At 29.8% G+C, this 72,089-nt stretch overlaps 3 protein-coding genes across 3 annotated transcripts; 1 reads left to right on the top strand and 2 right to left on the bottom strand.

The window, feature by feature from the left end:
* The first annotated feature begins 25,278 nt into the window (after positions 1-25,278).
* Positions 25,279-25,899, top strand: LOC105849691 (transcription factor 15). The gene has a single exon (XM_065806809.1). The coding sequence runs from the start codon at positions 25,279-25,281 to the stop codon at positions 25,897-25,899; it is 621 nt and encodes a 206-aa protein (XP_065662881.1).
* A 13,157-nt stretch (positions 25,900-39,056) lies between these two features.
* LOC100214764 (venom protein 302) lies at positions 39,057-51,901 on the bottom strand. Its single transcript, XM_065805794.1, has 3 exons — positions 51,739-51,901; positions 51,404-51,562; positions 39,057-39,357 (listed from the first exon to the last, which is right to left on the bottom strand). Exons 1-3 carry the CDS (start codon positions 51,839-51,841, stop codon positions 39,170-39,172), a joined length of 450 nt encoding a protein of 149 aa, XP_065661866.1. The 5' UTR covers positions 51,842-51,901; the 3' UTR covers positions 39,057-39,169.
* A 5,304-nt stretch (positions 51,902-57,205) lies between these two features.
* Positions 57,206-57,655, bottom strand: LOC136085496 (piggyBac transposable element-derived protein 3-like). Its single transcript, XM_065806808.1, has one exon. The coding sequence runs from the start codon at positions 57,653-57,655 to the stop codon at positions 57,206-57,208; it is 450 nt and encodes a 149-aa protein (XP_065662880.1).
* Between the last annotated feature and the right edge of the window lie 14,434 nt (positions 57,656-72,089).

Below are 72,089 nucleotides of genomic sequence, written 5' to 3'. Positions count from 1 at the left end.
AACGGACGTTAAGTCAACTTTTGTAGTTTAATAAACCTTCTATATTTTGCACACACATGTTTGTAATTAAATTGAGTGGACATAAAAATGAAATTATAATCACGCAAACATTGGAATTAGAATGAATTAGAAAATTCAAAATAAAAAGGTATTTCTTTTATTAAAATTTGTTTGATCTTCCAATTAGCAAGTGCTAAAATTTTAGTTTGAATATTATACTATATATGCATTTTTTATATGTTCAATTATACAAAATATGTACGATTAAACATATAAAAAATGTATATATAGTATAATATCGCAAATAAGCAATAATGTTTTTAGTTTGCATTATCGATAAAATACAGAAATAAATGAAAAGAAAAAATTGCAAAGAGGATAAACAGCTACAAAACCAAGCAGCTACAATTCCAAAGCCTATATTTACATTTTATGATGTCTAAATTTCTTATATACAAATTAAGCTGAAAGTTTTTGTACTTTTACTTTTCTTAAGACAATTTTGAAATCCCGAGAAATTTCGGAGACTAATCCCGGGATTTCGGGACGAACAATTTGTACGGAATCCCGGGATCCCGGGATTGCCATCCCTACAGCCGACTAACTTTTTAGTCTTACTAAAATTAGTCGACTAATGTTTTAGTTAACCAAAAATTAGTCGACTAATTCTTTGGTCTAACTAAAAATAGTCGACTAACTTTATAGTTAATTCAAATTAGTCGACTAAATTTTTAGTCTAAATAATACTAGCAAGGGTGCCGATAGCCTTTACGCCGCCTGGGACAGAAAACCAGGTCGGCGCCCCTATTTCTCAAAATTTCCCTTTATTTTTAGTGAAGGACCTTTTTTTTTTTTTTAGAAACCTTGTTTTTCTTTGGCTCCCCTTGGACATCTGCCGTCTGAGACAAACTGTCCCTTTCGCCAAACCTGCCCTTTAATAATTTATTTTATATATATTAATAATATATAAAATATATTATTAATATATTAATAAATATATAATATAATTAATTTATATAATATAGTGATTAATAACTATATTGTATAAGTTAATTATATTATATTTAATATAACTAATTTATATAATATAGTTATTAATAACTATATTATATAAATTATAACGCCGAAATTGAAACTAAACATGAGTGGTTTGTCAAAAGAAAATAGCGATAAGATTAATAGAAGTCTTTTGATATTCATTATTGCCTGTTGTCTTCCATTTATGTTGGTAGAAAGTAATGCCTTTAAAGAATTTGTTTTTTGCTTTAATCCAAAGTACAAAGTGCCTTGCCGAAAAAAGTTAAGATCTCCTTTAACAGATTTATATCGAGAAAAAGTTGATCTTTTGAAGTCTAAATTATGCTCAATTAAAGTTTTATCTAATACTACTGATGGGTTGACGTCCTATCAAAACTATAGTTACATATCTGCAACTGCACATTTCATTTCTGACAAAACTACTTTCATCACTTTTTGTTTAGGATTTGCAACCTTAATGAAGCAGATAATTTAAAGGACGCTTTACTGAAAATTTTAGAAAAATTCAAAGTAGATGATAAAATAATGAGTGTAGTATCTGACAACGTCAGTAACTTACACAACTGTTTAAATTCTTTAAAAGTTAGTTTAAACATTCAATCAATAAGATGCACTGGGCATGTTTTGCAATTAGTAGTAAAAAATCTCATAGATTTGGTTGAAGAAGGCGAAAATGATAGTTCATCTAAATTCTTTTTTATTGCAAAAACATTAACTAAGTGCAGAAAAATTGTTACATCTTTCAATCATTCATCTCAACTTAATGATTTGCTAGAAGGAAGTAAAATGCGACCAGGTACTGAAAGAAATCACGCACTTCATTTGATTCAAGGTGTGAAAACTCGTTGACACTACACGTTTCTCATGGCTGAAAGAATGCTTAAACTTCACTCCTACATAAAAGATATCTTTAATTCTAAACAACAATATAAAGATATGAGAAAAAATTTGCTCCATAAAGATGAAATAGTTAACTTAAAAGAAACGGTAAAAGCATTAACAAGCTTTAATCAAGTGTTTTACTTTCAGGCGATACTTATGCAACATGTTCTTTAATTATTGCAAGTATAAAGTACCTTGAGAAGCAACTAAATAAGAAAAAAAGTGAAACCCCTCCTTTATTATGCTTTTAAAATTGCATTTATTAGAATCTTTAAAAACTTACAAAGACTCATATGATTTAGATAACAATTCGTTTTTATTATGTGCCACTTTTTTGGATCCAAACTATAAAAGTTTTCAATTCTTTGAAAAGTATGAGAAAAAAAATAATATTTAAAATGCGTGAAGGGATTTTATTCGGATTTTTACCTGACAAAAAAAGTTTGTGAAATAATTCCAGTTAAAAAGGTGACAATCAAATCAAAAACATTTAAGTTATTATTTGACGATGAAGATGATGATTCAGGAAATGATAGTGATAAAACAATAAGTTTAGACAAAAATATTTTTTTAAATTTATAGTAAAAAATTTTCTTTTTTTCTTTTTACCCTGTGCGCAAAAATCCTCGCTACGCCACTGCATCTTCTTATCCAACAAAAAATAGGGCGAGTTTAGTTGGTAAATCTAAGACATCTCATGAACGATGCGTCAGATTTACAGAATTCTTTCACTATTAGAGAGATATTTTAACCTGGGACCGATGCTATAAACAATGCAACGAATTTGTCGAAAAATGTTTTTCTTAGGTTTTTTAATTTATTCGTTTTAAATTTATAAGTTAATTATTTTAACGTAAAAAATGCGTAAACACGCAATTTTCTCGATGTTTTAGTAATAATTTGGTAATTAACGTTTTTGGCTACGTAATTAACTACGTACGTAAACAAAAGGAAAAAATACGTCGCTAATTTGACGAAATAAAATGTCATTAAAAATCGACCATAGGCAACTTCTTGACATAGAGCAAACTACAAATATTTATATGTTCATTTTGATGTCAAAAAAGGGATATTTTGCACACACAAAAAAAAGATGATCGGATCCTGGGAACAAAAAAAATTAAAATGTTGGCCCCCCCTGCATGAAACGTGTAAAAATCATTGTTAGACAACAGGCGGACATCCGCAGATTATAAATCCAACTTATATTATTAATCTATATATTGAACAAAATATTTTAAGACTCAAATTTTTAAACCACTATGGACCGCAAAAGTATTCAACTATATAAGTGAAATTTTGTTTAAAAAATGTACTTTAAATATATCATCATTTGAAATCAATTTATTTAACATCCTACGTTTAAAATTGTGTTGCAATAACTCATTTGAAAGATAATGTATGAATTAATTTAACTATGCAATAAAAGGAGATGTTTTAAAAGCATTAATTATTCTATGCTTCTTTGTAACACAAAAAATAATCTTTAATCTAAAAAAAAAAAAAAAAAACTTGATTAAATCAACAGCTTAAAATGCAAACCCATAATAATTGTAAAAATATACACTACCGTGCAAAAGTCTCCGCTCATGTGTAATATTTGCAAGGAACCGTAAATGCAATACATTTTAGGATGATTTTAAATATATAAAAAGAATAAAATGTTAATATAAAAAGTTGATGAGGCCAAATCATAATTTTGCATACTTTTTCCTTTTCTTTTTGTTTCAAATAATTTTGTTTACCTTTGTTTTGTTGAGTCTGCTGCTAAAAACATGGCAGAAATTTTTCTATATGAATAACCTTTTTCACGTAAAATACATATAAAGTTCTTCAGTATTCTTTATTAAATTTAAAACTGCACAAAAGTTTTAACCAAAATATTTTTTGTAAGCTTAGGTTTGACAGTAGCATGATACTTTCCGGCATGGTAAGGGTGTTTTCAGTAATTTTAATTGTTTGCTTTTAATAGACTTATGTTTATATTTATACTTGAAAATGGCATTAGTGTGCGCATTTAATGTCTTGAATTTAATAAAGAATTTGAGAAATGGTGAAAGTAAAGAAAGAATATTGTGAAGAACTTCGTGGCAAAATATGTATTTTACGTGAAGAAGGTTATTCATATAGAAAAATTGCTTCCAGGTTAAAAATATCCAAATCAGGTGTGAGATATGCTCTACAACGATTGCATGATATTGGTTCCAACAGTGACAGATCACGTTCTGGAAGACCAAGAGTTACATCACGGCAAGAAGATACGTTTATTGTTGTGTCCAGCAAAAGAAATAGAAAAATTCCAGCCACAATTTTAACAGCAGAACTCAACAAAACAAGGGTAAAGCCAGTATCAACTGATACTGTAAAAAGAAGACTAAGATCAGTCAACTTAATTGGACGCGTTGCTGCACGTAAACCTTTGTTGAGGGCAGTAAATAAGAAGAAAAGATTGGAATGGGCAAAAATGCATAAAAATTGGGGATTAGAAGATTGGAAGAAAGTTCTATGGACAGACGAGAGTAGGTTCGAACTTTTTGGTACCCGACGTCGCGTGCATGTTAGGCGTTTACCTAATGAAAGAGTGCTTCCTCAATGTATACAAAGTACTGTAAAACATGGAGGTGGTAATATTATGCTTTGGGGATGTTTTGGCAATGGGTTAACTGGAGATTTAGTTAAAATCACATCTACCATGGATAAACACATGTTACATAATATTTTGGTTAAGCACGCGATTCCATCTGGTATTCGTATAATTGGGAAAGGATTCATCATGCAGCAGGACAACGATCCAAAACATGCATCTGGATTATGCAAAAATTGTTTGAAACTAAAAGAAAGGGGAAAAGTTTGCAAAATTATGACTTGGCCTCCTCAATCACCAGATCTATCACCCATCGAAAAGTTGTGGGATGAACTGGATCGGAAGATCAGAGAAGCAGGTGAAACATCTTTTATTAATCAGCAAATGCTATGGGAACGTTTGCAAAAAGCTTGGAATGAGATAACAGCGGAAACCATGAATAAATTATTAGCCCGAATGCCAAGATTATGTGCTGCTGTTATACGCTACAAGGGGTCTCATATTGATGAAAATAAAATTTAACATTTACAATTTTGTATATTAACATTTTATTGATTTTATATATTTAAAATCATCCTAAAATGTATTGTATTTACTGTCTAATTCATTGTTGAATAAACAATTAAAAATAAACGCAATTTTCTTGCAAACTTTTGTTACTTTATTGAAATATTACAAATGAGCGGAGACTTTTGCACGGTAGTGTATATACATTTTATAAAAGCTACATCTTTAAGATGAGCTTTTATAAAATGTATATATATTTTTATAATTATCAAAATGATGTGATTAAATGTCATGTTTGATTTTTATTTTTTACTTTTGTCCACCACATGGCCACGGTTGTCAGATTCTTTTCGGTATGCGGTAGCCATATATACACAATGAAGCGTTAAAACAATAAGGATCGCTTTAATAGGCTACAAGTAAAAGAGTCTTTGATCAAAAACTATGGCCTAATTAAGTTTGTCACCCACGCATGTTCTTTACTTGTTATTTGTAAAAGTTAAATAGTCGTAGCTCACCGCGCTTGAAACACCTAAAAAACCAAATTAGCATTTTTGACAAAGAAATACAATGGTTTTGTATTGTTTACAGAACCAATAAATATTTTGATGATAATAGTTTTTCAGCGTTAAAACGCCACACAGAAACATTACAAAGTGGCCAAAATTACATTTATTAAAAAGTTTTTAGCTAACAAATATTTAAATTTAATTCTTAAAACAATACGGAAAATGTTTTGATAAATATTTTATTTAAGAATTTAAGCATTTTACACTTAACTCTGTTTTTCAGCAATAAATGCCATTTAAGGTGGTACATAGGTATATAAAACTGAAAAAATCAATTTTTGGAAACTATACTTATTCTATTCAAAATTTACTCTAGATTCTATTTATCGTAATATCTTTTAATAAAAACCTCTGTAAAGGCTTAAAAATTTGAATTTTATACTATTGCTTTATTTTAAAATCATAGCAACGCACTTAGCAATAACATTTTACCCTTACATTAACCTTATAAAAAGAAGTTTATTTTATTGATTCTGTATTTATTATCCTTTATAAAAACGTAGTGTGTATGTAGCTTTATATAAAGTTATTACATAATGACTAAACGATACAATTTCAAACCACTAATCACGTTTGTTAGTTTTAGAGAAACAGTATATCTTAAGAACTATTTTTTCTTGGTATAATATTTTTATATGGGTTCTTCTAAAAGAAGAGAAAAAAAAAGATCGTCTGTTCGAAAGTATTGGGGGCGTAAAAAATCAATAGATATATCTTCTTCAGAAACAGGATCGTCTCTAGTTGTAAAAAAAATATCAACACAAATAACAGCACCACATATCCGCTTCAGCATCAGCTAGGAACATATCCGCTTCAGCATCAGCTAGGAAGCTGCATTCAGATTCGTCAATTATAAAAGAAACTGAAACTGTAGATGACATTGAATGTTATGTTTTAATTAACACAGATATATTGCGAACAATTGTTAATTTGGTTGGAACATGTCCCAGTTGTCAATCAAAAGTGTATCTTGCTCATGAAATTGAATCTAAAAAAAGGTTGTCACATTTATTTGTTTTGCATTGTGTTGTATGTAAATGGTCAAAAAACTTGTACAGCTCTAAAGAGATTGCTAATCCTGATTCAAAGAGAGGATGAAAAACCTTTGATGTTAATATTAGATCAATTGTAGCTTTTCGAGAGATTGGTAAAGGACATAGTGCCATAGAGACATTTTGTAATGTCATGAATATTCCACCACCAATGAGTTTACCAACATATAATGATATTGTAGAAAAAATGCACACTGCTTATTTAAAAGCTTGTTCTGCATCAATGTCTGTGGCGTCTCTGCAATGTGTTGATAATGGTTTTGCAGGTGATGCATCATTTAACAATGAAGGGAATGAAATAAAAAATGTAACTGTTAGTGCTGATGGAACTTGGCAGCGTCGCGGATTCTCTTCATTAAATGGAGTCGTTACTTTAATTTCTAACAATAAATGCATTGATACACAAACCTTAGCTAAAAATTGTAAATCTTGTAAATATTGGGAGTCCAAGAAAGGATCCCCAGAGTACAGTGTATGGTTTGTATCTCATACATGCCCAATTAATCATTTTGGTAGTTCTGGAGCAATGGAATCTGTCGGAGTGCTTAAAATGTTTAATCGTTCTCTATCAAAATACAATTTACGCTATGTAAAGTATCGAGGTGATGGAGATAGCAAATCCTATAAAGCTATTGTAGATGCTAATCCATATCCAAGTTATAAAATTGAAAAGACTGAGTGTGTCGGACATGTACAAAAACGAGTTGGTGCACGGTTCAGAGCACTTGGCAAGAAATTGACAGGTAAAGGTAGAATGACTGACAAAGTTATAAACAGTCTTCAAAATTATTATGGAATATGCATAAGACAGAACAAAGGTAATCTTTATGGTATGAAAAAATCAATTGCAGCACTAATCCATCACTGTTCAGAAAACAATAATGATGACGACCGGCACAAATACTGCCCAAGGGATATCAACACTTGGTGTAAATATAAAAAATCAATAAACATACCAAAAGCTGTGAGTGAATTAATTAAGCCAATTTTCTCGTGGAAGGATTTAGGCGCTGACAGTTTACTTGAACGATGTCTAGATGGAGAAACACAAAATGCAAATGAATCGCTAAATAACCTAGTGTGGATGCGAGCCCCAAAAAATGTTAATGTTGGTAAGAACATTATTGAAATAGCAGTTGCATCAGCTGTTTTGACATTCAATGATGGAGGAGTTGATATTTTGTCAGTTTTAAAAAACTTAAACGTCTCTCAAGGAGTTTTTTCAACTCGCGGTTTGAATCAGAAAAATAAAACCCGCATTCAGAAAATGAACATTAAAGCTAGTGACAAAGGTAAAAAACAAAGAAAGAGATTGAGAGCAACTAGAAAAGGTTTTGATGACAAAATTAAGGACAAAGAAGGCAAAGTTTATGGACAAGGAGAATTTTAAATTTAATATAATTTGTTTTTTGACTTTACATTTCATTTTCTCCACTCAAGGTTTTTGGATCTTCTGGCAAGGATTCTGAAATAAGTACTTGAGCTTTTTCTATCAAATTTGGACCAAGTGTTCCCTGATATATGTAGAATGTGCTGAAATTCAGAAAATGTTTAATATTTTATTTTAAAGACTTAAATTTTATATTATTCAATGAAAATTTTTGTCGTATTTATTGTGTACATCTGCGGAGGAGTAGTGTGAAGTAAATATTCTGAGAAACTTTTTATTTTTGATTTCAGCACATAAAGTATCATATAGATTTAACTTTGTGAAAATTTCAGATGCTAACTCTTTTTCGTTTTTTAGTAATCTTTGCCAGAATATAGTTCAATTTTAGCTAAAATTGGCTTTAATTAGTCCTAATTAGGTACTTAATTTTTTTTTTTTTTTATATCACTTCAAATGTCCAATAACAATTTAGAAACATAAAATATCAAAAAAATACTATAATAAACAAATTCGTTTATTTACCTATGTACCACCTTAAAAATTAGAAACGAGTTTTCCGACTGTTTAATATAATTTATAAATTTAGGTTTTTTTATCATAAATTTTTAGACTAATCAAAAGTCTTAAAATAAATAGAAAATCGCATAATCATGTTATTTTTTCTCTTAAAATATAAAAAAAAGTTTAAACAAATATTGTCAAAATAAATAAATTCAAAGATAGAAACCAATTTTTAAGTGGATTTTTAAAAACTAGATAAATCTATATTTACAAATGTAAAAAAAGTTCCACCAGGTACCACCGTAATTATTTTTATCAACACTTTATTAATAGTATCTCTTTATAATAATGCTGAACTTAATAGTGGTAGTAGTAGTGCTCCTTTGAGCGTGTTTGACACGAAATCCTTGGCAGCCATTGGAACCGAGGTAATGGCGAGAAAAAGTCACATTTTCTTTTTAAAAAACACTTTTTTTAATAAGAAAATGTGAACGAAAGTGTTTGCAAAAATCTAACAATACCTTCTAATTTTATAATGTTAAAACATAACAAAACAACAACAAGTTTTACAGTTTTACTTTCACTTGAAAATTGCACTGCGGCAACCTCTCCTTGATTTTGATTCATAGCATTTATTTCCATTTTATAAAGTCTTTTGTTTGTTGAATATTTTCTGTTGTTGAATACTTATTAAGTCTTTTGTTTGTAAATTACTTTTAATGTTTTCGACAGAAAACACAAGCCTGTGTGGCCGAATGGTTATCTCGGCCTATGCTTCTGAAACTGAGTTCTGAGTTTTAGCTGAATTCTAAGTTTCGACGCTTTGCTTTTGTAACAGAGTTTTAAGCTTGGTTTCCAATAGTTGTAGAAATGTCGTACAACAGTTGTACAACAGTAATGCTTTATAATGGAAACATTTTCTTGCGTAAGTTGCACAACTTAACGTCGGTTGTACAACAAAATTTATGTTGTAAAACAAAGGTTGCGGAAATAGAATCAAACCAATCTCGGCAACAATTGTTGTACAACATAAACGCAAAACTGTTGCACAACATTTCTACAACTATTGGAAACCAAGCTTTAGAAGCAAAGAGTTTCGCCGTGGTTCAAATCCTACCACTGGAACTTTTTTTTTTTAAATCTTTTTTGATTTTTCTATAATACAAAATAATACACTTTTGAAATTTTATATATATTATATACATAACATATGTAAAGATGTTATGCACTATAACAAACGAGAGGGAAAGAATATTTGGCGGACTTTAAAACTATAGTTAATAGACTTAAACTGATTTGGAAACACGGAACTTTGCGTGACAAAAGCTATAATAAGTTAAACTTGGACACTAACACTTGCACTGAAACTACGCAAAGTTACACCACCAAATTTAAAAACAATTCTCTGTAACAACAAATCTAGTTTAATGCCAAATAGCAATACTGGGGTGTACAAGCTTACGTGTTTGTGTGGGGAATTTATATTGGGGAAATAAAAAAGAGAATTTTACAAATAAGCCTAAAACACCAAATTAATAGCATGAATGGCAATTGGCATGCTTCTGGAGCAACTGAGCATTGCAAAGAATGCCATGGAATATTCGACTGGCTGCACCCAAAAACTTTATCTATAAAGAACAACTATCACGAAAGGAAAATAAGAGAACCATTTGAAACTAATTATACGCAAACATCTCAGGAGGTTAAACAACCCCCGGTTCTGCTTAACAGGGATAACGGGGTAAAAGTTGCTTCAAATAGTTGGAGATCACTATTTAATAAAATCATAGAAAAACAAAACAACTTTTATTGACGTTGTTTTTGTAATGACTTATGATTTTTGAAATTTTATTTTGTAACAGTATTTAAATTGGTATATTACGCCTGATGATGGTTTATACAATTTAGACAGAAATATCACAAAAAAGAAAAATTAGTTAGTACAATGCTATTTTTGATGTTTTATAACTTGTTATATTTTAACGTACTACAAGATTTGTCGCTAAAACACCGAAGTTGAAAATGCAATCACGTAACATTGAAGGTGCACAATAGAATGTCCCCTCCCAAAAAGACTATATAAAAATCAGTCTATCTGGCCTATTTGGTACAGAAGGTTCATTGGAGCCTGATTCAAAGAGGAGGTCGATGATGATGACTAGTTGAACAACCTTTGTGTTTTCTGTAAACTATTTTGTTTTAACTGGATTTTGTCTATTATTTTGATTTTAACCGCTTATAGTAATTATTAAAAGTTGAATATAAACTAGTTTTATATATATAATTATGTAATAGTTATGTATACCTTCAATATACATATATTTACTTAAAAATTGTATAATTTAATGTAGTTTTTTTAAGGGACACTTAAACTAAGTTTTTAAAAATTTATTTTAGCATTAACTAATAATAAAAGTAGTAAATATAAATGGGTCGTACTCAAAAAAATAACAAACAAAAAAAAGCTGAAGAGAAAGTACAGCGTGTCAACGAATCCAAGGAGGCTGCTGTTTCTCTTAAAGTACACAATCAATGAGCTTCCAATATACCAGCTGGCAACCATCGGAAATATTCTAAGATACATGCAGTTTCTAAAATCTCCCAGGTAGAACAAATAATAATTTTTTTATATATAAATATACAATAAAACAATGATAAAACTTAAAAATGGTCTTTTTTATGCAATACATATTTAATCTAATATTCCCCCTTCCCCCAGCTGTTTAAAATGAGACACAATAAGGCAAAAATTTATGTTAAAACAAAAAAACCATAACGATAAACACTTGTCTATTTTTATTTTAGATCAATGAGATTTCAATCAACAAAGTTGATAGTAACCTGCTTTCAGAAGCATGAGAACAGGGATCTAATCTGCATCTGCATGAATTCTGAACAAAGAAGAATTTTTTTAAACAAAAAGTAAATCAGGATCGTTTTAATTCTGAGAATGCAAAAAAGGAGGATATTAAGTTCTATCTAGATCAAAAAGGAGAGCGAAACATGTATATTACAGATGAGCTGGATAAAAAATTACAAAATTCAGTTGAAAATAAAAATATTCGGCTCAAAAGGATGGAGAAAGCAAAAGGTAAAGGTAGTAACACAATTAATGCAGTAAAATCCCATAAACTTGAGGGTTCCTTTTATTTATCTGGAATTGATTCTGAATCGGAACTTAGTTTAGATTCTTCAGATGATGAAAATTTACCTAATAGTCATTCTATTAAATCTAAGATAATGATAAGTATAAGTTCTGAAGATCTGGTAGACTATACTGCTGCAGTTTCTGCCCAATACAGAGTAGGTATACGCCCACAAACTTCATTAGTAGTTGCTATTTGCAGTAAAGTTGGTATAAATCTAAAAGATATTATTCTACCAAGTAGTACAGTCCATAAAAAAAGAATCAAGAAGATTGAGATATTAGGAAATAAGTTCAGACAACAAATTATAACAACTCTGAAGGGAAAAAAGTTCATTGTTCAGTATGTGTTCATTTTGAAGGGAAAATGATAAAACAGATTAAAGAAGATCTAAAAATAACTGTTTCTGAAGAAAGAATAGTGGTCAGGGTTACATCCTCTGATATGGATGACACAGATGACATACTGCTAGGTGTCGTTCAGACATCAAGTTCTAAAGTTAGTGACCAGGCTGAAGCAATTTTGAATATGCTAGAATTCTATGACATTGTAGATTAAATATTCGCTGTTTGCTGTGACGCTACTGTATCCAATACTGGAATACACGTTTTTATCCGTAGCTCCATTCCTAATATTCCACTTATATGGTTTCTCCGTAGAAGATATATGCTAGAAATACACATCTCACACTTTATGGAGGCTTTGACTGGAGAGAAGACGAAAGAACAAAGGGAAGGGCTGCATGTCAAACTCCAGAAAAATTGGTGTTTTTTCAAGAAAGAGGTTGACAAGATTATAAATTTAGTGAGGTTTGATTGGAGTCAGCTTCAGGTTGAATCACCCCTTTATGAAATTGCTAAGAATGCTCTGAAGTTTGGAAAAGAGGCCCTTGCTTAAAAGCTTTTTTAAGGAGTGATTACAGGAAACTATTCGAGCTTTTTGTTTTCTATTTGAGAGGAGAAGTACCTGGACTGTGTTTTCATCAACCTTGAGCCTGCCATGAAGCTAGGCACAGTATATTAAAAAAAAAGCGTAAGTATAATAAATAACGTATAAATAAAAAAGATATAATAACCAAATATTATTGGTGACAAATTCTTACTCTTTAGGTTTATGGCTGCTACTTTATACATTCTTACCCTGAGAATAACCAATAAGATCACCATGATTATAAGCGAAATGGAAAAATAAATGATAGAGACAGCAGCCTTTTTCACATCTGTCTGGTATGCACCTTGGTTTCTAAAATCGGTAGCAAATTCACCCTTAAATAATCTTTTTGCTTTTAAGAATGCTTTTTGCATCAAAGAAAATATCCCAATCTTAGTTCAGCATTGGTTGCTATTACGCAAAGACATAACTGGTACTTGACTGAGCAGTTAGTGATGATGAAGATTATAGTAAATTAAACTCTCCCTTTTAATAAAATATTAAAAAATATCTTTAAAGTAATATTTTGTATATAAAAATTTTGTTATGATATGGAGATTTTGATTGTTTGTTTTAAATACATTCATCCTTTTTGTTTAGTTTTTGTATAAAAATTTGCCATGGGAAAAAAAGCAATTAGTAAAGAAATCGAGCAGCGTATTATTGGCCTTAATATGAGAGGTTACTCTAAAATTGAAATATCTTGAGTTTTAAAGTGTGTTTCACCTTCATGTGTAACTAGAGCTATTGCCAAATTTAACGAAACTGGTATTACTGCTGACAAAAGCGTTCTGGGCGACCAAGAATGACAAGTACAACTGATGACAATTCTATTTTTAGAATCGCCAGAAAAAATCCTAAATACTCAGCAAAACAGATTGCACAAGAAATAAACCTGGCGCTTAAAAACCAAATATCAAGACAAACGGTTAATAGAAGACTAATAGACCGTAAACTTTGTTGCTATGTTGCTGCCAAAAAACCATTATTAAAACCGTCAGTCCGTTTAAAACGATTTAAATTTTGTAAAACACTTTTAAAAATGAGTGACTTTGAATTAAGAAGAACTGTTTTTAGCGATGAATTAAACTACACCGTCCTAAATTGCAAGTATAAAGTAATTGTCCGTAGGCACCACAACGACAAGTATCGCTTTATAGTACCAAGGCTACAAGGTGGAGGAGGCTCAGTTGGTATATGGGGTTGCATCACATATGATGGTTTACATATATTATACAATGGTTTACAAATATTATACAATGGTCAAATGTATCAACATAGATATATTGACTTGAAAACTACTTAATGCCTACCAAAGACATTTTTTTTGGTAACGAGCCTGAGTGGATGCTTCAACAAGATAAAGCTCCATGCCATAAAGCAAAATCTATATAAGGATAGTTTGAACAAAACAGTATCAAAATACTTCAGTGGCCATTTTTTAATTGGATTTAGATCAGGTGATCTAAATCCAATTGAAAATATTTTGGCTGTGCTGGACCAAAAACTTATTAAAGAACCAGTAACTTCAACTAATGATGTAAGAAAAAATTTAAAATCATCATTTAATGGTTTATTTAATTTGGATATTGTCGTAAACTTTTTGATTCTATAAGAAGAAGATGTGCATTATGCATAAAAAATAGAGGTGGTCACATACCTTATTGAGGTTTGGCCTAAAAACCATTTTTAAACTAAACATGCTAAACTTATGAGTAGGTTTTTTTTCTTATTTTATATATGATTAACTTTTGACAAAAAAATAACAATGTTATTTCATTGTTTTATTTTGTTTTTTGTTTTATATATTCCTTATACTTAAAAAAATAAATTTTGTATTTAAAATAACGAAAAACTTTAATTTTAACTTCAACTTTTTAGGTTTTTAAAAAAAAAAGTAAATTTAGTTTGGCTGCGTGCTAAACTTTTAAGCAACACTGTATATTTGCAATCAGGGGACACTTGAGAATGGGAAAAAATTGCTTGCACATAAAAATTAAAAAAAAAGTGTAAGTTTCAGACACCTTAGTGCACAACATATAAATATACAATGGCTTTTTGAACGAAGAAACTGCTATAATATTTGTGATAATGAATTTATAATGCTTTTGAAAAAGATCACGAACTTGAAAATTATGCTGAATCTATTTTAGAAGTTGTAAGTACTTTTTAAAATGTAAAGTTTTGTTTATGTAACTCATAAAAGCCATAAATACTTGATTATGCTTTTGAGACTTATAAGCAATTCATTATGAGTTGCTTATACAGTATAAGCAAATTATTTACCAAACATACTCAAAGTTTAGCGTTTTTTACTTTGAGTTAAAATTTTGTTAATTTAGTTATTAGTTTGATTGGATAGTTAATTTGCTTTAAATAAGATAAATGAATATTATATCTTTCATATAGTTCAATCCACAGTAATCCACAGTAATCCACAGTAATTCACAGTAATCCACAGTAATCCACAGTAAGGAAATTTTAAATTGTGGTGATGATTATGAAAATGCTGCTACATTATTATTAAGTAAACTTGCAGATAGCAAATCAGCTTATTATAAAAACAATATGTCCACGGTTAATAACAATCAGACATTAAGTTCACCAATATTATGTTATGTTATTAAAAAAATTTTTAAAAAAATTTAAAATTCTTGAACTAATAATACTCAATTACAACAAACAGTGTCTATATTAAAATGTTGTCGAAATGAAACAAAAAAATATAACTGACCAACAGCTTGTCAACACTCTTAATCGCGGTGGACTTACTGGGATTACAATTGAGTTTGAACAAGATTTAATTATAGCTGAAAAACTATTTCTTTTATATACAAAACAGTCGAATCTTACTAAAAGTATAGATTTTTAGATGAAAAAAACACTCTGTGATAAAGATTTAGATGAATATTACAGGGCTATTATTAAAAAATGTGATTTAAAAATTGAAAAAGATAGTTTTATCTATACCCAAGATTATTGATTTGTTTAGATGCGTTTTATGTTCTTATATATTAGCGTATAAAACGCATTTACAAGTAATTTAACCACTCCAGTATTATTTCCTATTTAAAAAACATGTTTAGATGTAGCACATGGTTATTTAAGATTCTAACAACTTCATTTTATTAAGTCCTATACTATTTTATAATTATATTATAAAATCCTTATTCTAAATCTTAAATATAAATATAAAATCCTATCCTAAATATAAATCCTATCCTATAATTTCTAATACCTTCTTTTTTAAGTTGATTCTTTAGTATATTATTTTTAATTAGAAGTTTTTTGACAAGTTTACGCTACGTTGTGATTAAGATTAATAAATACGTTTTTAAACTGTTCATCTATTCTTAATTTTTAGTTGATAGTGTTTTAATATAACAGATTGTAATTAAATATAACAACCTACTGTAATGACATCTTTACGAATAAAAGGTAAAGTGAGTTCTGGTGGAGCTGACCCATCTCTTAGAATAAGTATCCAGGAAATTCTATTGACTTCTTAGGGTCTACAAATAAAGCAATAAAGTCATTCATCGTTGCAACCTAAATTTAAATTATTGTCATGTTGTTGCATTCTAAATTAAACAGCATTTTAAGATCAAAGACAAATTACAATATATTAATAAAACTTTTTGATTCAACTTCAGATTTCCAACTCAATGAAAAAACTAAAAACATTTAATAAAGTATATTAATAAAATTAGCGGCTATTACATTTATACTTCAAAGAACTAATAACAACATTGTTTATAAAATGCTAAATCGTGTTACTGTTTTTTTTTACTTTTTTGATTGAAGAATGACCTAAATTACGGACGATCCCTAAGAGATCCATGGTTTAACACCACCTCTGGGCAAGTTTAATTACATCAATAAGGAAAGAGGTATAAACTTTCTTTCTAATGCTCTTCCACGGTGCTCTGTAATTCAGTCGGGGCTGTTTTGTTGCCTAACAAGGCCGTGGCTTAGGTTGCTTGAATTCACTGATCTTGGGAGGGGGCCCGTTGCAACGCATTGGCATTGCTAATACTCTTTACAATTTTTAAAACGGTCCTGCATCCAGTGATTTAGATGATAAATAATTTATTAGCAATTTTATTACAAGTAGAGCGAAACAATTGCAAGAAATAGAGCAACTACAAAAAAAAAATAACGCAAAAAAGACGCGAAAAAGCGCAAAAAGTGTCATAAATACTCAATAGGAGTTTTTTGATTTGGTGGACTATATACATACTGATAAGGAAACAACACTCTTTCAGAAAACGTTTAAATTTTTTTGGACACAGTTCAAAAAAATCTAAATTTAGTTTAAAAATTTTATTTACTAACCGTAAGGGTTGAGTGTAGAAAATTTAGAAATTGAACTGTTTCCCCTGATTTCTATGTTAATTATTGGAAAACTAAAAAAATGAGATCAAGAGAAAAAAAGTTGGACAAAATTTATCTTTTCTTTTTTTTTTTTGTTCTTTTCTTAAAAATTTAATACATTTATACAATAAGATAGTTAAGATAAAAATTGTTATACAATAAAAAAATATACAGTTATAAAAACAAAAATAAGAACGCGGAGACTCGCACGAGAACGCAGAGACTCGATCTACTGAATTAATTTTTTGATTAATTTTACTTATTATTGATAGCGCAAGTTTTACAATTTGAAAATACTTTTTCAGAAAAAGTGTAACATAGTAAGTAGGGGAAGTGGGGGCACAACCGCATAAGGAGGCACAGCCGTTTTTTAACATTTTCCTTTGAAAAATGTTATCTAATATGGCAAAAAACGTATCACGCGTTAACAAAACAGTTTTCTATATTTTGCTTATGCCAAAAAGATTGCCTGTTATGTTACTGAGAAGTTGTGCATGATAATGTTTATTTTGGTAAAAATATTATATTTACATCATATTTTTCAAGACCTTTTTTTGAGGATTAAGCAATATTTAATTTTAGTATTAAAAATGTGTGTTATCAGCATTATTTCATCAAGTGAAAATCAATTTTTGGCATCAACATAACCTAATAAGCAAGCCATGAAACTGTATTCTTTCTAAAAACTGTCCTCTGGGGCAGAACCGCATAGACGTACAGGAGGTACAACCGCATACTTTTGATATTTATCAAAGTTAGTTAATTACGAATAACAATAATTACATTCGTTATACTTGAACGCGTTCATGTAAAAACTTAAATAGAAATAGTTTTGTTTTGAGATGTTGGAAATTAGATTTCGTATTTTTTTATTTAATCTTTATAAATGAGTTTTTGATTAAAAATAAAGCTAAAAGAATATCAAATGAGAAAACTCAGACTATAAGTACAAAGAATGCCTACACAGTATGCAAACGTGCAACGAAATCACCAAATAATCTGAGATGAGACAATTGTAAAGTAAATGTACCAAGAAAAGTGTACCCCAAACGATTATTGTGAGGGTGCGGTTGTGCTCACAATAGGGGCAAAACCGTTTTTTTCACTAAGTATAATTTTTGTGTAATACCATTTTAAAAAACCGTTTAATTTTTTTCTTAATTACATCAATTTAAAGCTTAATGATATGGTTATTGAAATAAACTTTTAAAAAAAATTTAGTTTTTATTTTCATATAACATTAATCCAAATGTTACGGGGGCGGTTAAACCCCCGTAACGCATTCAAGTGTTATACGCCCACTTCCTCTATGTTTGTATTATCCATAAGTTTTATGATCAAAATAATAACAGCCATAGTTTTGAAGTATTTACTATTGCTCTCGATTTTATTTGAATTTATAAGTATAGAATAATGTCACTATATTTCTTAAAATGTTTTCTATATAATATCATTCTTATAACTATGTATGTTTCTATGTACAGCTGTATGTGCTTTGGTAATACTATGCTGATAATAATGCTAGTTATATTTTAGTAAAGAGAATGTAAAACAGATCATCCATTTTTGGGTATTTAAACACACGCTAAGAAGCAGCTGCAAACTGAAGTAGATGTCATGCAGCATATTCTGTATTTCTAAGCTTATGTAAGCAAGCTATACTAAGTATAACTTCTCAAATAAATAGTACAATTTAATATATATTACAGTTTTACAAAAAAATTAATAAAGTTTCAACTGAAATACTGTTTTTGAAAATTTGTGGAAAATGTAACATTGATAAATTTACATAATTGACAATGAGAGTTTTTAACCTTTTTAAGCAGATTAAAAAGTTGCAATAACATTCAACTGCTGTCAGGTAAAATTAAAAAAGTAATTTTCAGCTCATTAAAGACAAACTAGCAAGTTGTTTAATATATCTGATTATTCTTGCACAGAAGTTTATGAAATTACAAGGTATGAATCAAACTTAATAGAAACATTAACGGATGGTATTGAAAACTTAATCAGGGAGAAATCTACTCATTTTCAAGGACACATATTGAATTTCAAGATATTGAGCCAAAGTTGAAAAACCAACACACAAATAACGCATTTTCTGTGTTCGAACTGTCCAAAACATTGCTATTCGATTTTTTCTTTAAACACCTTCATCCAACTGCTTGGGTGAACAGTCATTTTATACCTTAAAGAGAGTCAAAAACTTAATCAAGAATCTTAGGTCAACAATTAGTAAATTAAAACTCACTGTTCTTGCAGTTGCTATTGACCATAAAAGGCGAAAAACATAGACTATGATGATATTATTGATAATTTTGCTGCTACCAAAGCAAAGAAAAAGAGTTTGATTTTTTTATGTTTTAATGTTTTTAATACAACTTTATATAGACCTGAAATCAAACATATTTATATGTTTATTCAATAATATTATTTTTGTAATAATTGTTTACCACATGTGAATTTACCACAAATTAAAAATTATGAAAAACTTAAACAGAACATACTTAAGTATTTCAATGTAATTACATAGCATAGTTAGCACATATAAGCTATCCAACTATACCCAGTGGGCATGCGTCGTCTGCGGGAGGTCCATCGGATAGTTTACGGACATCTGGACATCTGGTTCCAGAAAAAAATCGTTCTTTAGGGGCTGCGATCAAATACGAAGTTATTTATTTAGTATTTGTATTATGTTTGGTAATATGTATATGTATTTGGTAATATTAGGCTATATTGTTGTATTTATAATTGATTAAGAAATTTCTTGAACATTTGTACAAATGTTTAAGAAAATTTTTTTGAAGAAATTTTTTAAAGATAATACTAATAAAATGGTATACTAAATAGAAGAATTAAAACAAGTCTTCTAACAAATATTACTTAAAAACAAATTTTAAAACTGTTTTAAAGTAAAAAATAAAAAAAAAGATTAAATGTTACAAAAAAAAAAAAATTAACAAATCTCTTGGTTTTTCGCAAAATAACAACGTTCTATCTAGTATATGGGGTCATCCATAAATGATGTCAGTAAATATAAATAAGGGGGGGGGGGAGTGCTGGAAAGTTTGAAACTAATTGACAATGAGGAGGGGGTGTTTAGGTCAAAATGATGTCAATTTAAATTATTTTTTTAGTTTTAATGAGCAGATTTTAACGGTATTTACATCTACTAAATGGTATAGAAATGATGTTTCGTTTGTGGGGAAATTAATGTTAAATGCGGGGAATTTAATATTATATTTTATTAAATTATTTATAATATAATATTATAAATTAATATAATAAGTTTCCCAGAGACTTTAAATAAATAACAACTACTAACGTAAAATAAAAATTACTATCGTTTTATTAATATATTACCATTTGACTGCGAATCATATTATGTTAGAAATATTAACTCTTTGTATATAAAATTTACAATCGTCGTTCGCTCCCTAGCGGATTATAAAATATGGTTCAAAGTAAACTCATAAATTTGTCATTTTTTGAAATTAAATTGTCGTTATTTCAAATACGAAACTCTAATTGCTCTCTAGTTGATTGTAAAACGTGATGCAATGCAAACACATAAAGTCTATTGAAAATTCGAAACGCTAATTTCTACCTAGCGGGTTGAAGAAACTCTTTTAAAAAGCTTGCACTAACGATGAGCAAAATCATTATTCTGACTGTGATGTAAACAATACTAATAAATCAATATTAAAATATGGATAAAACCGCATTACTTAACTTATTGATGGTCTCGTATGGAAATAAGGCTAATATCCAATTAAAAGAAGACAAACTGGTGCATAAGGATCTTGAATCAAGAGTAATGAATTTAATCAATTTAATGAAAAGGGAATGAAGTTCAAGAGCAAGCAATTATCATTTTGGACCAATACTCCAAAACAGTCTGCCCCCACGTAAACTCCACTTGAATTTGACAAGAATTCCTCACAGTTTGTTGAGCCCACCAATGAGCAATCTGTTATTGATGATTAACAAAGTGCATTAACTTTAAGTTTGTTGACCACAAAAAATCTAAAAAAATGCAAGAACAGTGGCTCAAGATTGACTCAATTCTGAGATTGCAGCTTTAAATTGTGAAGTTGCTGGACTGAAGACTAGAAAGAGAAGTGGATTCATTGCTGAAGCTGAAAAGGATGATTTGAAAAAGGAAAAGAAGAAACTAGCTCATCTATGTAAAGAGATGGCCAAAAAAACGTATGATCAAGCTCAACAGAAGAAAACTAGAGAGCTGAAAAAAGCTAGAATGGAGGAAACCTGCTTGGAGCATCCAGAAGTCAAAGAAAAACTAAAAACCACAAAGAAACCTGGTCGACCGTCATTAGAAGTAGATCAACCTCTTCTTTTGAAGGCGATTACGGATATTGCTCTCCATGGTTCGTCCGCTGATGAAAGACGTTGGTCAGAGGTTCTTCAGGTAATGATAGCTTAGCTATGTTTGTTAATATTGTATTTGTTAGAATTTTACTCTTAATTAGTACTTACACTATTTTAAATATCCTTGAAATGTTAACAACTAATTTCAAGATTTGATTTGAATATAATTTACGAAATAAATCCCGTTTTCTGTAAAAAAGTTAATTATATCCAAATATATTTCTTTATTATTTGGAGCATTAAAACTCTCAACGAATTGACATCTGAGATGAACAAAATTGGATTTGCAATCAGCAAGAGCGCCCTCTATACTCGTCTACTTCCGAGAAGTTACGGAACATTAGAAGGCAAAAGGCTCGTCTAAACAGCCCCTGTTGATTGATCAGTCCTCAGAATGAATCTCTTTTAAAACATGTTGACGGACTCTTTTGCAGTTCAACTATAAAATATGTAGAAGAAGTTTGTTCTATTTTAGGGCCAGATGAAGTGTGTTTCATTAACCAAGACAACAAGGCTAGAGTGCCAATTGGAATCACAGCAAAAAACAGGCGCCGTTGTTGCTGCATTTGGAGTGCCGGGTAACTCTCCCGGACCACGACTGGGTCGTGGTTGCTAACCACAAGCTTATACTATCTGTATACACTGGAATTACGATCAAAAAAGATGGTCACGGAATAACAGATATTGTTACTTATTTTGGACCAACCTACATTGTTGTTCGATCAGGAAAACACGCATCCACGATCGCCTTCGCTCAAGGATTAGACTTTCAGCGGCTCTTGGATATCAAAGAATTCGACACTTTTACCAGAGATACTCAAACTAATATGGTTAAGCCTATCGTTTTGTTTAGCGTTGGTGGAAGACCCGACGAAAATCCCAGATACCAGAAAGTAATTGAAATCGGGATTCACCATTTCTTGAAGAATAACCTTGACGCTCTTTTCATCATGACGAACGCTCCAGGCCGCAGTGAATTCAACAGAGCTGAGTGACGAATGGCACCTCTAAGTAAAAAATTATCTGGGGTGATTCTTCCGCACAAACATTACGGAACTCATCTTGATTCTCAAGGTAATTACATTGACAAAAGTTAATTTGTTAAAATATTATTATAATTTTTAACCTATTATAACCAAAATATCTTTTTAAATCAGGCAGGACAATAGATAAAAATTTAGAAAAACAGAACTTTGGTTTTGCTGGACATGCTTTGGCTGATATTAATTCTGATCTACAAATTGACGGTTATCCAACCATTGCAGAGTATATTGATCCAGACAAATCAGAGCTAGAGTTAAGGAGCATTTTATTACAAGATTAACGTTGGATTGCCGATCATCTTCGTACAAGTCAATATTTTACTCAAATTGTGAAATGTGAAAATCGTTCTTGTTGTCGGACTATTAGAAGCTCTTACTTTACTCTTACTAGAGCAAGTTTTCTTCCGCCATCTGTCCCTGTCAACCAAACGAGAGACGGGCTCAAAGCAGTAGATGTCTCAGAAGGAGCAAAAGAGGTGCTTCCATCATCCATCTTTATGCTTATCGCATCAAACATTGAAAGTATTCTTCCTCGTACTGCCAAAGAATTTTCCAATTTTGCCGTATGATGCGTTTTGTACATCAATTCAGTCTAGCCTAGCTGATAGAATCTGTAAAAAGTGCAACATCTACTTTGCCTCTCAAGCTATGTTGAAAAAGCACGCTTTTATCCATTCTTCTGCTATAACACTCCCTCTAATCAAAAGGGTCTAACCTGTTTGTATCGCTGCCAAGCGTCAGACAGAATTTTTGGCAGTCGTCGCCTTGCAGAAGAGTTCGGAAACTGCTGAATGGTTAGATGAAAATGAAGTTGACGCAACAAATTTGATTGTACCTCAAGAATACGATATCCTTTTAGAGCGCGGAGAGCATTCACTAATTCACCTATTGTTTCAATTGATGATCACTTCAACAACCCATGGAAAGATTTTATTAAAGATATATAATACTATTTGTTTAGTTGATTATTTAATGAGATATCGACTATTATATAATATAATTTGATGAGATCTACTATTATATAAATGTATAATTTAGTCAGAAAAAAAATCAATGTTTTTAAGCATTTTTATTGTTTTTTAGGGGGGGAGTACACAAAAACCGATATCATATATAACGGGGGGTTGGCCAAAAATTGACAGAGTTTGACACAGGGGGGAGGGGAGTCAAAAAATTGAGAAAAAACACTCATATCATTTATGGATGACCCCTATGGAGTTGAAAAATACATCTCAATCAAATAAAGGTACAATTGAATTTTTATTTTTATTTTTATTTTTTATATTTTATTTTAGATGCTTCAAGAAGTCCTTACGATCTTATCACAGAGCACCGTGGAAGAGCATTTGAAATGAAGTTTACTCCTCCTTCCTTTACTGATCTTATAAAATTTGCTCAGAGGTAGCGTTGAACCACGGATCTCTAGCTTCTCAAGCAAGCGCGCTAAGCACTGCGCTACAGCTGTATTATCAAATGTAATTGACTCTAACCCTGCTAGGCTGCGCATACAAAGTTTAGCCTTTAGGCTCTAAATTTTAAAATTCGTTTCTGGCGTTACGCGCTTATGTCGATAATTATCGACATTTTTACGATATTTTTACGATATTTTGTCGATAAATTATCTACATTTTTAAACTTGGTTTGACGCCAAGTTTAAAAATGTAGAGCTTAAAGGTATGCGCCCCCAAGTAGGGTTCGAGTCAAGTTTCTATGTAAATTATATAAATAATAATAACTTGTATTGATCTATTAAATGTAAATGTATAAAGATATTTATATAAACATCTTTATACATTTATATTTAATAGATCATTACAAGTTATTATTAATTACATAATTTGCATAGAAACTTGCAAAAATCAATTTTTTTTGTGAGTTGTTTTTTAGAATTAGTGTTATCAAAATACTTTCTGTTGACACAGAAAGCATTCATATTTTATTGTTCAGCTGTTGATCTGGTTTTACTCTATTTAACCTTTGTATTATTAAAAGGATTTAATTCGATTTTTTCAAATAATTACTTCCTATTTATAAAGTAATTTAATTAGTGAAAAAAAAAAACAAAAAAAAAAGAATTAAATTTTATGAATAATATCGCAATAAATGTTCTAACCTAGGGCGGATCAATAGGAGGGGGCGATCACACCCCCTTTCTCCTTAGATATTTTAAAAATCTTATTTTTTTTTATAAATTTATATATTTAACAAAGCATGTTGTTTGAAAACTGAAGTAAATTAGAGAGGCTGTTCAAAAGTGATTACAAATTTTAATAAATTTGAGTAGAGCAAAAAAATATTGGACTGTTGGGATGTCAATAGATATCAATAGATTAACACGATATAATATTAATATTCTAAAAAGATTAACTTAAAAAGTGATATGATTTAAACCTGAAAGTTGTTTCCTCCTCCTCTCCCTAATTTATTAACTAGTCTGGATCCAGCAAATGAAAAAATTGCCGTTTCCTTTTTTTCTTTATGATCTGGATCCACCAAACCAAAAAACCCTAGAAATTGCCGCCCTTTACTAAATGGTCTTTATCCGCCCCTGGGTCTAACATGTTCTAACTTTTAAAATGCTTTTTTATTATCTTCTAATAAAAAAACAAACAATTGTTAAATAAAACCCATGTATTTTGCGCGGTAAAAAAATAATCCAATGTTCGTGTTAGAAAAATTTGTATAAAACGCTTTTGAGTAGATTTAAAATATTTTTGAATGAAATTTGCGAGTATTACGAGAGGCAAATAAAATAATTGAAAAAAAGTTATTGTAAGACGATTATAAATGTCAGACAAGAATGTTTGATCTATTTACCTTTTATAATGTAAAGTAATTTAGTAGTTTGATTGCGTAAGTTTGAGTTTAAAATGCTCCAATCTATAAGGAATTCTTCAAAATATTTCAAAACAGAGTATGCTATTGAAATGTCATACAACATTGAACCATCTCAAAAATGCGGTTTTGATGAACTGTCTGAGTATCAAAAAGTAGACCAACCAAATCAATTAAATGATGGGCTGAATCTATTCCGAAACACTGTAAACCGTAAAAGACATCTTTCGTTTAATGATGAAAATATTTACCTTAAAAACAAAACACACTGTTCCTCGAGTGATTTTCACCAGACAATATTCAACTTTCAACAGTGTAATATAGACTCCAGCGCCGAAAATTCTACATTACTTTACTTACGTCAAGTCAATATCAAAGAGCGCTCTCGTTCTCATAGCGTAAATGACGCTTTTACTCACCTTCGTACATTAATTCCCACTGATCCACCAAGCAGAAAACTCTCTAAAATAGAAACCTTAAGGTTAGCTACAAGCTACATAAATCATTTAAGTTCTTTGTTAAAGCAATCGGACTACAAAGAGTTAAACCCTGGGTGCAACAAAGAGTTAGTATATGCTTCTTGTTCTTCCGGAACAAACCAAATATGTACATTTTGCGTTACATTTTTAAGATCACTAAACCAGCGTTTAAATTAAGTATATTCTTGTGTTTTATTAATTTTATTTAAATTAATTTTTTTTGAATTCTTTCCTTTCTTTGATATAAACATTCTTTCCTTCAATGATATAAAAAAGTTATTTACCCTTATTTATAAAATTTGTGTAAAAATCAAATATTGCTTTTTTGCTTTCAAGTTAAATATTATTAACTTTTTAAGTGTTAATGTTGATATTAATATTATAAACTCATAACTTTTTAAGTGTTAATGTTGATATAAATTGATGATGCGCATAGCGTCATCTTGTTTAAATTTGATATTTAACTGATTAGGAACTAATTTGATTGAGTATCTTTACGTTTATTTACAAAATCTTATAACCCAAATGATTTGCTTTTGTATTTTTAATTTTTAGCCTTGAGTTTTAATGTTGATACTGATGTTATGGATAGTTTCAGGGATGCGAAGTCCCAAAAGGCTATATATATATATTTATTTTTTCCTGGTCTCTTGTGTCAAGAAGCTTTAACATGTTGGTTGCTTTATGTTCTGTTATAGGAAAAAAATTTAATGAGTTGGAATATATTGTTTTAAGGCTCGGAGTTTTGGAGTCCTCACCGCCATTATACCTAAGGACTCTGGGTTCAAAAATGATTGTTCCTTTAACCTAAAAGTTTTAATTTTTTAACCAGTAGTAAATATATGCATAAAATGCATAAAAAGTCTTTAAAATGTTTATTTAGTACTTGAAACATGTTTGTTTAAAGCGAGGTTGTATGTTTTGTGAAAACATTTCTTTATAAAACGACTCGACAACTTTTGTGTAAAAAGCCCTTATAGAAATAAACATTTTAATTGATAACCATTTTTAAAAAGAAGGAACAGTTTGAAATACTGTTAATGATAACAAGCGCTCTGGTTGTCTACTATCTTGACTAGAAAAAACAAAGCCAAACTATCGAGATTTGTCAACAACCAAAAAGAGGCCTGCCATAAAAATTGGGTCCTTAAGCCAGTAAAATCTTTAATGATTTCACTTTTAGATTTAAGAACTGATTTAAACAACAAACTTTGTCATTAAAAAAAAACAACATTTAATACAGGAAACATGAAAACGGTCACAAATATTGAACAACAAATAAAAGAAGAAAAAAAGAAAACTTTTTAACGGGCTTTAAAATACAAAATTACATCTAGTTACAATGATAAAAAATACGTTTGATTGCAGGTGATAATATTACTATAATTTTTTTTTTTGATGACAGCCATACCTGACCGTGGTATGCAAGCCATAACTGACTGTGATATACAAGCCACAACATTGTAATAACCCATACATCGTTTTTAATGTATGTGACTGTTTAAACTTACTATGGATTACATTGTCACTCTAATGCGGATCTACCTTTGACAATCTCACTAAACATTACCTTAACGAAAAGATGTTGATGTTGATCTTCATGACTTTTGCAATGCTTGGATATGTATAGCCCCCTGTTGATCCCGGAATAATTATTTCTATTAAAATTTTTACACAGTCTTACCGTTATTAGATGCTTGTATAATTAACTTTTTCGCAGCTTCTGTTAGATTTTTGTTATGTTCAGTGACAGATATGGTGGGGTGGGGGTGGGGGGTGGGGGGAGAGAGCTTTGTGGCTATGCATCCCCTCCAAACAGAATGTATAAAATGTTTTAGGAATTGAGGATCTTCTTTTTTAGGAGACGCCAACGCGGTACAAAATACACAAATATTTCAGCAAACTCCACCCCCCCTTCCTCACACACACTAAAAATTCCTGGATCCGTCACTGATTATGTTCCATTATCAATCATTGATTATGGAATGTTTTTATGAAATACGCCTTTAGAAAAAGTAATTGAAAATTTCTTTTTAAAAGTAATCAATATTTAGTCTAATTACCTTTGAGCCAATCATTTCCATTCTTTTATCAAAATTTTGAGCAGTTATTCTCAAATAGGGCAATTCACGTCAAATTCATGTTAAAAAAAAGTATTACTAAATACGTTTCTCAACATTATTTTGGTAAATATAAACGTTGAAATTATGTTTTCTATGATTATTCTGTAAAAGTATTTTGCGGCTCACTGATGTTTCATTCATTAAAATATATAATAACAACAAAATTTAAATTTGTAAATATAGGCTAACTAGATTAGCAGAATGCATCTAATTACAACACATTTTTATTTGTTTAAGTGTTTTATTTTGTTCTGCGAGTCTTACTCTTCATTTTTTTCTTCAACACAATGTCGTAATCACTCTTATCTGCTGTTTTGTAGTTATTTATGTTTTAAATACTTTTTTGTCTGAAACGCAACACCATTAATAATAACATATTGTTGTTCTGTAATTTTTCGTGACATTTGTTATGTTAAATTTATATAAGTTGTAATTTGCATAAATTAATATATTTATGATTACAACTTTAACTTATCATTTAATGTTTACGTTGTTAAATAAAATGTTAAATAACATGATTTTTAAATTTGTCTGAAGAACGACGTAAAAGGAACAGAGAAGCAAAAAAAAAAAGGAAGAACGAGGCAGAAAGTACATCCACAGATGGACAAACATTTTTCACACCATAATCTTTTAAGTAAGACAGTGAACAAAGTTATGAAGAGTTTACCAACCGATGAAGACCGTCGACGGGTTGTGTTTGTAGAAGTGGGCAAAAAGATTAGTTTACGAGTAGTTAATAATGATGGACCAAGTAGTACACTTAAAGAACAGAAGAATTGTCTCACACTACTAATTCGTAAATTTTATGAACGCGACAATATTTTCTGTCAGGCACCTGGCATCAAAGATGTTACTATCAGTAAAGTCACTCGGGAGAAAGGACAAAATCGTTATTTGTTATTCACACTGAACGAAGTATTTGAAGTATTTAAGAATGAAAATGCTGGTATGTCTGTGAAATTTTCAAAAGTCACTTCCAGCAGACAATTTTTACTGTAAAATGCCTGCTTTTTTGAGACACTGCTTTGTGAAGCGAATTCAAAGTGCTCATTTTCAATTTACACTTAATCAGGCATCAAGTTGAGGTTCAAAAAATAGAAAAAAAACTGGTGTAAAAAATAATTAAATTTTTTTTGGTAGATCAAGAATTTTAATTATCGGACGCTAGCTTTCTATATTGGTTAGACTGTCCTTTTTAAAGCAAGGCATAACATCACTCCATAGAACCATAAAAAAAAAAGTGTCCCTAATTATAATAATAAGTCTCTAAGACAATCATAAAACATAAAATAAGACATAAACATTACCACTTTTTTTTTCTTGCAATTCTAAGACCATATTATTTTTGAAATGTCATCCGTTGAGATTACAAAAATTTTAAAACATTCACTACACCTAAGATTGTTATACTTAATACTTTTAACACTTAAGCATTACACTTACCCTCCTTCTGAGTACATTTCAGTGTAATCTCAAGAGGAAATTTTTTGAGTACTGCCACCTCACATTTATATATAGATAGATATAGATTATATGGCGGATAGATCTAATTGATGGATCTATCCGTTTCTTCCCAAATGAACACCTTGTCAACTATTAAAGTAGCTTAAGATGAGTGTCTTCGAATATCTTTCTGTTGAACATTGTAAAAACAAATTTTTGGACAAATATGTGTACTCAGTTTTGTTATAAATGCAGAATATCTGAAAGCAACGAATGGTTTTGACCGCAACATGCATATCTTTTGATTTAGCTAAGAAAATTTATGCGTAATATATGTTTCCATACTAAAAACTTTATATTACTTTAATATTTAAGACCTATGCTTTGAGAATAACTTCATTTATAATGTTTGAGAATAACTCCATTTATAATGTTTGGCATTAATAGTTTCAGAGAATTTTAAAAGAGTACACGCTATTTTTGTTTTGGTTAGTTTTATCGTTCTAAACGCAACATTAATTTTAGGCACCGTAAGTTGAATGAAAAATAATCTACATAAGTTCTAACAGCGTTTTGTGGTGCAATATGTTAGATCAAGTTCATATTTATTTGGAAAAGTTATTTTAAACCATTAGCAATACTTTAATTCTTGTAAAATCTTCTCTAATGTCTGAAGGCAACGGCGTGGAATTGGCCAATATGACATTTTTTTGTGTTTCATAATTGTAGTATAACTTGACATACTTATAATAAATTCAATTTAAAAAAGTTAACTTAATGAGAAAATATAACAAAAAAGGTGTTTGTCTAGTTACTTTTGGACAGTACGGTACATCATCGGTAAGAAAGGAGGCGTGAACTTCCTGGTTAAATTTTATTCCACGAAACTCTGTGATTAGACCGTAAGGACTTCTAGGAGCATCTGAATAAATAATATTAAAAAAAAAAAAAGAATACCCCCCCCCTCAATTTGAGGGGGCCTCATACTTTACATGGTCATAAAAATTGAACACTGAATAATTTAAACATAAAATTTGAAATCTGTCAATAAATACATAACTAGTTTACATTTATGAAAAAATAAATAATTCAACTAATTGCCCTCATGTTTAGGGTAGGGGGCTAAGATTTTAGCGTTTCTTGTTCCCATTCTCCAATTACAGTAATTTTTTTTGTGAAGAATCTTTTCGTCATACAATTGATTGTAAAAAAATTTGAAATATTCTTTTTGTTTAAAAGTTGGTTACTTCAAACATTTAAAAACCTCCCTTCGCAATTGTATATGTATACATATAAATGTATATGTATATATATATATATATATATATATATATATATATATATATATATATATATATATATATATATATATATATATATATATATATATATATATATATATATATATATATATATATATATATATATATATATATATATATATATATATATATATATATATATATATATATATATATATATATATATATATATATATACACATATATATATATAACGGGTGAAGCGGAAGTAATCGGACAAATCCTAATTTCATTATTTGAGCATAATAATTAGTTTTTGTGGTTTTATGCGTAGGCATCAACGTTCTATAAAATATAAACTTTATTATTTGAAACACAATTATTTAAAATGAGGTTAAATGCAGCTGAACGAGAATCTTTTCGAAAGCGACTAAAAATGTTTTTTGTAAATAAACCTAATATAAAAAAAATAAATAATCGTAAATCATTTTGAAAAGGAAGGATTTGCTCGAAGTACAATATATGATAACCTAAAAAGACTTGAAACTGTTCAATCGTTTTCTGATAGAAAGCACCCTGGTCGTCCGACATCCTGGACTAGAGAAAAGAAAGCCGAATTAACGAGACTTGTCAACAATCGAAAAGGGGTCAGTCAGAGAAAAATAGGTATTAAATTCGGTGTAAATCAATCGACAATTGGTCGTCAGTTAAAAATAATGAATATTTAATATAGAAAATAAATACGTGAAAAGACTCCAAAATACACTAAAGAACAACAAATAAAGGCAAAGAAAAGAAGCAGGAAACTAGTTAACCAACTCTATAATACAAAATCGCTTCTAGTAATCGATGACGAAAAATACTTTTGTTTTGCAGGGGACAACATGCCTGGAAATTCTAGATACTACACAAACAACAAAAAGACACGCCCAGAAAGTGTTCGTTTTATAGGAAAAGAGAAATTTCCAAAAAAATTATTAATGTGGATAGCCATATCTGACCGTGGTATGTTCTAGCCATTGTTTCGCACTTCCAAGGCCGTAGCGATCACTTCATCAATCTATATTAATGAATATAGATTGATGAAGTGTAATAATATTAGAAAAACGACTTCTTCCATTTATTCACAAGTATCATGGAGACTTTAACTATTTATTTTGGCTAGATTTAGCAAGTTCTCATTATTCTAAAGGTTCTCTAAATTGGATGGACCAATATGTCTAATACGTTGATAAAGAATCCAATCCCCCAAATGTGCCTCAAGCACGACTAATTGAAAATTTTTGGGGACATTTGGCACAGAAGGTTTACGAAAGAGATTGGCAAGCTTCAACAGAGCAAGTTTTGATTGATAGCATTAAACTAAAACTACAAGAAATTGATTTAAACTTTTTACAGTCGCATATGAAAGGCGTCAGAGCAAAATTGAGATCAATTGCAGATGGTGGTGTATTTTCATATAAAAAGTAATATATTTTTATTAAAAGATAAATGCTTTATTTAAAAAAAATATAATAGTAGTTTGTTTTTTTATTTATAAATAAGTTATTGAAGTAGTAAATAATTCCAAACGTTACACTCTTTTTTCAGCTTAAAAAAGGAACTAAATAAAAAAAAAAAATTGATACCACAACAGTTACGGGACAATTGGATGATAAAATCAATTTGTGTCCATAATTCTAATTATACTGTTTACCATCTTTACAATCTCGAAAAGTTCAGATAAATACATACATAAAAATAGCAAAGCTAATGCTTTAAAATTAAATTCAAAAGGGAATTTTCATTTCAGTAAGTCAAAAAAAAAAATGAAGATTTGAAAATGACTTTTTTTTAATTTAGAAGGTGGAATTCAAAAAAAGATACATGTTATTATGATTATCCGAAAGAAGAAGACATGTTTTTCTCAATTTTTTTATTAGTTGAACTTCCCAATAAATAAAATTTTTTTTATAAAATGTATCTAGAAAGAATCTTAAGTTTTATGCCAAAGTAAGCGGCTGAAAGGTATCACACGTCCCGGGGATCATGAGAAACTGTCACGGAAGACTCCGAAAAAATCCTTTGGAGGGAATGATCCTCACACATTACTGTTCTCAAAAATGCAAAAAATGAAATCTTTTGTGACCGCCCGAGAAAAAAAAATCAGTTTGAATTTTTTCATTTATTCCTTAAAATCATGAAATGACAACTCTGACTCTTTTTGCATTTTTACAGCATATCTAAACAAATTCTACTCAAGCACTCTTTAGATATGGATACTAAGGTGTACGCAATAATCTTTAAAAAGGATTCCTAATTCAAGCCAAACAGATTATAAACTCTTGATGGCTTTAGACACTCTTGCTGTTGAAGTCAACCATGCATGTTTTGAGCCACTTTGCATACTCTGGATGGTTGTTGGGCCTTTTGTATCTTTCCCAATGATATTTGAAGCTGTGATGCAGTGCCTCAGTGGCTTGCTCACTGTATTTGCCAAGTGATTCTTTTTTCAACAGAATAATGAACTTTTGGGGTGACACTGACCCCTTGGAGAGAAAGGTATGATGCTCTGAAGGCCTGAATCTTTGAAGTGAAGTGAGGATCAAGGGTGCTGCCAAAGCAGAAGGAAACTACAGCATCAAACTTTTGAAGAGTGTCGATGATGCCAAAAATATTGAAGGCACAATCCTGTATAAAGAAATGCTCAAATTTAGTAAAGAAAAACAGAAACAAAACACTATACCATGTACTTCTGAAGAGATTGGCATAAGGTAAGTTGTAAAACTTAAAAAGTACCTGCTCAGCCAGTTGCCTCAGCACATATACATTCCTAAGAAGCTTACAACATTCATTGCCAGCAAACTGGCAACCATGGAAAGGCTGGCTTTTGATGTGCAGTGATCTTGGCCAATCATCAGCCTTTGGCCAAGCCTTTTTCAAGGTCTTAAAGAGATGATTGACCACACCAAGGAGGAGGTGGAGCTCCATGGGTGCTATGAAGGTGAGGACCAAAGAGCTGTCTGGTTTGTCGAAGAGTGGCAAGTGAATGACATTCTTGAACAGTCGTGCTTGTTTTGGATCTTGCCCATGTGCCTGAAACACAAGAACATTTTATTTTTCCAATTTTTCAACACAAGAACATTTTATTTCCAATTTTCCAACACAAGAACATTTTATTTTTCCAATTTTTCTATTAAATTGACATTAATGAAAGAATAAAGGTTAGATCTGGTATCAAGAAACAGTTATTGTTGTTTGAATTGGTAACTGAATTAGTCAAAAATTAAGACTGTTATAAATTTTCCACGAAAAGAAGGAATGTAATTTTTACATGAAAGGCATCAAAGCACTGTCGCAGTGACCCAAACGTCCGAAGGTTCCCTTTTTGAGAGAGTTTTTTGGCTTCAAAATCACACCAAGTGCAGGGATGTGAGCAGGAATGGGACTGAATGCCACATACAATGTTGGCCAGTTTTAAGTCGCAGGAGAGGAGAAAGTCAACTCCATCAGGATGGATTAAGTCAAGGATCTTCTGAATGTTGGTGTAGTTTTCAGGAGCATCTTCAGCAATGGCAACCAGAAGCTGGCGCTTGACGCTTGTGTCTTTTGCCACTTGTGAAGCCAGAGTCTTTTTTCGAGGGGAAGATTGTAAGTCTTCAGGTTGTTCAGCTTCTTGAACTCTGAGGCTGATCTTGAGAAAGCCTCCTCTACCATCAATGCCAAGCTTTACGACATGTTCTAAGTAAATTTTCCTTTGGAGCAGCAGCTGATCAAGAAGGTCTGCTAGTTTGATGCAGTAAACAACAATTTGACTTTTTTCTGTTTTGTCATTTTTGATCTCAATTGTAGATTGGGTAAAGTATTCTGCTAAGCTCTTGCCAAGCTCAGCAAACTTTGCGTGAATGTTTGGCTTCAAGACTCGAGCCTGGGAGAAGTGGTTAAGTGTGGACACTAGCTTCTTTGCAGATTGATTTGACAGCCCGGTGTTGGCTTGAAGTTGCACTATGTTTCAAGCGCTCAAAACATCAGTTTCAGAGAAGAGATTTTTGGCACTGGATGGTCCTAGGATCACAGAGAAATTCTCATTACTAATTTAAAAAAATCTCTTAAGTATTTAAACCACGAAAATAATGTAGTAGTACCTATTAAGAACAATAAGTTTTACCTTTCTTCTCTCGCAAAGGCGCCCACCAGAGGCTTGAGCCAGTTTCACATTCCCATGTGGAGAGTATTCCTCGGCAGCGACTACAGATGCTGCCATTTGCTCTCCAACCTTAGGGTTTTCAAGTGCAAGTGGTGTCATATTTTCACTGAAGAAGGCATTATTGCAGTTGTGTGGCACCCCTCTTGAAGACAGTGGGTTGTCCAGAGGATGCTTTTCAAGGAACTTCATCCGCCCTATCTTACAGATAAGACAGTCACATGCTTGCTCTCTTGTAACTAGTCTCATCCTGATAGAGGAGAAGTCAAAGACAGGAGAAATGGTGACAGACTATCCCCTTGCTTTTTTCCCTAATGCAAGCCTACATGTGTCACAAATGCTTCTGGGCACTCTTGAGTCACTGAAGTCTATAGGAGTTGGAAAGGTTTCTAGCACAACTTGTATCAAGTGACCTGTCACCTATCTGAAACACTTTCTCATACATAGAAAGCAAACTGTTTTTCTGCATTCATCATGGGACTTGACTGAGTTAGGCATGATCGCAAAGCGGACCTAAAAAAAATCACTGCTTTTATGCATATGATTAGGGCTGTCATTGGTGACTAGCAAAAGTTGACATTGAAAATCTTTTTAAAAATTAAAAAGAAAATGAGTTATTGGTCAACAAACACCTTGTCATCATTAGATTTTTATGGAAAATTTACCTTTAAAATGGGATCCGAAGCAGATAAATTCTCATGCACAGATATGTAGGTATTGCACACTTTATTTTGTCAGTGCTATTTCCCGGAATTCAGAAAAAAAATTTTGATTAAAAATATAGCACAAAGCAAATATTTATCCTTTAGAATAAATATTTATCTGATATAAAAGATTTATATCAGATAAATATTTATTTATCTGATATAAATCTTTTATATCAGATAAATATTTACCAAAGACCAAAGATTGGTCCTTTAGACATATTGGGAAGAACTAACAAATCCTGTCTAATAAAAAATTACATATCAGGAAATGGTATCATATACGGCTTGTTAGAATAGATATAAAAGTTTAAAAAGGATTTATATTAATATATTTATATTTTACTTGTTTTTCTTTGTAAAGATGTTTTTGGTCAAATTCATCTCAGTAAAATTCATCTTAGTTAATAATTCAGAAAATATTTTGAAAAAAAAAAAGTTCCAAAATATTGGATTGCTGAAACCAATCGAATGAAAATAATTAAGTGAGAAAGAAAAGAATGAAGTGTGTCAAAAAAAAACGCAATAGAAACAAGCAAAAACGAAAAGTATACCAATCTTCTTCTGATATTGAACATTCCTTTTTATCTTCACAGAGTTTTGGAAAGGCACTTAATAAAGTAAATTCTAGTTAATGAAAATTTCATTAAATAGAATTTACTTTTTTAAGTAGGATTATTTTTTTCTTTCGTTCAAAAACAAATTCGTCACATGCAGATGATCATAGGCATATTCAGTTTTTGAAAGTAACGATTTTAGTTTAAAAGTGGAAAAAGCTAAGTTTTACAATCTGCAGTCATTCTATGTCAAGCTGGTCAACGATCTTCTCTACGATGCGTGTCTTTGCATATACCATTAAAAATCCAGGCTTTTAATCAATGCCCTTCTAAAACAAATTTATTTAATGTCAGACATAGTTGGCAGATCTGTTGGAATATAAGGCAGTCAATCTTGCATGTTAGTGTAAAGTGAATTGTGGATTATTAAAGTTTGATAAATTTATTTCTAATGTTATAGACTCATTTGGCAATGGCTCAAACAAACCGCTCTCTGTTTTTGATCAATGGGCCTCAGAAATGCGCTGAAAATTGTTATAGGGCTGTATCTTTGTTATAGGGCTGCATATTACTGCATTGCCACGTAAATATGAGGCTATAACAAAGTGTATATTTTCGGTTATGTCGCGAAAATGTATCAGAAAATGACTCGATTATACAAGTAAAATTGTCATTTCATTAGAAGACGATAACAGTTAATTTTGTATTAAACTTTTTTGTATATTTATAAACTATTCATCATTTTCTATTTTTAATTCTTCTAAAAGCAGATTAATTTCAGTGAAAGTTACATCATGATGAAGCAAATTGAAAATCAATCCGCTCACTGGGTCCATCAGCAACTAGCAGTAATCACTGCTAAAATTTGGAGTAAGAGCAATACACATTCTTATGCCGTTGTCTCTGAATGCTAAATATACTGTCTTGTTCATTATCAAACAATTATTTATTATCAAGTCATTATCAAAATATTTGCAAGGTAAAATTTTTCACAAATGAATTTTCATTACAATTCAAAAGCTCACATACCATGACAGCATTCAATAATTTCTAAAATTGTAATTTGCTCTTGTTAAGATTTGTTGGTCATTTTTTTAGATATTACAAGATAAGTGGGCAGTTGATGGTACAGGTGGAGAAATAAAAAGAATGGTTCGGGCAATAGCGAAATCTGGAAAACGATATTGTCGCAGTTTAAAATATTTTGCTAGCATTGCAAGTCAAAAATTAATAAAACTAATGTAAGTCTTTATTTGGAGAAAAACCTAAAAATGAAAGCTGTACATTTTGAAATTTTGGTTATAAATTATTCCATTTTTTAAATAATCTCTATTACAAACAAGAGTATTACAGCAAACCAAATAGTGATCATAGAGACGCTTTTTAAGGATAGATTTAAAGTTAAGGGAATTCGTTGTCACCAAGGGTATTCTTTGTCATAATTCATTTTTAATATTGATAGAGCTTTTATGCAATTTGTAACCAATCAGAAATAAAAATTGCTTAGAAGCGAGCTTCATTTTGTAAACATACGAAAATATATTATCTTTAATATTATATATTAACAATACATTATTTTTCTTTAATATAATACTGTTTACATAATATATATATATATATATATATATATATATATATATATATATATATATATATATATATATATATATATATATATATATATATATATATTAAATATTTGCACATTTAATATAATTATTATTGAAATGTGTTTTATATGATCTGGTCATAATTAATTTATTTCCATACGTACAATCGAAAAATGACAAATTTTTAATTTCCGTTCGTTACTTTTTTTTTCGTCCGTGTGTGGCTCTAACTACAATTGTGGCTCTATGATACATCGCAGAATACTGCAACTTTGGAATAACTACTTATAAAAAACAAAACATCCGTCGCTGATTCACATTTTCAGAGAAATTAAGGTTTATTTATTAAATTTTCTTTTTTTTTTGACTTATTCTGTTCAGTGCGTGACCCTAATATAGAATTAAATTATTCCTTAATGAATCGACCCATAGCTACCATATGTGTATACGAAATATATACATAGATTTTATTTTAATTAAAGTAACTTGAAGATTACTAACTGCATTTTATTCAAAATAAATAATACAATAGTTGCAATGTTCAGTGTGTAATTTTTTGGAAATGCCAAAAATGCATTTCATGTCACGAGGAAGTGAAAAGTATGTTTAATTAGTATACATTTATGCACTTTGTAACTGAAAAATAAACCAAATACCATAATTAATGAACACAAAAGTTAATTTAAGTCTCATTTAATAAGTTGATTCTGATGTTTGTCAAATGCATTTTTGCTTTCGGATAAATCACAAACTTTGCATGTAAACTTTTTTGCACATAATTAAAGATGAAACATTTAAAGAAGAAACATTTGCTGAAAAATTTAAAACTTTCGGAAAAGATCCAGAATCTAAAACCCTTCGTCTGAAACTAAAGAAACAGTTCTCAAGTTGTAACATCTCAAGAATTCTATTATCTTCTGTTAATAACGTAAAAGCGTTTGTTGTAGAGCATGGAGCCTAACAAAAGTATTCTTAACTATTGTAGAGTCTATTGTTGACACCAAAACTACTCTACAAATTACAGAGTCAACATGAATTGTTTAAGGACGATTATACCAAACTTCTAAAAATTATTGAAAATTTCACTGAAAACTACATTGTGTTTTGTACATCAGCCTTATATCATCATCATACATCCTATTACATCAACGACATTGAGTTTCAGAGCAAAAATTATAATTTAACAAAAGTTACAGCTGTTCTTACATTGTTTAATATCCGCATTAAATACCGAGAAATGCTATGACTAATAAAAAAGTTTGCAATGTTGGCCTTTGAGCAAAAATAAACTTTTTTTATATAAAATAAATTACAGTAAAAAATGAGTATACTTTGCGGCACGGTCTCAGCGAAACGCAATATTTTTGTAATAAAAGTATCTTTTTTTTTCAAAATGTAAATTCGTTTCAAATTTGAAATAATATATTTGATTAATAAAAGAAAAACTAGTTGTAATAATAAGAACAAAATTTTAAAAAACTTAACATATGTCATCATCTAAAGTTACTACTAAAGCAAAGTCATAAATTAATACTAAAATATTGTCACATAATAATGCATTTTTAAGCATAGCATGTTTTTTGACACATCTTTTTCTCTCTGAATCGATTTGCATTTCCTCCGCAACCACCGTAAATAAATCGCTTGCAAGTATCAGTTTTGTTGTCGTAGTACCAAACTTTAATTGCTGCTCTACATGGTCCAGTCTCTGGTTTTAAAGCACAAGCGTTTTCCTTGTTGTTGGATATCTCTATAAATTAAAATTTTTAAAATGATCAATTAAAGTGGTACATCTCTAAATAATTTTCATACTTTCGATATTTCACAAACATACTTTTTAAATAGTTTAAATATCAAAGAATTCAAAAAAGTGATTTGAATTGTAAAAAAAAGTTTTAAATACCTAAAATGACACTTTATTTTAAGGTAGTAAAATTTCAGCGCCTAGTAACGCTCATAGCAACTATGTAAGACTCTTAGATAACCCTAATAGGTGAATATTTTCTAAGTAAGGACACAGTGGATGTTTATACAAACTGCTATCCACTTTGTTTTTGCTCTAAAATCCATAACTTTAAACAGTTTTAAACATAGCTGAGCGAAAAGCATTTTAATAATCAAGATAGGTGTGTGTTTTTTTGGTGGATTTTTCTAAGCATTTATTTATATTATGACTTTAATATGGGATCATCTGACAGAAGAAAAAAGTCGAGAGCAAAGAGACGTCCAGTTAACTTAATTACAGTACAAACTTCTAGTGAAAGCAAATATACTGATATAGATAAAGTAACAACATCCACTTCTCAAAACAAATCAGCTTCTGCGAAAAAATTAAAAATGGACTCTATAGCTTCCCATAATACAATTAAAAATGACTCTGAATGCTATGCTTTTATGAATGGTGATATACTTAGAGATATTATTGATTTTATTGGGACTTGTCCATGTTGTCAATGCAAAAAATTACAAATAAGTATGACATTTCTGCAAAGAAAGGATTAACTCATTTTTTTTTTATTTACTGTCGATACCCAAACACTGTCCAAACACTAAAAAGGTTGCAAATACTGTGAGTTAAAAGAATCGTCTGCCTATAATATATGACATGCTTCACTTATCTGTAGCATTAACCATAAAGGATGTGCTGGAGCAATGGAGTCAGTTGGTGCACTTTTAATGTTAAACATTCTGTCCGAATAAACAGTTTACGATATACAAAATACAGATGTGATGGTGATAGTAAATCATTTAAAGATATATTTGATGCAGACCCATATCCGGGATATAAAATTGTAAAAAGTGAATGTGTTGGGCATGTTTAAAAAAAGATTGGATCACGATTAAGAGCTTTGAAAGTTAGTTACAAGGGCAAACTATTAAGTGATGGTAAGAGTCTGACTGGCAAGGGAAGAATGACTGATAAAGTTATTAATACGCTTCAGAATTATTATGGCATGACCATACGTCAAAATGAAGGTAATATATTTGGCCTGAAAAAAAGTATTGGTGAACTCATACATCATTGTTCAGCAAACGACGATCCTGAAGACCGTCATAAATTTTGCCCTCAAACTAATGAATTCTGGTGTAAGTACCAATTGGATAAGCTAAACAATACTTCTAAATACAAGGACAGTATATCTCTACCAAAGGCTATAAGTGATATAATCAAACCAATTTTTTCTTGGAAAGATCTTGGCTCAGACAACCTTTTAAAAAGATGTTTAGATGGGGAGACTCAAAATGTTAATGAGGCATTGAACAATATTATATGGACACGTGCTCCAAAAACTGTTTGAGTAGGCAGAAGAATAATTGAGATTGCTGTACCAATGGATCAAATGGTATTTTGGAAGTTTTTAAAAATTTGAATATTCAAACTAATAAAGTTCAATTACAAAGTTTAACTGAAAGTTACAAGACAAATTGCGTATTTATCAAGTTAACAAAAAGTCAACCGATTCAGAAAAGGCAACGTAAAAAGTTAAGAGCCAATAGAAGAGGTTTTGATGATAAGAATAAAGAAGAAGAGGGTGAAATTTATGGGAAAGGAGAATTTCGAATCATTTTTATATACTTTTCATATTATATTTTTAGTTATTTTTCTTTATTTACTGTTTTAAAAAATTATCTTTTAATTAATTTTCCGTCGAAGATTGTAAATTATGTATTCTACCAATAGTTTTGAAATTTGGCACAGTTTTTCCTAAGATGATTGTTTACGTTCTGACAATTTTGAAAATTAAGAAAAAAATTATTATATGAGTTATTTTGAAAAATAACCCCCTTTTTTCTATATAATTGAAAATCAAAAATGTCTTGAAGCATTATGGGTAAAATATTTATGATATGAAGTTTTTTTAATTGCCAGAACGTGCAACTCATGTAACAATTTTGAGCTTTTAAATGTTATTTGTTCAAAAGTTATTTTTGACAGAAGATTACCCCCTTTTTTGCCAAAAAAGGGCTAATTATGCAAATAACATTTTTTTATTATTTAAAAAAAACAAAAAACTTTTTTTCTTTTTCTTTTTCAATACTACACCAGAAAAATAAAACTTTAAATCAGTTTATTGAAGTTTATTTATTTAGAGATGTACCACCTTAAATGATGTATTTGAGTTTTTACGCTCTTATTTCAATAGACAATTGTTCTGGAATAAATATGAAAAAACAAAATTTACAAATTTCATCTAATTAAATAATAAAGTAAATTTTAAATAAAAATTAAAAAAAAATGCCGAAAAGTTATCGGCTTGCAATTTATAGCGGCTGCCAATAATGGTATACTAAGTTATTTATAGTTTATTATATTTGCTTGGTGTATATATATATATATATATATATATATATATATATATATATATATATATATATATATATATATATATATATATATATATATATATATATATATATATATATACATATATACAGGCACACCCAGAGGGTGGAGGGCAATTGAGGTATTTAGCCCCGGGCATCACATACTCTTAAAAGTTTGCTAATAAATAATAAAAAATTTATAATTTAATAAATTCAAACTCTACCTTATTGCAAATAATGGTGAAATTGTTATTTTACAGTAAAATTATTGTACTTGTACTGAAAAAATATTGTAAAAAAAAAAAAAAAAAATGTTCTAATTTGAAAATGAACAAATTTTTGCGCATTAGTTTTTTTTCTTTTTAACTTTGTTTACATTTAAAATAGGTTACATTTAAAATTTACTTTACAATAAACCTTTGCAAGGTTTTCGTTTAGTTGATCTGAACGCTCGCGTTTTGGTCTTTTGTTTGGGTAAAAAAGTGAAGATCATTAATTTTTTGTTTCTTATTTTACGATTTGCATAAGGGCAACATCTTGTCATCTTTAATTTTTGTGTTTTCCTGCATTTTGTTCCGACTATATTTTTACAACGGAAAGAAATAAAATACATTTCGACTATATTTCGATAAGAAGTATATCTTCTGTGGATTTTTTAAATTGTAAAAACTGACTTTTTGCTCTGCGATTAATAACACTAAAGTTATTCTAAATTTTTAATTTTTTTCAATTTAAATTTAAAAATATTTTACGTTCTTTATATTGTCACAAGTTTTAGAATGGATAATCGTAGACCTCCAAGATTGAACCAGTTGTGTGGAGCTGCTGGGAGAAAAAGAGCGATGACGCGGAAAGAAAACGAAAACAAAAATAGACGAACGCTTTTAGCTGGATCAAAAATGAAGAAAAATTCTTGATGCGCTCGAATTAATTGCTCGTCACAACAAAACGTTACACGATCATTTGCATTTTATTGCTAAACACCAAGAAGAAGAAAAACGCATGCAAGCTCATTACTTATCCTGGAGATCACAGAATGAATTTATCGAGGAGTGTGGCAAATTAGTGGTTCCAGAAGTTGTTCAAGAAATCAAGAAATCAATATATTTCACCATCACTATTGACAGCACTCCCGATTCTTCCCATAGCGAGCAAATTAATTTCGTTTTTAGATTTTTGCATTTCAGTAATATTTCAGTAATATTTCAGCAGTGGGAGGTTAAAGAAAGGTTCATTAATCTAGGAGAACTTGAAAAGAAAAAGGGAGGTAATATAGCAAATTTGATATTAAATGTGTTGAAAGAAATGAGCTTGACATAAAAAATTGTCGGGGTCAATGTAACGATAATGGCGCTAATATGTCAGGTCTCTACAATGTTCAAGCATTGATTAAACAGAATAATCCACAAGCAATTTTCATTCCTTGCTCGGCTCACAGTTTAAACTTATGTGGTGTACACGCTGTTGAATCATCAGCTTTGTAAAATCCTATTTTGAAAATATCCAAAAGCTATGCAATCTCTTTAGCTGCAGCCCACTTTGTTGGAAAATTCTTCTAAAGGAGACAGGGATATCATTACGTAAACTTTCTGCTACACGATGGAGCTCAAGGATAGAAGCAGTCAAACCACTAGCGAAAAAGCAAAGAGAGAGATCTTAAAATCATTACATCGTCTAAAAGACTTGGACCTTCCGGGCGAAAGTAGTAACAAAGTTCATTACCTAATTAAATGGATGAATTCTTTTGAATTTATTGTTTTCACCACTTTTTGGCTTAAATGATTGATGGCAGTTAACAACGTGAGTCTTCTGCTTCAATCCACTCAACTTACTCTTGATGATGAATTGAAGATTATAAATGGTCTTTTGATGGATCTAGATAGAATTTGTTTACATACATACTTTATATATATATAAATATATATATAAAATAATTTTGAATCTAAAATCGAAATAGTTATAAGGTATCCAATCTGAAATGTAGAACCAAAAAATTTAAGTTGTTATTTCCTTTTTATCTACTCACTATCTCAACGTCATCATTTTCAATCGCTAATACAACAAGCTGAGGAATTATGTAATAAAAGTGTTGTTTTATGCTCTTAAAAAAAGAGTAAGGCGTTGTTTTGGAATTAAGAAATGGCATAGTTTAAGGATATTCTGGAATGTAGAAACTGAAAATTCAAGTAGGTTAACTGAGAGTTTTCATGCAAAGCTGCAAAAAATCTGTAAACAGCTTTTATTAGAGAACTTATATAAACTATTATTAAAATTAACAAAGTTTTGATAAACTTTTAAGATAAAGCTGTTGCAAGTGTAGCGTATCTTAAACGTATGTTAAACGTGGTTAAAAGTCCGTTTGATATAAATATCTAACAATAAACACTTAACACTCAACCATTTTTACTTATATAATTACTTTCAGGAGTTATAATAATTGAAATAACTTTGAGTGTTTGAATTTTTTTCATAGAGCTCAAAATATAAATTTCTTTTATCTGTATTTAGAAAAATAACTGTAGTCCAAAATTTCATAATGTAATGTATTCTATCAATGATATGCAATGAATAGTGATAAACAAAGAAAGTAATTGTTTTTGTTTCTGTTAGGGTCGCCATGGTTTGACTCTGATAATAATAAGGTCATCACGATTTGACTTCAAAAATAGGATTATTTATTTAAAAGTGTTATTAATTAAATTCCTATAAAAATTTTTATTAATTTTATTAATAAAAAATTATTATACATTCAGCATTATTTTATAAGCTTTAATACTATTCACATGACGAATTTGCAGATATCCGACTTCAATGTTAAAATATTTGTTAACATATCTTTGATACTATCCACGTGACGGATTTGCTGAAATTCACATGACAGATTTGCAGATATCCGAATTCAATGTTAAAACATTTTTTAACATTTCTTTTTCTGCGTAAGATATTATGTGTTTAGTCTAAATATATCATGGTGTATACAAAACATATACATATACAAAACAAGTACATATCCACACAATACATAAACATATGACCAAAAATTTTTACTTAATAAGATAAATGATATTTTTGGTCATAACTTTGCTATACTTTCGCCAGATTAAAAAATTTTCAGCTTTATTTCTTAATCAAACTGAGAATTTTCATGCAAAGCTGCAAAAAATCTGTAAATATCTTTTATTAGAGAACTTATATGAACTATTATTAAAATTAACAAAGTTTTGATAAACTCTTAAGATAAAGCTGTTGCAAGTGTAGTGTATCTTAAACGTATGTTAAACGTGGAAAAGTCCGTATGATATAAATATCTAACATTAAACACTTAACACTCAACAATTTTTACTTATATAATTACTTTCAGGAGTTATAATAATTGAAATAACTTTGAGCGTTTGACTTTTTCTCATAGAGCTCAAAATATAAATTTTTATCTGTATTTAGAAAAATAACTATAGTCCATAACTTCATGATGTAAAATATTCCTTCAATGATATACAAAAAATAGTGATAATTGTTTTTGTTAGTGTCGTCATGGTTTGACTCTGATAATAAAATCTGATGATAAAAGTGTTATTAATTAAATTCCTATAAAATTTTTTATTTGAAATGCAGTTTACCTTTTGTTTTTAATTAGTTTTTTGAGTTTTTTTTAGGCGATTCTAGAAGTCTTTACGATCCTACCAAAGCACGCGGAATAGCATTTAACCGGTAAGTTCACGCCTCCTTCCTTACCAATGATGCATGTATAGTCAGAACCGGGTTCTAACTACGGGCCTTCAGTTTTAAAACAAGAACTCTAACGCACAATACGCACTACACCACGCCGCTATATTGCTTTACCAGAAGTGCGGTAAACTGTCAAATATTAAATTTGATGAACAAGATGACACTTCAAATACTTTTTCCGTATTCACTACTCCATCAGAGCTACATTTAAATTTATGTGTCATTACATTTTCATTAACACTTGTATAATTTTACTTATAAGCAATGGTACAATTAAAAAAATTAGAGTTTAATATTTTTAGCTCCTCTTGCATATTTTACTACAGATACTCTCATTAATAAAATGATTCTTGATAAAACTTCAAAAATATTTAGTAGGAATATATTGTTTTTCTGAGATATGTTGTTAATATATTTCTCTTCAATGATAAGTAATTAACTCGTCATGTTTAAACTGACTTTAAACAAGTTTAGTCAAACTATTTCCTGACTAAAGCTCTGAAATCAATTAGAATCTCTTTTATTTTTTTAATTAACATTAAATTAACCAAACTCTTAAACACTGAAACAAAAAAAAAAAAAACTTGAAAAAACAATTGCAAACGCTGTGGCTCAAAATCAATCAAAATCATGTACCTTTGTTTTCAATAAATTTCAAAATTTCAAAAAAACAATAAAATATGTTTATGATCAAAACAATTTCATCTTAACACATAAAAATACTGTCAAACTAAAAATACTGTCAAAATAATGGGGATAAGGAAAATCTCTATAGATGAAAATAAGTTCAGACAATCGACTAAAAAGAGAAAGATTTTTTACAACATTCAATTTGTGCACTTTAAGTTGCAATAGACGCAAGTCATATCCAGGGTTGACCAATCGGGGGAGATACCTTCTTTATTCGAAGAACTCTATATAAAGATATTTTAATTCTTTACAAAGATAAACATACATTCGCAATTAAACTAATTAAAAATTTTACCAGCACGATAATCATTGATATTTATCTATCTTTATCGCGTAATAATCAAATATCAAGCAATTACTCAATGATTTTATCATTGAGTAATTGCTTGATCCAAAAAATAACTACTCAATGATTTTCAATTGCTCTCCTAAAAAATACATATTTTTCTTGATAAAAGTATACTGTTAATTCTACATCCTCAAAAAATAGAAGCGATCACTTACCTGTGTCATATTTAAATAAACTTACAGGTTCCCAATTTTAAAAAAGTATTAATGAGATAATATATGAGATCTATATTCCATTCATGTCTGGAATCACAACAATTTTCTAAACTCAAACAGTGACCATCTAAACGCTAATTTTAATAACATGAAACTTACAATCGGGAGCTATGAAAATGAGCCAACACAAGTTTATATTGTCTTTACTAATAGTGCAACTGCGGCTCACTGTGAATATCTTAAAAAGAAACCTGAATATTAAAAACTCTGGTGGATTGGATGATTTAAGCAGAAGTAAAAAGACTCTTCCTTATCACTTTCGAAAATGGAGAGATATCGGGTTTCAAAACTATTACAATTTTATTACTTATATTCGATACAAAATAGCTCAAAAACATATCTGCAAAGCTGTTAAGTTAGCTCAAAGCCATAAGCTCTAGAAGCATTACGTTATAATTGAAAGGCTAAAAAAAAGAAAACCAATAAACTTTTGGAATGCTTTTAAAATTATAAAAAACCATACAAACTTGCAACCACTTTGCGATGAAACAACCATCAGAGAATTTGAAAATAATTTTGAAAAATTATTAAACGCTCCTTGAATAACTAAAACTTGTGCACACGATAAAAGAAAGTGTAATTATAACCGAAAAAATTGTTAGAGGAGTTTATCCATTTTAAAATCAATCTCGAGATTCGTTTGGCATATTAGCTGAAAATTTGAAACTCCCAAATTGTGACGCACTGTTTACTCAATTAATTATGGGTGGACTTCAAAATCAATGTCTTCATATATCATAGTATCACTTGTTAAATTATATAGATAGTTTTTAGATAACCCTAGTAACCATCGGGGTATTAGTACTTTACCTATTTTTATTAAATTTCTAAAATATTTGATTTTAATAAATGTCCAGAGATAAGGAACACTCACATTTTCAATTTGGTTTTAACTCTAACAGTCCAATCATGCATACAAAATTTGTGATTAGTGCATCAGAATTTGTGATGAGAACAGTTCAACCATGCATGCAGAATATGTGATCAGTGAAACTACTAAACATTACAACAGTAAAAAACTCACCTGTTTGTTTATGCTCCTTAGATGCTGAAAAAGCCTTTGACGGCTGTAACTGGGAGATATCGGGTTTCAAAACTATCAAAATTTTATTACTTAAATTCTTTTTGATAAGTTATGTTTCAACAAAAAGCTACATTTGCATATAGTTAGGCTATCTTTTCATTATTTCAATTATAGTAGTAAAGCCGTCTTATGCCAAGGTTGTAAATCAAACGAATTCTTTCTTAAACAAGGAGTAAGGCAAGGATAAAATCACCGCATCTCATTAATATATATACACAACATCTACTCAAAACAATTAAAAACAAAAGTAATATAGGTACATCTATACATGGTAACTTCACTGGTGTCGTATTTTATGACGACATCAGACTTCTAAGCTCAACTCTCTCTTGTCTTGAAAAGTTATTAAAACTTGAAATATATACTGCAACTCAGATCGCATAAAACTAAATCCTGATAAAACAGATTTCCACATAACAGTTGTAGTCTATGCAAAGTCATTTGATTACAGAAAAATGTACAATACCCTTTGCTGGTTATCAAATGAATTTGCATAGCAGGCTTAAACACTTAGGTTTAACATGGGACACAGAACACTATTTTAAGTTTCACTTGATCAGATACACATTACAGAAAAAACATGTAATTTCAGGGCAGCGGTCCAAACTCTTATTTAATCAGGAATTCAATTCGCCCATCTAAGATCTATAACTCATTCACATCAAACCTTGGCAGTACTCATATTAACCTATGTCTGGAACTTTGCAAAAATAGTGACGTGAATATGCAAAAACTAGATAAAATCAGAAAGAGGGCATTAAAATCGATTTTCAACCTTTTGAAACGTTGTATAAACTACTTACATATTTTTTTTTAAAGACATATCAGAATAAATACACCAATATAAATTGAACTTATTTATTCGTCTTTTGAACAACAAATTAACATACGGCATTATTGGATTTCAACTGAGGAATCCTACAGTAAAACACTATTTTGAAGATTATGTCCCGCAGGTGTGCCGTGTTATTATATTAAGTTTTAAAACTTTATATTATAAACTTTAAAACTTTATTTTAAAACTTCATATTAAATCTTGGAATTTCTTCATTTGTGGATATGCAGCATGGAGTGGGTCTTCAATACTGGTTGCGAATTACCAGCAGTGAAACAAGGAACAAAAATTCCAGCAAAAAACAGCCAAGAATTTATTGAAAACAAAAAAAATTCCAGCACTTATTCAAAATACAATTAAAAATAAGGGTACCTTTTGTCAACAAGAGAAATGGCACATCTAATACTGCCGATGTTGCAGGAAAATTCTTTAATTATCCATCTGTGACTGGAAGAATTTTAAATTTGAATACCAATATCATCAAACTATTTAGGGACCTGCTCATTAATATGAACAGTACAACCACAAGATCAGATGTAAAAATTTTCAAGCAGAAATCTGAACGTCTGTTTGGACTCATTTCTAACGAACAGTTTTTAAAAGCCATTCCAATGTCACAGTCTGTGCATAGAATGGTAGTTTATGGCGTTTCTTTTATTAAATATTTTAAGTATCCAATAGATTCTTTGGCTGGGAGTGCCATTGAAGCCAGGAACAAAGTCAACCATACTGCATGAGTAGGTCATGCACGTTTAACTTCATTTGCTGAAAATACTAGGGATACAGCTAATTATTTATTTATAACATCTGACATGTCTCTATACTGCAAGAAGAAAAAAATGCAAGAGGTATAAAAGCTATACTGCAAGAAGATTTAGCTCATAACTGTTTTTAAGGTAAATATTGGAGTAAGCTATGTGTATCTTTCAATTTAGATATTTAATGTTATTGTTTAATTTTATTGGTGATACACTTTAGGTGCTGGTGGTAGCCAATCTGATATCTGAATCTTTTAACATAATCAACACAATAAAAACAAAAAAAAAACTAATTGTCAGAAAAGTTGAAACATTTGAATCCCAAACTTTTATGTTTGAGGAAAAATTGCGTCAATTGACCTCAAATTAACTCCATTTTGCCATGTTTTTGTTTTCTTCAAAAATGTGTCTAAAGTATTTCTACTTAGGGATGAATAGTGCAATTCTTGAAGGCTTGTTGTAAATATTAAATGTTGCTCATCATAAGGATTGCTGAGACATGTTTAGAATGAAAATTTTAATTATATTTCAATTATATCTATTTATTACAGTGAATACAGTTTTTTTCTTGAATGTATAATTATTAGAACTAGAATTTGATAATAGATAATTTCTATAATAAAAAGTTTATATCTTAAACTATACTATTTATTACAATAATGAAACTTTTTAAAATTTTAATGTTTGTTGTTAAATAATTTTAGGAAGTCAAAGAGTAATGGTTTGTATGAAGAAAAGAAATCAGGAAGTATCATTAAACCATATAGCTGTAATTGAAAAGCAAGTTTTCTTGTTATTTCGGCCAGGAACTTTAAATCCCTCCGGGATTTTATTTTGTGTTGGAGTAGTTTTGTCGCATTTTATTTTGTGTTGGAGTATTTTTGTCGGATTTAAAAGCAAATATAGAAATATAAAACTTCTTTTTGTAAATCCAGCAAAAATACTACTAAATTCTTATTTAGACATTTATTAGTTAATTTTTATTCTAGAAATTTATTATTAGTCGTTCAAAAACACAACAAAAAAAACAACAATAAACTAACTTTAAATATTATTTACGAATTTTTTAAACTTTTATCTTTTATTTGCAATCGTTTTTCACGTTTTGAAAAATTATCCAATATCATTGGATAATTTTTGTTAAACGTGGAATGTGATTTGTTAACTTTTAATTATGATAATTACGCAGTGTTTAATAGAAAATTATTTTACTACTAAGACTGTTCCTTGAAAAATGACGTATTTTAACTTCGTTCTAACTCCAGTTTATAATAACTCCTTGGTTAGTGATACGTTATTAGTGGACTTATGAGATGGTATTGAAAGTTCGGTCAAGGTTGATGTTATCATTTTAAATTAAATATTTAGTACTAGTTTTTATTTATCATTTTTTTTATTTTTACAATATCAATTATCAACATAAATTTTTGTATGTTTCAGGAAAAGAAATTGAAATTTTTTTATTTATGCGTGATAAATAAATGTTCAAAGCTTAAGTGACCGAACTTAGGCAATTTTACAGTATATTTCTTTTATTATTCAACAGCGAATCTATTTATTTACGCTAAACTAAAAATCGTTAAGAAAAGTAATTAAACTTGTTTAATTACTTTTCTTAACGATTTCTTTTATTTACACTTAACTAAAGTCTGTTTTGCTCTTTTTTAACGATTTCTTTCCGCTGACCTTGTTCTTGTTTTGCGCAGACACCAAAAAATAAACCGACAAGAAAGCAAGTTAAATAAAATGTTGTAAAAAATAAGAAAAAATTACTCGCATAATAAGAGTTTTACATATTGATTTAAAAACTTACTTTTGATTGAAACACATACGCCTTTTGCATGTCGTTTCACTTGAGCGCAAACAAAGCCAACATCACATTTTCCATACATATTCCATAAGCCACCGCATTTTTCTCCGTCAACTTTAGCACATGTGTCGCAGCAGCCGCATATTCCTTTCACGTAGCCTCCTTATGGTAAAAGAAAAAAAAAATTAAAAATCAAAACAAGTTAATCAAAAATATTTTAAATTTAACTAAAATTAACTTTTTATAAAATAAATTAGTTTTTTTATTAACAAGTTAAATATTAAGTTAAATAAATAGGTTTACAATTAATAAGTTAATAAATTAAAATACAATAATACCGTTACATAGAGGACGTGGAGGACAAAGATCAGGCTCGCATGGTCGGCACCTTAAACACATCACTACTTCAAGTACTAATATAATTAATAAAATCGATTTCATTTTTGAGAAAACACTGCCACACTTTTAATCGAAAAAAATGTCCGAATAATTTTATTTTTTTAAAGAAAGGTTCGCATGACTATCTAAACAACACGTGGTGTTTACTCTTGCTATTGCTAATGTTATTTATTTATCGTTCTACTTTTAGTAAAAATTTTTAGAGATGGGTCTTAAGGGTAGTTTTAGTGTAACTGAATTCAAGAACTGAAGTCAAATAATATTTTAGTTTGACTAAATATAGGCGACTAACTTTATTTGAACTAAAAATTTAGTCGACTAATTTTAGTTACCTGAAATGTTAGCCTATTAATTTTAGTTAGACTTAGAAGTTAGTTGACTAACTTGTTATTTTGAATAAAAATAGTCGACTTAAATATTAGTTACGGTTTTTTAAATTAACTTAGGAATTAATTTTAGGTAGAGACACGAGTTAAATTAGAATTAGATAGTAGTTAATTAGTAAGAAAGTAAGTGAAGAAATAATTTTAAAAAAATTTATAAGGGTTCCTAGGAAAATAAAAATAGACCAGGACGAAGTTGATTTACCACACAAATCTGGCATATCGTCGGAAAGAATTACTATTAACTTATTTAAAAACTCAAATAATTTTGAAGAAGCCATGTTTAACCTTTAAGCATAAAAAAATGATTCTTAAAACCCGATAATTTAAACTTAAAAAGTTTATATCTTAAACAATGTTGACTTTTTTTATAAGTTATTGTTTTTCAATATTTTTGCGTGGCAAGTAAAGTGGCTTAGTGAGAGTAAACAAACCTCTGGAACAGTATATATGACAGGTTTAAAACTTTATCCAATAAAAAGTGTTATTAGTAATCACTTTTTATTGGATAAAATTTATCCAATAAAAAGTGTTCACTAGTAATCACTTTTTATTGGATAAAATTTAAAACCTGTCATACATATTGTTGCGAAGTTTTGTTTATCCTCTTTTAGCCACTTTAGAAGCTAAGCAAAACTACTGAAAAACAATTACTTGTAAACAAAATATTGTCAAAATTATTAAAGATGTAAATTTTAAAAATCCTAGAATATTAAAAATAACTTTGAGATAACGAAGCAACCTTTGAAGTTAGCTTTTAAATATGCTTAAAATTATGTTTAAATAAAATGCGAAAAACTGTGTTCATTCTTTTCTGTTATATCTCAGAAAGCACAGATCGTTTTAAAAAAAAACGTTAAAATCCGTTTTAATAAGTTTTTAAATGTTTTAAAAACGTCGTGTGCTTACTGGGATTATAGTATTCTCAATCTGTTTCACCTTCATTAAATACACACTCATAGATGTCGATCTCTCAAATTTTATTTGAAATCTGTCAATGTTTATTTCTTTTTTTTTAGAATAGAAATAATTGAGTTGAGTAACTTATTTTCTTACGATAATTTTTTGATGCTGAGTCAGCATAATTTGTCTAAAATCCTACCTTATCTAAAACAATGGTATTTTGAGTAAAATTTGCACTTATTACACCATATTTTGCTAAATTGTAGGTAAATAGTTGCTTTAGGGCTGGAACTAAAATTTTTTTCAAATGTTAAAAAAAACTAAAATGGCAGCAAAAAATGTGCAGAAATCGATTAATTGCCTGTGTCAGTCTGACAAACTACATTGAAACTAACTCATTTATACTTAAAATGTTACAATTCTAGTTCCAGCCCTCATAAATAAGTTAATACACATACTGTCAAAATTTGAAGATAAAAGCTTTAACCAAACTGAAAATATTAACGTTTTCGTAAGAAAAACATATTAAAATAAGAAAGTCCTCAAAAACACATTTAAAAATAAAACAACGTAAAAACGAAAAGTTTTTTTGTGAAAAGTTACTAAAAACTGCCACTAGTATAAAAGTTTCCATCATCATTCTCCTTCTCAATGTCTAAATAGCCTTTTTTTTATCGATCTTAAATGTTTTCTTCGTTTTTTATTAATATCAGTTGATTTTCTTGACATACTTGATAGTCGCTTTTTATCTTTTTTGAAAGCTCCTTTTTCGAAATAAATACCTCCAGGAAAACCAAGCATTTTAAAAACATACCTTAAGGAAGTAAATCCATCATTATAATTTAAAATAGAAGTATAAACAGCTATTTCAATAATTTTTCTTGCAGTAAAAGTAGCTTTAGGGCATCGCTGCCATTTGAAACCATTAAATGACTCATTGCAGTTTTGTGTCATTCCATGTAAACACTTTCTTAGCATTTCAGGGTTTGACAATTCTTGAAAAATAGGTTTAATTTCCTCCATAACTGCAACTGGTAAGTTAATTTTTTGTTTATAGCTTGTTTTACCTGTAACTTTATCTGATTGCCATTTGCACCAGCTGTTTTTCCCTTTTAAACAAAATTGATGACGAGTAACTTCATAAGGAAAATTTGTACAATGGTAAAGTACAGCTATTACAGAATTTCTCATACACAGTAGGTTATTTTTATTTTGTCTTATAGCCATTCCAACAAAGTTCTGCATTGTGTTAATAGATTTATTGGTTAATCTTCCTTTTCCAGATATTTTTAAACCGTCGCTTAACAACCTGCCTTTAAAATCTTTAATTTTTTGATGCAAACGAGAGCCTACTCTTTTCTGATAATGGCCAATACATTTCAGCTTTTCGATAATACAATCACCATATGGTTTACTTTTAACAAAATTAGAAAAAGAACTTGAGTCACCATCTCCAAGGTACTTAGTATACCTTAAATTATATTTTTGTATTGACGAATGAAATATTTCTCGAGCTCCAGCAGCTTCCATTGACCCTGCTGTGCCAAAATGATTAACCTGGCAATTGTGTGTAGCTTTCCAACATTCAAAATCAATAGGATTGTTTATTCTTTTATGCACTTCACACTGCATGCAAAACTTAGATAAAGAAAAAACATCAATCACCTTTTTATTTTCATGTGAAAGACCAGCAACAACACCATTTAGGGAAGAGTATCCACGACGTTGCCATGTTCCGTCTATTGATATGCCACAGTCAATAATTTCATCATCAGAAGCATTTGCATTTATCATTTCTCTTAGTTCTGATACAGCAGCTTTCATACTCTGAGAACTAATTTCCTTATAAACTTTATGTAATTTATTGTTTGTAAGGTCATAACTGTGATTCGAAAGAGGTGGAGGCATATTCATTATAGCAATAAAAGTAGACATAGCTTCGTTACCACGTCCAATTTTACGAAATGCCATAACAGCACGTAAATTTGTTTCATATGGGTTTGAACCAGGTTTTGAACTTTGATTTATATACGGAGATGAATAAAATGTACTTTCAAAGTCACAGTTTGAACATTGTATAGTAATTCCAATAGAAAATCCCATACGTACAGATTTATTATGCAAAAAAGTTAGCTTGCTATTACACTCACTGCATATTGAATACTGTTCAAATATATTTTTAATAATTCTAAAGTTACATATAAAGAAAAAATTGTCGACTTCAGAATCACAAGTTGTTTCAGCACTAAAGTTTTTCTTAAGCTTTGATGCGCTTGTTGTTTCTGATTTCCTGCTACATTCAATTACTTCCTTTGCTTTCCTTGAATATCTATTTCCTTGATATTTTCTCTTTAAATTTCTAACTTTATTTCTTTTGTTTGCCATATTCAGATAAATAGTTTTCAGTTAAATTCAGAGATAAAGTTTTCAATTAAAATACATTAGAATAATAAAACAGAGCACATTTTGTTAAAATGATATATTTTGTAGAACAGTAGAAAAGCATAATAGATTTAACATAAGCATAATAGATCTAACACTGAGAAATACTTCAAAATTTCTAGTAGAAATCTTCAAGAATTAATTAATAAAATAGTTGTTTACACCGTTGCTAAGGCGTTGCTAAGGAGTTGGAAAGTGCGTTGATCCTAATAATTGTATTTTTTGTTACTTTTAAAGCACATAATAGTAAAAATTGATTATGGATTTTGTACTTTAATGTTTAAAATAGCATAATTTAAAAAAAAAATTTTTTTTTTTTTTGATTTTTAATAGGGGTGAGCCACCTTAACAATTTAGGGGGAGGAGGTCCAAACTTTTTTAACATTTGTTGACAAGGAGATAGGGGGAGGAGGGAGGAGGTCAAGTAAAGTTGACGTCAATAGTTTTTTATCTTTTTAATTCTATTACTCCCAAAACAAAAAATTAGGCTGCGTTTGTAGCATAATATTTTGATCTTCTTCTTTCACATTATAGCTTCACATAATGTGAAAGAAGATTTTAAAGATCTTGTAAAAAAATCCAATAGTTACGATTTCTTTATCATAATAAGAATTTCTGAAAACATCGAACATAATGTTCTGAAAGTTTTGAAACCCACTTATTATTCTTTAAGTTATCTACAATGTTTTCCTTTACATAAATCAGAACTCCTCCGACTCGTTTATTAGATAGTCTCTTCAACAATTTCTCTTAAAACCTGGAAGATTGAAAACATATCTGAAAGGTCATTCAAAGAAATCCAAGTTTCAGTTTATGCAAATTATATACCAAAGGTTAAAAATTCTTCTCAAAAGGTATTTTATTTCTCGTAAAAACAAACAAACACATTTTCATTAACATTACCAGTAAACATGTTAGTTTTTCTCAACCGTATTTGGGACTTGTGAATAAGAAAACTTATAACAAAATAAAGTTTTGATATAAGTAAAGAAAAACAACTTTAAAGCAATAACATAATTAACCCTTTAAGGCCCACCGTTTGAAATCTTTGAGTAAAAATTATTATGGAATAACTACTGTCTCTAATGGTTATTCAAAAACCAATTCTAGTTGACATAAGCAGTTTTCAAGATGTAGGTGATATCCATACGGATACTATGGGCATTAAGAAAAGTAATCTTAGAAAGTTTGTCAAATTAAAAGTAAAATATTTTTATTTAGATAATCCCAATATATTTCTAAATAAAAGCATATTTGAAAATGTTCAACACTTCGAGGTCAAGACGTCTCTAAAAAATAATTTAATATGACTTTTTATTTACAATGTAAATTAATTAAAAAATAATAAATTAAAAAAACAGTTTCTTGTATTGCTCATGCAAAGACGCAAAGTTACATTTTTTGCAATACACTCTTCCTTGGCCTGTTTTGCAAAAGCGACATTTGTTTTTTTTCTCCCTGAATTCTGGCCGATGACTAATATTATCGTATCCGGAATTATTTACTGGAATATTTAGAGGTTGCTTTTTTTTTCAGGTATTGATGCGTTATCTGATTTCCTTTTTAATGGTCTTCCAATTGTGCTATGTGTTTTTCTTGAACTAATTAAACTAGAAGCAACATCTGAAGCAAATTTTAATAAAATCATTTGGGATTTTTTAGGCACCTTAACTTGATCTCAGTGACGACGGTAAACAAGCCACCCATTTACTTTCGCAATATCAAGACAGTGAAAGAAAACTTTTAAATACCATCTTCTTGTTTTTATCGTTGTTCTGAATAATGAAATCAACATATCTGCAAGATCTACTCCACCCATTGATTTATTATACTCTTGTACTGTACTAGGGCAATCAATTTCAATGTACTTTTTATCTTTTCGATCCCATCTCTTTATTTTGCTTACAAATTCAGGATCACAGTAAGTTGAAATCAAATTAACACATTTGTTGTCATACCATTTTGTTAAAATCAATCCTGAATTAGCATCAATTTTAAAACTTTGACTTCCTCTTCCTAGTTTTTTAAAATACTTTTCTGTAGCTAATTGACATCCTTTAGTCCGATCAGGTCGAATAGTAGCAGAAACTAAAAATCCCATTTCTTTGAGTGCAAGACATAACTGCATTGTACAAAACCAATTATTAAAAAAAACTTTAAAATTATGAATTTTTAATAATTTCTCTTCGTCAATATCGTCAATATCGTCAATAGCCTCACTTTGAACTTTTTTCTTTAAAATTGTCATTATTTTCTTCCATAACAATGTCATCTATTCTTAGTGATATTTCAAACTCAATTTCATCATTGCTATCACTGTCAATATCAGAAAGTTTAGAACATGATGCTGGATCTAAAATAAACTCAAGACCTTCTTCAGTTGTATAAGAATTTTTCTTAGACATTTATATTTTTTACTTGCACTATAATTATAAAAAAAAGAGGCAAATAACAATAAGAAAAAAACGTCTTTTAAAACTTATACTCCTAATAACAAGCATTAAACCACTTGGAAGGGATTTAATATATATTTTAAGAGGGAGAAATACTTTTAGATAAATTCGCAAAGTACTAATTCATAGTGTTATGTTTCTTAATATAAATCTCTCAAGATAAAATGTTTATATAAAAACACATAATATTAGTTTAACACATTCTGCCCGTAGTACCCATATGGATACCATGAAAAAGCAGCATTAATAAGTAGTTTTTTAAAAACATCTTTAGTATTCTTTTGGTTTCCCCATGAAGTCCAATCCTTTAAAAACATTTTTTATCAAAAAAGATAATCCAAATATTAACATAGACCCCTTTAATTAAAAGAAAAGGAATGTCACTTTTTAGGAGCGTGATACCACTTCAACAAGAATTTTATTTTAGAACAAATTAACACCGTTATTTACCATTAAACCACAATGAGTTATTAGGTAAATGGCCAAACTTATTAAATTAATATAATTTGTATTAAATAAGATGTTATGATACGGTTTAAATAGTTAGTCAAACCACTGCTATCCATATGGATACCGTGCGCCCTGAAGGGTTAAAATCTAAGTACCGATTACGCTTGAGAAAAACTAACATGTTGACTGTTAATGTTAATGAAAATTTGGGAAAAAATAAATTTTATATAAAAGTTGTATCGGAAAAAAAATAAAAAAAAAATACCCATTTAATTTATATAGTTTTTTTTCCAGGTACAACTTTTATATAATGTTTATTTTTCGCCGGTAACCGCCCATTCGTTTGACGGGTACATGGACAAGCATTTTCACGAATTTAGACAGTCTTATCTAGGACTTATTTAATATCTTATTAATACATTACGTGTCTTGAATGTTCAGAGCCATTAAACAATTGTTAAACAGGCCTAGGTCTATATGTTTTTTTGTGTTAAACAACAAATTTATTACCAATTGATTTAGATATAAATTATATCAAATCTAAATCAATTTTTGAATTATTATATTTTTTTTAGATTTACAATGGACAAACCAAACTTTCACAAGTCGTTGTATGAAGCATATATATAAAGGCATTTCCCAACAAGCTTAAACAAGACTGTCAAAGAGAGGTTACTGAAATTTGGAATAAATCGAAAAAAGAGGACGATTTGGCATAAAAAAATAGATTTGTTGTTAAATAGTTATTCCGCCTTAGCACAGAAAAATAAGGCAATATTGTTGACCTTTTGGGCAGGCCATTCAATGAAGACTGGAAGTGTCCTTCCTAAAAAAGTAGCAACAAATATAAAAATGATAAAAGTTGTGAAACACCAAACACAAAGCATTCAACAAGACCACATAGAAATCGATTTTGAAGCTGGTCCATCTAGTATTACTTGTAATAAAAAATCTGTAAAATATAAAGCAAAAGCATAAGATGAATTACAGAGTCAGATAAGCATCTTCAAGAGCGATTTGATCGGCTTGTATAAACGAGGAGTTTGACATTGTTACAAAAGATCCAAGCAGCAAGTTGATCAAACCAATTCTTATTATGTCTGTGTATGGTGGACCTGATGAAAATCCAAGGTATCAAAAAGTTATTGATGTTTCTGTCTATCATTTTGTAAAGCAAAACATTGATGCAATGTTTGTAGCAACAAATGCGCCTGAACAAGTGCGTTTAATCGAGTAGAAAGACGAATGGCTCCTCTTAGTCGAGAGCTGTCCGGACTAATTTTGTGTGCATGAACATTTTGGAAGCCACCTTGACACACAAAGTAGAACAGTTGACGAAGAATTAGAAAAATTAAACTTCAAATATGCTGGGCAAACATTGTCAGAAGTATGGAAGCAAGTACAGTATCGGACAAAACGAGTGCAACCAAATAATGCTAATTTAGTTTCTTTATATAAAAGTGCTGCATTTTTTCAATTTAGAGAAATAACTATGTAACTTTTTAGAGACAAAGTTCTTCAAGTTTTATTCATCACAAAGTTCGTTATTTGTACACGAAATTAATAAATTAATCAAAAGTATTAAAAAAAGTTGATTTCCTTCTGGAAAAAACAAGTGCAACTCAACAAAATGTTGACCAAGCTGTATTTCGCTATCAATATTTCGTGGCGAATCCTTTGTTGTCGATCACAGCCTTGCATCTTCGAGGCATAGAATCGATCAGATGATCAATGAAACTTTGTGGAATCGCTGCCTAGGTCTTTTGGATTTATTCAAACAGTTGATTCCTTAATACGAACACCTTCACGATTAATTCTGCGGTTGACGATCTCCCACAGGTTCTCGATAGGGTTGAAATCCGGAGATTGAGGCGGCCAATCCATCACCAATAGATGATTGTCTTGAAACCACTGCTTGACTACTTTTGCAGTGTGTTTCGGATCGTTGTCTTGCTGAAAAACCCATTTTATTGGCATATTCCATTCAGCACGAGGTAACATAACATCTTTCAGGATATTTTTATACATGAAACGGTCCATTATTCCATCGTTTCGATGTATTGGACCTAGACCGTTAGCAGAAAAACACCCCCAGACCATTACATTGCCTCCACCATGCTTTACGGTCTTATGGCAGTAACGTAAATCGAGGCGTTTTGCGGCTGGTCGACGTACACGGCAAATGCCATCACTCCCAATGATGTTGAGCTTCAATTTATCACTGAACAGGGCAGTTCGCTATTTCTGCACATTCCAGTCAATATGAGATGTAGCAAACAGGAGTCTTTTCTTCTGGTTTTTTAGTGAAATCAGCGGTTTCTTTGCAGGGCGTCGAGAAAACAATCCGGCTTCAACAGCACGTCGTCTGATTTTTCGGACCGATACAGGCAGCTCTAATTGCTTTTTTATCGCGGCTGATGATATTCAGGGATCCTTCTTGACGGATCTGACGATCATAGAATCCTCTCTTGAAGTGGTGGAACGCGGTCTTCCACCTTTGTTATCTGCTGCCAACTTCCCCGTAGAACGATATTTGGAACATAGTCTTGATACGATCCATTTTTCACGCGATACTTATCACAAATACTTTTTTGTGACATTCCACTTACTTAATCACCAATAATTTTCTTTCTTAGTTCCAATCCAAGACTGTCGGGAGCCATTTTTGCACTTGAAGTCATAAAAATAATAAAAATAAATAATCACGCTTCTCAAGGCTTACCGTGTTACATTTACCTTGTGATGTTACAATAATGCTCTGTGGAACACAACGTCTTGGTTGGATGTGGACTGTATTGATGTAATGAATTACTTGTTGTATTTCACGTCTTGTATTGATGTTCTTCGATAAAACATTTTGATAAAACTCACTTTGATAAACTGTCTTGATAATACTGACTGATTGACTTCCATATACTGACTGAATTACATGTCGATTTACATATCTCTTATATAGTAAAATGAACCTGTGTGAACCTGTTCTGGAAGATTCTAGATGCTTTTTTTCGATGCTTCTGGAAGTTTCTGGATGCGTCTGGATGCTTCTGAATGTTTCTGGATATTTCTGGATGCTACTGGATGCTTCCAGATGCTTCTTCTGGAAACTTCTGGAAGCTTCTGCATGCTTCTGGAAACTTCTGGATACTTCCTTTAATTATTAAAAAACTTCCGTGACGTTGACACGGAGCAGACTTAAGAAAATGAAACAAACCAAAAAAGTTGCACTTGTTTTGTCCGTTGCAAAATGGCACTTGTCAACGAAATTCTGCCTGGGTGCTGTCACCTGTCAGCTGATTGCTCATGTCATGGCATGCTATGACTCCAGACTCCTGAACTGTTTGCTGTGGTAGTATAGTTCGTTTCGTTTTTAAGACATGTAAAATTAGGAACACTTTTTAGAATTGTTCGATGTTGGTTGCAAATGTTTTGTCCGATACTGTAAGTATAGATAATTTTCCAACAGCGGCAGAGTATATTGTGCCTGAAAAGTCTGAGCTTGAAGTTGAAAATTTAATAACCAAAGATCAAGTCTGGTTCCAAAACCATGTAAGAACAAGTCACTATTTTCTACAAATTATCAAACGCTGTAATTTAACTTGTTGCCAACCGATTAGAAGCTTGTATTTTTGCTAATAGATTTATCCCCCGCACCAATTCCAGTCTTTCAAACTAATGAGGGTCTTAAAGCACCAGATATATCTGATATAAACTTACATGAATTTCCATCTCTTTTCTGTAGTCAGTCTATCAAAATTGAAAATATACTACCTCGATCAGCAAAAGCTTTCAAAATTCTTCCATATGATATATATTGTCCATCTATTCAGTTGTCATTGTTTGAACGGATCTTTACAATCTGTCACGTTTATATTGCTTTGCAAGCCATATGAAAGAAGCACATTCAACAACACCAAAAATGTATGTCTGGGTCCAGTCAAATACTACATGCACCCCAACAACAAAGAATTCGTGTGGCTGCCAATGGCCAATGCGAGTGGCTGCCAAAAGACAGAGAGAACTCATGGCCGTTATTGCTTATGGAGAGATGCTAAGTGTAGAATGGCCAGATGAAGAAAATGTTGACTTGTCTGATGTTTTGATTCCCCAAGAAATTATTCAATCAGACCCTATGCCAATATTAACAATTGAGGAGCATTTGGCATCTCCGTGGGAAGATGTAGAGGCTAAGATTTAAGATTTGGGTTTATTTGTAAAAATATGTTAGAAAATTAAAGAAATTTTTCTTCGAGTTGTTAACTACTAATGTAACTACTACTTAAAATTAATTTTTTTTCTTAAGGAAGAGGGGGGAGGGGTTAATTTAATGTTGATGAAATTTTATAGGGGGGTTTTTCAAGTTTGACAAGTTGTTGACAAGGGGGAGGGGGAGGTAAAAATCGTCAAAAATTTGTTGACGTAATAGTACTTAATATGTAATTGCGGTTTGAAGTTTAACATATGACTTCAAAATCTTAAATTAATATATCAATATTACCCCACGTTTGAATGTAACACTTTCAACTAATTACAAAAGTAAAGTAAAAATAAGAAAAAGTGCTTTTTTTTCATAAGCCAATTCAAAACTATTTAGTAAAAGATAAAGTAAAAATTAGGCTTCAGGGAGCTTATTCACAACTTTTGCGTAACTCTTGCGTAGCTGGGCAAAAGTTACGAAAAACCTTTAATTTTAAAATAATTGGTGTTCACAACTTTTTCGCAGCATTTGCGTAAAGTTAAGATTGCTGATGAGTTACCCAAAATGTAGGCAAAAACTTACGCAAAATTTGAGGCAAATATTTTATAACTATTTGTATAAAGGAAGTAGTTAGTATTACTAATTCTTTTTTTATTAAGACATACAGGGCAAAGTAACCAAACAGCGAATGCATCTTTTTTAAAGGCAGGGCTTACATTTACTTAGACTTAAATTATTTTTTTTGGTTGTTACTATATCTAAAAATACAGCAAAAGCATATAAGAGCTATTCAAATAATACGTGACATTCTTAGATAGAGTGGGGGTGTTTGAAAGTGTCACCAAATATTATCAATGGGAGAGGGGGTGGTAAACCACAGTGTGAAATGACAAAAATTTAAATTCTAGTCACAGCGGAATAGTAAACTTTTAGCAAAAAAATACAATCTCAAAGATACACTTTTTTAAAAACAATGTCAGGTCACAAAGAGGGCGGGGAGGGATTGTTTAAAATGTCACATCTACAAAGGGGAGTCTAAAAATAGCAAAAAAAGTGTCTCGTATTATTTGAACAGCTCCATACAGCATATACGTGCAATTACTTTTAAAAGTAATAACATATACAACATGAACATTCTTTCAATCTTTTTTGAGTATCCATTAGCAAAATATTCAAAACAATCAAAATAATCAATAACTGAAAATTGAAATAAAAATTTACCAAATAAGAGTCGGTTGGTTTTTTAAATGAGATATTAATTATGAACAAAATGCTACACATCTATTATTTTAAATATTAACATTACAAGCACTCAATAAGTACTAGTTAGGGCATATTTACCCAAATCCAAACGGGTAATATAAATTGTATTATTCTGGGCTTATATAAGATAACTATTTCGCTTCCTGTATAATGCCATCAGTGAATGCCTAATGGTTTTATTTAATCATTCAAATAACTGTATACGACAGTTATTTCAATAAAATGAATTTTAAACTGTTTGAATAGTTAAAAAATCAATCATTTCTAGCCTCTGCTTTTTCCTTATTCTTTCTTAGTAGTGATAAACCTAGAGCTTTTTTTTTGGATACCCTTTTGGTGCGGCGAGTTATAAAACCCTAACCCTAACCCTACCGCGAAACTTATTTGTAAACATCACTGGCTAAATAAACTAGCTAAAATATATATAAAACTAGCATTTGAAAGAACATTTTTTTTTCTATTTTTAATATTAAAAGAAAAAGAAAATCATGAAATTAATATTTGAGGCATTTTTGTATGCGCCAATACCGGTCCTATAATACCAAAAATGGTCTGGCTTCACCCCTGCTCAGATCATGCAACTTGTCTTGCATAGCTTCAGGAAGTTAAAACAAAATACTTTAATTTAGCATAAAATAACAAATTCATAAAAAAATGGAAGTGCTAAACTGAAATATTTTGTTTTACATTCTCACTTCTCATGCCCTGGGTTATAAGAAAACATCATGATAATTGTCAAATTTTCTTTTCAGTGGTCTTGTTTTATCACATAATTGACTTAAATCAACATCAGTTTTATTTGCTATTAGGAATGACAGTTTCATTAAATAAAGAAATTGCTTCAATAAATTCAAGAAATTCTATTGATTGCACTCAGTTTACTTGAAACTATTTAAAAACAAAATTCAAATTGTCAAAAATTAAAGGGACATTTTGAAAACGTAAACAAAAGTTCAACAACTTTTCCATAACATATGATGAAAAATACATTATTGCTGTGTCGAAGTTATGAACGTAGATTTATATCTAGTCAATATAAATCTACATTCATAGCTTCGATGCGTACAGTTGTATTAACACAATTAATAAAAGTTAAGTTTGAATTAAAATTCGCTTGTTTTTTATTAGTTTTTTTTCAGTGAAATTTCAGATTGAGAATTTATGGTACCATTTTTGCACGTATAAAAACCACGATTCTTATATTTTATGAATAGAGTAAAATTGTTTCTGTGAATCAGGCACGTGCAGTATAGAAAAGAATGACATAGCAAGTATTAATTAAATCACAACAACAAGTATTGTAGTAGGTTTTCGAGACACCAAATACAGTACAATCTAATATTACAACCAGTATGAACAATGTGCTGTCATCTCAAGAGTCATAATACTATTTTCAACAGCAACAGATAATAATTCTACTAATTTGTAAAAAGCACTAATAATCCATTTGGACTAACTGGTGTGTTAAGGAATTTTTATGGAATTCCTACTCTTTGCAATAACATAGCGATAAAAAATAGGCCTCCCCGCAAAATTTTAATCTGGGCCCCTAAATTACTTTTCTGTCCCCCCCTCCCTTTCCTTTAATTGATAAAAATTCTACATGAAAACAAAACCTTATTTTTAAATTTAATTTTGATTTAGTTAAATATAAACCAGAATGTTACACTATGCAAGTCTAGTAGGTAAAAAATCTAATGAAAGTTTTTTACTTGTCAAATTGCTGAAATTTGGTCTATAGCACTTTTTAAATTTAATTGAGCTGCTTTCTCTGCTTAAGTAGCTATAAAGTCTAGTGCACACAAAACGATTTGCACCATTGTTGTCCGTAAATGTGTTTTAATGTACTTAGTATATTATTGCACTTGCTACGCTATTGGCTAATGTCAAATATAACATAAGTGCTGCTACTATATTTGTAAATGAGCAACTTATATCATAATATGTTATTGTGGACGCGGGTAAAATGCAAAAATGCGAATGTTTTCAATGTATAAAGTCCAGGAAAAAGGTGCGGAAAATTTTTTCTAACCCTAAGCGTATCGCTGCCCCAACCAAAACACTTAGTCAATGGTGATAGATTCATTCTTCTTAGTCTTTCGCAGTAATGGTACATTTCTCAAGCCGAAAGTCCATTTTGTTTCTTTGCGTTCAATAGATTCAACCAAGGTTTTACCAGTTTTTAAATATGAAGCCCGAATAGACTCTGTATATTTTTGGTGTGGTTTAAAAAACACTTTATATAACTTGAGCACCATACTTTCATCAATGAAAGCGAATGCCTTTTTGCATACCAAGAACTTGTAGGGACTTTTTTTAATTTTTTTTTATTCAGGTGCCTCAAGAAGTCCTTACCGTCTTATCACAGAGCACCATGGAGGAGCATTGAAATGGAATTTCACACCTCCTTCCTAACCGATGTCGCCAATCTTGCCCAGAGGAGGGGTTTAAACCACGGATCCTTTGTGTCTGAGGCAAGTGCGCTACCACTGCACGGTTGCTCTTAGACAAACTTATGACAACTGTTCGAATATGTATGCTCCACATGGGGTTACATGAAATAATATCTCCTTAATTTACGCAATTTAGTCGAGTTTTTTAGGGATTGATTTATTATACCTTTTTATTTTGTTTCCCATTTATTCCGAAATACCTTAATTTTAACACATGTCTATTTGAGGAAGAGAAGTAACGTTTTGGCGAAATCGAGATTACATTAATAAATTGGTGAAATACTATAGAAGATAAAATAAAAAGTCTCTATTAGATTAGTTACGCATAATTTATGGTAAAGAAAGCCATGTTGGTTTGCAGAGAGCATTTTATGTGCTTTATGTTAATGTGCTTTAAGATTTTGTTCTTAACAAGTATTTTGACTATTTTACAGGGAACAGAGTTTAATGAATTAGATCGATAGTTTTCAGCAAGTAATTTATTTTCCGTTTTTTTATAGACCGAAATAAAGTTTGCTAACTTCTTGAGAGTGAGTTGTATTCCAGAACTAAAGAACTTATAAAAGATTTTTGTAAACGGAAAAAATGTTTATAGGGGTTTAGATTGGTAAGCTATCAATGAAAAAGAAAAACCCAAGTTCTCATTATAAGTTTATTCAGGTTAATATCACTTTTTCAATGATGGAAATTATTCAGAGGGATTTTAATATGAATTCTTTTTTATGTGCTCTTTTTGGTTTAAATATTTTAGCTTTTAAAAACAATTAAGAAGATAGCAGTTTCTTTTAAGTTTATTGTTCTGAGCAGTTGATATACCAAGCAGATTTCGCTCGGATTAGATTTTTAATATGCGAAGTAACCCAATCATCGTTCTTTTTTTTTGTTATTAACCTTAGGGATAAAATATTTGCAAACAGTATAATTGTTAGAAATTCAAAAATTAAACATTTGATTCACCGGTTTTATGGAGAAACAAAATATTCCAGTTGATCGATGCAATAAAGTTTAATATTGAATCGTATTCACCTTTGCTGTAATTAAACAACTGATATTTACTTTCAGGAAACGGTTTTGAAACTAAAATTCCTTAAGTGATACTAAAGCGGTCCTTAGTATTATTGCCTAGTATAGCATTAGGAAACATTTTAAAATAGAATTACTGCTGTAGGTAAATAACAAGTTTAACATATGGTTTTAGCAACAATAGGGTGTCCGGACTTAGAAAACGTAATATCTTAAAACTACCGATAATGAAGCAGCTGACATAAGGCTTCCTAATTAAGCTATAAGCTAATTTGATTTAGCGAGGGTATTATATTAAACTAGCATCATTTGGTCTATGTATAACCAAGATAATTATGTGTTGATTGTTAACTTTTACCAAAACTTGTTTGAGAAAAGTTTTATAAAAATATTTAACTTCATGTGCACTTGTATGGGACATTGTCCACAATAATATGTCCAGCTGCTTCACTAGCTATTTTAAATTCACAACTGATATTTAAAGTTATAAATTTAGGTCTGTATCTTATTATAGTGTCTCTATGCATTTAAAACAAACACATAAGTATGGCATAAAGTCAATCAAGTATCAATCAATTCACTGTTAGAATTCTTTTCCTGTTGAGACTAAAAAAATATTCTCCAAAATGACAAATAGAAATGCCTTCATAACCCATGTAAAAAAGTTTATCTTTAATAAAAATAATCAATGAACTATCATTTTTGCAGCCCCTAGTTATTCTCTATAACTAAATTTTTAATAAAATAAAAGTATAAAACTCATAAATGAAAATATAAAACCCATAAAATAGAAACAAAAATATAAAACTTATAAAATAAAAATAAAATATAAAACTCTAAAAACAAAACATAAAAATACATAAATGTTTATTTAGTTTTAATCAAATACTTTCATCATCCTTCAAAGTTTAAATGGCCCTAAAGTTTTTGGCATTGTTATTAAACCATGTAATATGTAATAAATAAACAATAAGCTATTTTCTATATGCTATCTTATTTCTCTATAATAATTTTTTTAAATTCCTCTTATTTTACTTTAATGCATACTCAATATTTCCATTCCTTTCAAAAATATTTTGCTTAAAAAATTCTGGTACGTAACAAAACTCTCCTAGAACTTCTCCTTCTTTAACTTTTCTTTCCAAGTCGTTAAACTTCTCTCTATTTTCTTTTGTTCTTTTTATCTGTTATATTCTTTTGTTATTGATATTATTATGATTGTTTTATTTTTTAATCTACATTATTATTAATGATATTCACTATTTCACTATATTTTATTTTGATTATACTAGTAAAATATATATAGATTCTACTGTTTTATATATTCTGTATTTAACATCATTATTACTATTATTATTATTATTAATATTTATTACTATTATTAATAATTATTATTATTTATTATTAATATGCTATAACTTATACCATCATAAGTCTTTACACGTCATTAGTTTGTAACTGTTTGTAAATGTCCCGCACGATTATAAATACAGTTATTATTAAAGTGAAATATATCGATTTGAGAGATAAGTACATCAGTAATGAAGATAGCTACACAGCTGTCTTGACGTCCATCTTAGGAATCTGAAAAAGAGTTTGTAGTTCTTAGCTATATAATAATAGCAAAAATTGAAAATGTTGCTAGTTTTTACACATGTATATTGTTTTTAAGAATGACAACTTTTTAAAATAAAAACTGAAAAATTTGGCATGGGCCCCTAAAAACTCTGGGCCCTCCCACAACTGCGGACCTTTCACTACGCTGCTGATCATTCAAAGTAAGTTTAATATTTATGTTATAATACTTTGTTACTTCAATAGCCTGATTACTCAGAGATAATTTTAGCATTAATTGTATTTTGAAATAGCCTTATTCCGACTTATAAATAAAAAAGTAGATATTTTAAAAACTAATGAACTATTTACATAGTTTTGTGAATATTATATCTATATTAGCACACATATTTACTTTCTCTCTCTTTATGCTAGTTATGCAAGTTAAAGTATATACTTTAATATGTATACTGTATATGTTTTTGTATAGTATAGATAGTATAGTATAAATACAACTATAAGGTAATACAGTATGGATACATCGTATAGTTTTGAAGTATGATAAAATCAAGTTATTAAGTTAATTTAACTTTTTAATAAGTTATTGACTTACTACAAAACTATATGATATATCCATACTATGGTCGCTCTCCTTGTTTTAGCTAGGCTATGAGAGAGTGAATCATCTATTATATAGATTTTATGTATACCTTTTTAATCTCACATTGAAGGTGAAAACAAGTTTTATTGGGTTGGGGAATAAGTTCGTTCAGTTTTTTTCAAAGAGTTTTCTTTAAACAAAGCACAACTATTATAACAATAAATTAATCAATTATGTATTCGCCGTTACTGTTTACAACCTCCTCGCCCCTCTCAACCAATTTGTTGATGCCATTCCGCAAAAAATCGCCCGGCCTGGTGTCAAAAAAGTTGTTGAGCCAGTTGTAAAGATCCTCTTCGCCTTCGAAGTTAACACCCCTCATTTGATTCTGCATTTGATTCAATATAAAACAAGTTTATGTAGCAGATTTATATTTTTGGTAAATATATTGCTATTGTTGTTGTTGTTAAAAAAAGTTATAGTTGTATTATTTAAATAAATAACTTAACGTATAGCAGTATTAAATTAATATAAAATTATATTTTATAGGCAATAACAAACTAAATCTGAAGTCTTACCAATAGAAAAAATGCAATTTTTTAAAATTATTTGATAATTTGAAGTTATGCCAAACTCAAGTCAGAAAATAGTAGACGTTGCTTTTCTTGCCTAAAGTTTGCTAAGCACTTTTTAGGAAAATGTTGTGAATACCGTTTTTTAGAATTGTTGCGTTATTTGCAAATTATGTAAAAACTTAAGAATTTCGTAAGTTTTGGTTACGCAAGGTTCGTGAATACGACTTGGCGTAACATTGAACTTAAGCGTAACTTTGAACTTAAGCGAAACTTACGAAAACTCTACGCAAATTTTGGACTTATAAAAGTGTTGTGAATCTGCACCCAGACCAGCATGACATCAGACTACTTTTCAGAAATCAGAAGTACTAACAAATATTCTGTTCTTTCTCTAACTCTGATTTAGACTACTATTAGTTTTTTAATAAATTTTAAAATCTATTTAGTTAAAAAACAGTTTAATATCGCCTTTAGAGTTCAAATTTATATCTCCTTTAGAGTTCAAATTTATATCTCCTTTAGAGTTCAAATTTAGTCTAATAATCATAGCACAGATAACAATCGAAAATAAAAAAAAAAAAAAAAAAAGTATTAAAATATCTATCAAAATATCTTAAACAAATTAAAAAAAATATTTGGATAATATTGACTAAATGGAGATAACCTTCATATAAGATTGTTGTTAACATAAACAAAAGCAGTATTATATTTGGAAACTATATTAGAAAAAATGATATTTCATTCTCTATAGCATTTTTTTGTATTAAAAACAAAAAGATGAAGATTGTATTAAAAACAAAAAGATGAAGGTCAATAAAGAATAATATTCGATCTAACCATAAACTTGATAAGCACATAACCATTATCAGTTAATGGATCAACTTGTCCATCAAACTAAACTTTTTTTAAAATGATGTTTTCCAAAACTCTTCGCCGCAAGAACACAATGCTAAACTTGATGTTATAACGTTGATTTTTTTGTTTATAGCTTGTTTCTAATTTAAGGAAATTTTATTGAAAAAAAAACAAAGATGTTTGTTACACACTAAAAAAAAGGTATAATAGAAGTATGTTATTCTACCCGAAGGAAGAAACTAATATTTTTAGAGTAGAATAATCGTTTCTTAAGTTTAAGCGGTTAAAATGGTAGAAAATTCTACCCCTGAAGAGTTTTCTACCTTTGCGTTAGATGTCACCAGAATGCGGCTCGCAAACCATAAATTTCTTTAATTTTATGAAAAGCTCTTACCTTAAAAAAATAAAAAAAAGCTGAGAATAAATAAAAGTATTTTACACTTTATAAAAAATATTTAGTTGGTTTTTATATTAACCAAAAAAACTTAGAAATAAACAACTTAGAAAATTAAAAAAACAAATTATATATATTATTACCAGATTTATAACTGCATCTGGTTTTAATGATACATACGGCATTGTAGCAGTTAAAGATTTCAAATTTCGGTATGGAGTATTATTGTCAAGTTGAGTTTTGCAGAAAAGGGTCTTATAATGCACGAGGGTTAATCAATCACATGTTGCAGCATGGTCATGAAAAACATCTAAATTTGTCGTATAGTTTAGATGGTTGTGTTTATTGCTATAACACTGTTAATACATTATAGATATCATGTTTTAAAATTTCACTAGTCTTATCTAGTTTCCATAACTTCCGATAAACTAGATTTATCTAAAAATAGAGAAGAAAACGTTGAAAATGTTGTGAAAGCGGAAGAAGAAAACATAGCAATTGTTGAAAGCGTGGATGAAAATGCTTAAAAATTAATGACAGAGTTTTCTGAATTTTTTGGAATCTTTTGGAAACAATATATGTATAAACAGCTGCAGTTGCGCAAAAAATACTTGCCGCCACTTTCAACAGCTTCTTCAATATGTAATAAAATTAAATGTTTGCTTGATTTGTTCCAGAAAAGTATTGTATCATTAAGCAGAAAAAGGCTTAAAGCCTATATTGAATCAGATGACGACTCTGTGTTG

The sequence above is a fragment of the Hydra vulgaris genome, chromosome 09 (genome assembly GCF_038396675.1).
Source record: "Hydra vulgaris chromosome 09, alternate assembly HydraT2T_AEP".
NCBI classification, from domain to species: Eukaryota; Metazoa; Cnidaria; class Hydrozoa; order Anthoathecata; family Hydridae; genus Hydra; species Hydra vulgaris.
Note: the sequence above shows the minus strand (reverse complement) of the source record. Positions and strands in the feature narration are given on the sequence as shown.

Coding starts and splice junctions, on each gene's coding strand:
- LOC136085496 (XM_065806808.1), bottom strand. CDS start 57,655: ATGCAGTTATGTCTTGCACTCAAAGAAATGGGATTTTTAGTTTCTGCT.
- LOC105849691 (XM_065806809.1), top strand. CDS start 25,279: ATGCTCCAATCTATAAGGAATTCTTCAAAATATTTCAAAACAGAGTAT.
- LOC100214764 (XM_065805794.1), bottom strand. CDS start 51,841: ATGAAATCGATTTTATTAATTATATTAGTACTTGAAGTAGTGATGTGT. Junction 51,563..51,738: donor TCCACGTCCTCTATGTAACG/GTATTATTGTAT, acceptor TTTTACCATAAG/GAGGCTACGTGAAAGGAATA. Junction 39,358..51,403: donor CGTATGTGTTTCAATCAAAA/GTAAGTTTTTAA, acceptor TTTAATTTATAG/AGATATCCAACAACAAGGAA.